Source organism: Puntigrus tetrazona, unplaced genomic scaffold (genome assembly GCF_018831695.1).
Source record: "Puntigrus tetrazona isolate hp1 unplaced genomic scaffold, ASM1883169v1 S000000006, whole genome shotgun sequence".
NCBI classification, from domain to species: Eukaryota; Metazoa; Chordata; class Actinopteri; order Cypriniformes; family Cyprinidae; genus Puntigrus; species Puntigrus tetrazona.
Genome location: NW_025047686.1, coordinates 147816 through 219904, shown reverse-complemented (window position 1 = coordinate 219904; position 72089 = coordinate 147816). Strand labels below are relative to the sequence as shown.

Sequence of the window (72089 nt, the reverse complement as noted above, 5' to 3'; positions counted from 1 at the left end):
ATGAAGGGGATCATAGCCATGCTCATGGATCGTTGAAGATCTGTGCAAAGATGGGGGTGCCACCTGGTCAGCACAGATTTCAGTCAGGTCTGGGCTCAAAGCGCTCTTCTTTGTTTTTTCTGAATACCTAACACACACGGGCTGACAGGCAGGTGTGTGGGGGAGTAATCGTAATAGTGTAGAACGGTGTCTCTTCAGACCTGCAGTAAAACCCAAAACTTTACAAGCAGCGCTGCAGGGGACATGGTCTTGTAGTTGGTATGTCTTCGACCTTCCACATGAAGCTGTGTCCCTGGAGGAGAACTGAGTCTGAAGCTGTTCGAATAATTCTCCTCTTGCCACTCTGAACTTCCTTCCAGCGCAGTATTTGGCCCATTTTATACAAGACTTTGGCAGCAACCATGTATTTGTCGCTAAGAAATGAAATAAGTCCAGAAAGGTATTACGTCCCCAACTGATATGATGTTCCAGTCTCTGCAAGCTCGCTGAGATCTTTGGTGAAGGGTTTCAAAACAGTCCAACCAGTGAGGTTTAGCTGATTTCAGCTTCCTACTGTAGGTCTGCAATGAGCAGATTTGTTCGCCATACAGTGGATCGTGGAAAGTCGCATCTTATTACTGTGTAACAGTGATCCAGCATATTACTGTCTCTGGCTGAGCGGCAACATGCTGTCTGGAATTGGCAGTTCAGCGGAAGATTGCCTTATTAAAGGCCCCGAGAATGATTGAAACAGAAGTCCAAGACTAAAAGCATTAATGACATAAAAACCCCGCCCAGCATAAGATAAACTGGAATGGTGTTGCCAATGAACCATAAACTACAGTACTGAATTAAAAAGTCGGCTAGTTTTCAATATATTTATTCGTCGGTCAGTTTTCGCTGATAAAAGCAGCATATGCTGGTTAGGTGTGTTTTAAAGCTGAGATTAGTTTATGTTTGTTATACCACCACATCTAAGTGTTTTCAAAACATAGACTACACAGTACAAAAAGTTATAACATAGATACAATTTTACTCCCAAAAACACTTCTAAAAAAAAATCTAAGAAGGCAAAGGATGAATGGTGGATATTGTTTAAGAAGCCACAATATATAGAGTTATTTATAGTCATACATTTGTCCAAATCAATTTGAAACAAAGAAACAAAGGTTTAGAGTAACAAACTTATTATGAATATAAAATTTAGTCAAATAGAAAACACAAGCACTATGTAATATTGTCCTGGGCTTGTAATGTATCTGTTCCACATGAACGCCTTAATTGAATCAACGACCAATTATCTCGTATGTACAGGAAACCATGCAAATATGGTTATATGAAATCGCAAAATAATTGTAAAACACACGTCTGCTGCACTGCAGGTCTGCAAACCATTCATATCTCCAAACTATCCCAATCGTTTTTTCTTGAGTGGCTTTTCGCTTCCATTGGAGATGCGCGCAACAAGCGAATTATTCGCGCGTCTGAACTTGATCCAAGTGTATTCGGTTACTGCTGTACGCCGCCATTTTACATTTATCGAACGTCACCGACTATGGTTACAGGTGATCACTAACAGGATTGGCGCTATCAATCTTTTCACCAGCCAAACCGATGGTTTTGTCGCTAACACCGCTTTAATATAACCAAAACAGCTTGCAACGCCGCTCATAGCCTCTAGGCCCAGACTCGGGATTTCAAAGGCAACATTGCTTTAAAAAATGCATCGACTAGCCCGAATCATGTTCAATCATTATGCAAATTGCGATACGACAGACTTCAGAAAGTTTTGGAGTGGAGCAACCCTGCAAATACAGACTCATGGTTAGTCTAGTCAGAGGACATCGTCTGATCTCGATCTCACAGTGCAGATATCACTGGCCTGGCTGGTGTGCAGACTTCGAACTAAAGTGCAATCGGCCGACCTGCATACAAAGTTCAGAATCGCAGATACAGACATACAATGTCTACAACGACAACACGGAGAGGGTTTATGGAGGCCCCAGAGGAGCCTGCAAGAAGAGTGCAGAACTATGCTTACGCATCCTCAAATTCAGGAAAGTGTTTTTTAGCTGATGATGATGTCCTGGGTCATATGTGCGGGCTAGTGTTTTCTATCTGTTCCTCTTAGCCAGAAAGGTGACAGCAAGAGGAAGAAAAACCAATTTCGGGCTTTCTAAGAAAAAGCACGTGAGGCCGAAGCTTCCCTCTGGCTCCAAGGAAGACAGTGGACCATCACTGCAGCTGGACCCACAGCTCTGGACAGCCTGCACTGACGCCAATTTTTGAACCACCGGGTGACAATGAGAGACTGGAGCCACAGAGCCTCAGTAAGTAAGTGGTGGATACACCCTGGCCAAGCTCTGGCTGGGCATCGCCTATCATTAAGAGGAACTGTGGTTCTGGCCAGAAGGTTACAGTGTCGTCATCCAATCCGAGAGTCGCAAGAAACAGCTCACCTCAGCCTCCAGGTGAAGTGCCTGTTGACACTAGCAGGCCTTCCAGTCACCTAAAACCCAGTCAGCACTCCAGATTTGACGACTCTACACCCAACTGCCTCTGAGGACAGACAGAGAGACTGGAAAGTGAAATCTTCCAGTGAGAATAAACTGCAAACAGGACATTCATGTAGCTTAAGTAAGCCAGTAAAAAAAAGTTCACTTGTCTTTAATAGTTGTTGGTTAGTCAAATTGCTGGTCTTAGTTACAAAGAATGGGGGAAAATAAGAGAAGAACCGCTTCTCTTCTGTAAGGAGTGTGAAGACTATAGCTGCCTTCAGCTGGCTAAGAACAAAGTCGGGTCCCTCAGGACTTCATCCATCTAATAAAATCAGGGCCATTCAACTGAACTAAAAGAGCAAATAATGTAACTTCTAGGCAAATATATAAAAAAATTAAAGATACTACTTCTCAGCATCATGCAACTTCAAATTATCTAGCAAGCTTACAACTTTAAACACATTGTACACATAATATTTAAAGACAAAACATATGTCTAAAGGTTTCACACGTATAATGTGTTGTTGCTGTTATGTTTTTCTGTAAACTCTTTCACTCACATGGTAAGAAAATAATATTGGAGAAGGAGGAAGCAAAAGGGCAAAAGAGAAAATCAGATTTGATGGCAAAAAGGTAGACAAACATTTTGTCTCTGCATTCAAACCTGAAGAAAGTGGCCCTAAAAAGAATAATCAGTTTATTCTATAGTTCACCCCTTCAGCAGAGCAGTTGAAGGTTTAAAAGTAAATATGCTCAACTCAGGTATGTTTTTTTTTGTGGTAATACAATCAAATATATTATGTCTACATGAATCAGTATCTTCAAACTGTAAGCTGGCAAACATAGGCTCAAGTTGTTTAAGGTTTGTTGAGTTACCAAACCAGTTAAATGCGTGGTTTAGGACCCAGATCCTGAACTCTATTTAATGCAAAGTTGCACTGATGCTAGTGATGAGGCATGAAAAAATAAGTCCCCATCATACAATCCAAAGTGGAGTGGTTTGGAAGATCTCTAAAGAGTCTACGCCATTATGGAGTATCCAGATCCTGCGTAGAGCTGCTGACTCTACCAACGGCAATCCTGGTGCATGAACAGACCACACAGCACGACGATCACAAACAGCGGCAGCAGTGCAGCACTGCACTTAAGCGCGTGTTTTTCACAACGACATTCATCCGCATAACCTCTGCGAGTAGTACACCTGAGCTCAAGCTAATAGATTTTGGCTAGCGTCAACTGTTTAGTAGCGAAGTGGCTGCGATAGCATGCAGTATAGAGGTGGAGCTGGCATCTTGTGTAAACCAACATTTAGTGACTTATCATTGATCGTGATACTTACAACTGTCGCGCTGAAAAAATAACCTGCTTGCGAACAATGGATTACGTACGCTCGAACTCATCATCAGCGGCAGATTCCACATGCCGGCTCTACAAACGCCTGGGGCTCTTGGAGCTTGCTGCGCTGAGATGATGAACGTGTGTCCCATTTCATATAAAGAAATCATGAAGCTGGTTAGGTTTGTAAACCACATTTATCCAGGCAGTGAGAGAGAACAGCACTGATCACACACCACACACACACACACACACACACACAATACACACAGCTTCTGGGTAAGCAGACAATGTGTAGAGATGTCTGTCTAGTAAAAGCACAGACTTTAGTATTTAATAACTGACAAAGCAGAGGTTAGATATGCGCTCAGAGATATAAGTTTGGGGAATAAGTGTAGCAAATTCTTTTAACTTTAAATAAACCTCAAGTTTCAGAAGCTGATCACACATGCCAAATCCCAAATGTCAAGACAACACACTTTAACCAGCTCTCCTAAAAACAGAATACTGATGTGATTGTCCAGTGTCTGTCGCAGACTCCAATTTTCAGTGTCACTTTGAGCAGCCCTGGTAATGACTGGTTTAAAACAAAAAATGAAGGGGAGGATTGAGTCAGAAATAAAACATCGATAGGATAAAAATAAATGTTTTCAAGCGACTTAGAGGAACCGTTTCCTTCGGAGATTGGTGAAGTTTTTGGTTTGCAGTGATAAAGCACTGCAGGTTACTCGTCAGACGTGGTTCATTTCCTTCGTGAAAAATTTAACCAGTATTAGCATTAGTTATTTTCTTCAGACAAAAGTGGTGAAGTCTTCTCCTGTTTTTCAGTGGATCAGTATGTGTCCGGTCTGCTGCGTTGGAAGGATGTTATCAGAGCCACAGATCAGTAGGAAGTGCTGACATGAAACGAACTCTGACTGTCTGTGCCTAGACGCTCCAAATCTGCCAGCCTCTTGAAAGACTTCATGTTTTTTTGATATAGCCCAGATCAAATGACAGTTTGAAAGATTGTTTGAGATTCAATGAACCTTATGCTGGTACATTAATCTTTTCATCAGTCCACTGCTTTACCTTGATGTTACTTATAATAGGGAATCATTTTTTCCATCGAACACCACAAAAATTAATTGCAATACATTTACATTTTTACTAGAAGACATCTCTTGAATTGAGGATCAGGGTAAATTGTACTTGTTTCTTCTAAACATTTAAGTATTTCTGTAGCTTCTATGCTGTACTTGCAATTTTATTTTCTTAACATTCTCAACCAATCAAATGAAAGGTTAGAGGTGCCGAGAGAAGAATGGAAGTGAGGTTTTGGGAACTCTACTGCGCAGGTGTGGCAGAGGTGAAGTAACCAGGTGGCAGGAAAGATCAAACTTCTCAGTATGAAAGGGGACTGAAGAATTTCACCACGCCACTCATGGGGAATTTCATCAAAAAGTAAATTGAATAAATCCACTCCAAAACAGGCTAACACAGATTCGTACTCACCAATTAAGAGTCAGAAGTGGGCCAGTGAAACACTTCTTTATTGACAAATCTTGATAAATAGGATTTAGCTTGGTCTAGAAGGTTGCTGGATCTAAAAAAGACAATTTCAAAAAGTCGTATTGAATAATAAAACTAGGGGAGACAGACCACACCACTCAGCTGCGTGACTCACTGCATTTCACTGTGTGTAGACACACGGCACACTCACTAACACACATTCACACATGGGGAGGTGATCACCACGCCAGAGAAGATACCACCACCTTAAAAGAGACTTGGCCCCGTGCTCAGGCCCTGTCACCACAAAATAGCAGGTCAGCAACTTGTCACTTGAGAATGAAATAGAATTATCTACACAACCAATCAGGAGCAGGAACTTACAACAAGAAAGAGATCAAAAACAAAATGTGTAACCCACTCAGAATAGAATCTTTCTGAGTGCAAGTTACGGTTGACGCTTTTCATTTAGAGTTTGTTTCATTCAGTCTCATTCAGAACTGAACATACTGAGTCTAACATTTAGCTTATACCTGAGTCACAAAATATGTGTGCTTGCAGTTCCTTAAGAGAATGCCAGGTTTGCATTAATACTGATTGGGGGGTGCACAGGTGAAGAAACTTGCTTTTGCCCTACATGTTAGGACATGAATTCTCGATTTTCATTGGGTAGTATGTGTTAAGTCCCGCCCTCTGGGTAAAATAAGGATGGAGTGGTTAATAAGGGAGAGAAGAGATGCCGCAAAAATAAGTGAACTGATCGGAGATTTACTGAAAATACTGGAGGAAATATGCAAATTAATTGATAAATCATCCGACTAATACTTATATATAGTGTGTGTATACTACAAGTTATTTACTCTATTGTGCTAGTTTATGTCTGTATGTCTCATGTCTGCTTTCCGCCGGCGTCACGCCATTCCAATTGCTTTGGAGGCTGAGACAGACGGAAGCTTGAAGTGGGCTTTGATAATAATCAAACGAGGACAGAAGGACGAGATTTGACGTTTGTCGTGTAATTGTCCTTATAAAACCAGATAGCGCTCCAGATCACCGCAGGTTCAGTTCCTCTGGCTGTGCTGGAGTGTGATTCCACATCGCCACCGGGACGCGCAGTACGAGGATCTGCAGGAGCGTCACTGTGGGAGTTTCCCGCGATCGAATGTAAAGTTCAGTAAAGGAATCCAGGTACACTGGTTTTCTCATTTGTTTGCTGTTCAGAGAGTGAAGAGGTTGTTTTTCTGTTTCCACGGCCACCACGCACTAAGCTGACACCAGGCCTGCTCGTGTGGGTTATATGTGTGTGTGTAAGTCTGTTTGTTATTTTATCAATTCATACAAAGTTATTCATGTTGGCTTTAGGTTTGTGGAGTATCTAGTTATTTTACACAAAAATTCATTACAGTATACATTTTATTACCAGTGTGTTGATTATCCAGTTAACTCAAAGTGTATTTGACAATGTGAGCTCACTTCCTTATCCAGTCATTTGTGACATTTTCTGGGGCTAAATTTGTATCCAATGTGAGATCATCTTGATGGTGTGAATACTATGATGAGTTATTATAGTATTACTGCTTAATTCTACTTGAGAAAGTTAATCTATTTCTAACTCTTTCAATTTACTGGGGGTAAATTCTGTTATTTTCTTCTACTTCAAGTGTTTTATTTAAGTCTCAAAGAGTTTATTCTTGACTCAGTCGAACTATGTAAGTATATATTTTATTCTGATTAACTGTCACAAAGAAAAGTATATAGTCTCAAGTGACATCAGAGGGGCCTTTGTAATACCACTCCTCTTAGGCATTAGTTTTATTGAACCTGGATGCTACTCCTTACTAAGCCATTATAATAGGAGGTAGGGAGCTACATAAATTGGGGGCCTAGTCGGGATCTCCCTCTGGTAGAGTCACTGAAGAGAATTCCTGAAAGAAAAAAGACCAGGTCCAGACCAATGAGTCTCTAAGTGACACATCTTTCCACCTCATTTTAAGTAAATCGAGAGAGTGAATAAGCAGTCATCATGGCTCTGAGAAAAGACCTCATCAATGAAAGCAGAAAGCATCAGCTGGTCAAGGAGTGTTGGTGTTGATGAGAGCTGCATGCTTGTTAATGTTGATTAATGTACCTGTACACACAGAAGTGGCTAAGATGGAAGAGACTTTGGAAACTCATAAAAGCCCTAGGAAGAGTTACGTGTCAGAGACACAAGAGAAGGACCTACCTCACGATTTGTCTTTACAAAGTAGTGTGAGTGCAGACAAAGCATTGACACTACACCTACCTCAAGTGTGTCACCTGGGAAAATAAAGAGCCATGGACCATCACAGCAGTCCAACCAAGAGAATCCGTGACACTGACATCTGGTTTCTGGAGATTTTACTGAGAAACTTAAGTAAGTTCCTGATGAAAGAAGGTAAATCACTCAGTGACTGATACAAACTTTGTTTACTCCCGCAGCACAAACTGACCAGTGTCCTGAGTCCATCATACGTGCTGGCGGGTGAGGTCCTGGAAAAGACTGTAAGCAACCCAGTGATGCTGCATGCATACCGGCGTACCTGCACGATTTCCAGCCATAGTCTCTCCCCAGGAGAGGAGGGAATATGGAAACCTGGATTCGAACAAGCAAGGCTTATGATAACGGAGTGTGGAGTGCTCTGAAAAAGAAAAAACGACATTTAATCTGTAGAAAGCCTGAATGGACCTGCTCTGGAGATCATGGGAGCTGTCCGGTTTTCAGATCCTGAGGCGAGTGCCCTGCAGTACTTGGAAGCATTAGAGAGTACATCTGCACCTCCGAGTCTGGTGAGGACTTGTATTTCAAGTTTCCTGTCTCATGCGTCAGAACACTGGAAGACCCTCTCTGAATTCCCTCGCGTAAGGATAGAAAGATGCTCAACAAAGTTGCAGTAGAACGTGGTGGATTAACTCTCAGGACTAGTGGATAAAAGTGCAGAATTGAACAGTTAGTCTGAGAGGGCCGAATTCCACGACATGATGTTGCTCCAGCTACGGCTAAGAGAAAGAAAAAATCACCTACCTTCTTTTCTTAGTCTACTGAAGGAGATACGGGAGGCAGAGGAGAGTGAGGCATCTACGCCACAGGATGTCTGTTAAAGCCAAGGCTATACATTTTCATGAAGAAGAGAGAACCAGCACCTCTGTCATCAAGAACTCCAGGCTCAGAGATTCAAGAGCAGAACACAAATATGTGGAGGTGAGTCCAAACAGTGTGTCTACTTCATCCCTTGTAATTAAAGCCAAAGAAAAACAGATAAAGATGAAACAACTGAGCAATGCTAAAGTCCAGAGAGTTAAGAAAACAGATCAAAATTTGCAGCAGCAGTTGACCATTATGAGTGTTAGCTCTACTCACCTCTCACATCAAGTTTCTGAGAGGCAGCCAAACCTTCCACTTCGTACATGTCCCTGAAAAGGCAAAGTAACAAGAACAAGAGATGATTATTTCTGCTACAGATGTGGGGAGGATTGGACATATTGCGACAAAATGTCAAGCCTCCACAAATTTTGATCAAGTAATTCAAAAGCTTCATTCGTTTCATCTGACAAGCAGAGTGAGAAATGTATGAGACTAGCGACACTAGCAGAAAAGCCCAGAACCAAAAGCCTGTTTCTCCAAAAGAGTCAGACAGATGTGTCAGTGAGGTCAGCAGTCTTCCCAAAGGCCTGGCTGGACCAGCATCTACTGTGGAAGTGAAGCTTAATGGACATGCTATGTCATCAGCCCTGTTAGATCGGATCACAGGTGACGATCGTGTTTTGACAGCTGGTTTCCAGAATCTCAGCTGATGTGCCCATTCACCCCTGACTGGATTGTCAATATGGGGCCCCAGCTCATCCAATTACCCATACAAAGGGGCATATAGATTGTCGATGTTCACTTTCCTGTTTCTGTAAAATTCGAGTGGAAGAGCCATCTGTCCATTCTGGCCCTCGTGATGCCCTGATCCTCGGCTGGGTCCTCCCAAGTGCCAGTTATAATTGGTACTAATGTGGCAGTTTCTAACTAAACGCTCTCACAGCTTTCAGTCATGATACTGAAGGATCTAGTGCTGCACATGTTTTGAGAATCCAGAGCAAACACCTGCAATCCATCTGACTCGGGAAGCAAGAGACGAAAACTCCTCTTGACAAGCCCGAAGGAAAGGTTTGTTGGACAGGACCTGGTAACTGTGTAGTTCCATCATGGGAGAAGTATGTACTCTCATAAAAATGGTGACTGAAAAGCCTCTGGGAAAGAGATCTTTGTGTTAGATTCCCCTGAGGAAGACAGTCTTCCAGCTGGAACATTCATAACTCCTTTAGTTCTTCATCTTCAGCAGATAGATGGTGCAAAAATATCAGGTCCTGATTCATAATGAAACATCTAAAGGATATTTCTATCCTGCAGGAACTGTTAGTCGCCCATGTGTATCCCACTGACACGCTCTCACAGTGCCTTCGACGATACACAACAGCTCCAAACAAATAGACTCCAATGTTGTTTGATTTGGCGAGAGTCATCTATTCCTGAGCCTGGGAACATAGACTGGAAGCTCAGAAGTTGTCTGAAAGAGGGGATGTGTTTCTCCACCAGTGAGTGGGGCCGTTGAGTTGTGCCTGGTGTCGAGCATCACATCAGACTCATGAGACAACAAACCATTCAGAGAGCGCTCTAGGCGCATTGCACCTGCGGACATTGAGGATGTCCGCCGCCACATTAAAGAACTGTTAGCAGCAGGAATCATCAGAGAGTCCAGGAGTCCTTATGCATCGCCATAGTAGTTGCACAAGAAAGAAGAGTGGGGCAATCAGGATGTGCATTGACTACCGCACTCTAAACACTCGTGACAGTCCCTGATCAGTACACTCACGCGCGTATTGATGATGCCCTGGGACTGTTTGGCGGTAGTAAGTGGTTCTCCGTAGTGCTGGACCTCCGCGGCGGATATTATCAAATAGCCATGGCGGGCGAAGATAAAGAGAAGACAGCATTTATATGCCCTCTTGGTTTTCTTTCAGTTTGAACGGATGCCATGAGGATTACTGGAGCTCCAGCCACATTCCAGCGGCTAATGGAGAAACCGTTGGTGACATGCACCTCCTCCAGGTAATAGTCTATCTCGATGAGCATCATCGTATTCGGACGCACACACTTGAAGAGCACGAAGAGAGGCTATTAAAAGTCCTGGACCGTCTGCAGGAGTGTGGCCTGAAAGTCTCGATTGACAAGTGTCAGTTTTGCCAGTCACAAGTTCGTTATGTGGGCCACATTGTGTCAGATGCTGGAGTATCACCAGACCCAGCCAAGATTGAAGCCATAACATGCTGGAAAATGCCCACTGACCCAAAGTCACTGAGATCTTTCCTGAGGTTTTGTGGGTTTTATCGGCGCTTCATAAAGGGTTATTCAGCCATTGTGAGGCCATTGACTGAACTCACCAAAGGGTATCCACCAACATCTGGTCACAAGAAGAAGGAAAAGGGATGGAACGGAAGTACTTCAAAGGAATCCAACCTTTGAAAGCGCTGGGATGACACGTGTACCACAGCTTTAACAAAATCATCCACTGCCTCTCACATGCCCCTGTGCTCGCCGCAGACCCCACCAAGCCTTACGTGCACGTGGATGCCAGCATGAACGCGGTATAGGAGCTGTCCTGAATCAGGAACATCCTGAAGGGCTCAGGCCAGCAGCCTATGCAAAGCAGGAAGCTGAGCGACTCAGAGGGACGTTACCCAGTTCATCAGCTGGAGTTTTGGCGCTGAAGTGGGCGGTGGTGGACAAGTTCCACGATTATCTATCTGGAGCCCAGTTCACGGGTAATGACAGACAACAATCCACTGACTTGGCGTTGTCTAGTGCTAAACTGAACGCCACGGGTCATCGCTGGTTAGCTGCTTTGGCTACCTATAATTTTAGTTTAAAGTATAAACCTGGGCGCCATAACATTGATGCAGATATCCTTTCTCATTACCCCTGGGAACCAACCGAGTCTGAATGGAAGGAAATACCCAATTCGCAGTAAGAGCCATCTGCCAGTTAACAGTTGTTTCAGAGAGTGACGAGTCATCATTCAGACTGGTGGATCATTTATGTGTCCTCCTCAGAGTATTCCAGAGGCATTTGCTTGTCCCACAGCATTGAGTCTGGGTCATGAAACAACTGACCAATGAAGAGTTAAGGAAAGCGCAAGAGGAGGATCCTGTAATCCGTGAAGTGAAGTAATGAAGTAGAGTCAGGAAAATACTTACCGTTGCTAGAGTTCCAATGCCACCAAGCGTTACTCTGCTGGCTGCCAAGGTCCTAAGTTGATGATCCAGAACCAGCTTCTACACCGCGTCACTAAAAGTTCCTGTGGGAGAGAAAAGAAACAACTTGTCTTACCTGAAAAGTACTGGTCCCAAGTTCTCGCGGTCCTTGCATGATGATTCAGGCCATTTAGGAGTAGAGAAAACAACCAAACTCCTGAGAGATCGATTCTATTGGCCCCTGAATGTCCACCTACATAGAGCAGTATGTTAAGAATTGTGGACGTTGTGTAACCAGAAAAGACGATATCCAAGAAAGTTGCACCACTGCACCACCTGACCAGCTGTGGGCCATTCGATCTAGTATGCATTGACTTCTTGTCTACTCAGCCCGACTCAAAGGGTCTCAGTAACGTTCTCATTATAACTGATCATTTCACACGCTATGCCCAAGCATTTGTAGCTAAAGACCAAAAAGCTCTAACTGTTGCCAAGATATTGTGTGACAAATTCTTCATTCATTATGGCTTACCTTCCCGGATTCACTCCGATCAGGAAGAGATTTTGAGAGCGGTCTCATAAAAGAGCTCCTGAGTATGCTGGGAATCAGAAAATCTAGGACGCTCCCTATCATCCACAAGGACCCCAGCCTGAGAGATTCAACAGAACACTACTTTCCATGCTTGGTACCCTGAATCCTGTAGAGAAAAGCAGATGGAGTCAACACATTAACAGTTTTAGTACACGCTTACAAACTGTACTAAGAACGAAGCAACTGGTTACTCACCGTACTATCTTATGTTCGGGAGAGAAGCTCGCTTGCCGGTGGATGTGTGTTTTGGGACTTCACCTGATGGAAAAGGAGCTGGTAGCCATCGACAGTATGTCGAAAGAATGAAAACAGAGTTACAGAAAGCGTATCAATTAGCAAACGGAATCTTCCCAGAAAAGTCAACAGAAAAACAAACGGTTGTACGACAAGCAAGTAAAACACCAGACCTTAGCTGTCGGAGATCGTGTGTTGATAATAAATCTGGCCTTGACAGGAAAGAACAAACTTGGTGACAAGTGAATTCCATTCCCTACCTGGTGGTGGCAAAGTTAAAAGACTTACCTGTGTATCGCCTGAAACCTGAATCCGGTATGGGGGAGTATGAGAATGTTACACCGAGACCATATCTTACCTGTTGGGGATGAAGTGAGGTTGTCCATTCCTGAAGACCCAAGAAAAGTTTCTGCGCCGCCAGAGACCAGGACAGGACTTGTGGAAAGAAAACAAAAGAAAGAGTTAGAGAGGAGGAGGTGACACAAAAAGAATATGCACCCAGAACCGAGTCTGAAAGTGACGAGGATGATCTGTGGTATTACTACTCAAACAGGGTAGAGAGACAACCCAGACCAGAGAGTGATGCACAAGATGGATCTGCGGTGGAGGACACGGTTTACCTTGGAGGTGAATGGATGGACCTCATACAGAAGCTGCTGAGTTGATGTTCACTGAAGAGGTCCGTGGAGAACAACCAGATCAGAGTCCAGAAGAAAGAGAAGATCCTGGTTTAGAAGGGGAGATCCCGGTACAGCTAATGCTGACAGAGAGGTAGCAGAGACTGTTTATTCCCCCCAAAAGAAACCTAAGACCTGTAATCAAATTGAACTATGAAAGCTTGGGCTGGCCAACTAACCGACCTCTAACCCTGGTTCATAGAGGAATGATTATACATGTTGAGGGTGGAAAATCAGAAAAGAAACACTGTAGCACAGTGTGGTGTCACCCTATGGCACAGTGCATTCAATGTGCTCAGTTAAGTGTTCAGATGGAGCCCAGAGCTACAGTTAAAGTGTACAGTTAAGAAGTGATCTCATGGGGACATGAGATGTTTAGAAGGGGGAGATGTAACCCACTAGAATATAATTCTGGAGTGTTGTCGGTTGACGTTTCTTCATTTAGAGTTTGTTTCATTCAGTCTCATTCAGAACTGAAATATTAATGAGTCTAACATTTGTTTATACTGAGTCACAAAATATGTGTGCTTGTGTCTTTAAGAATGCCAGGTTTGGTATTAACATTGATTGGGGGTACAGGTGAAGAAACTTGCTTTTGCCCTACATGTTAGGATGAATTTTATTTTCATTGGGTAGTATGTGTTAAGTCCCGCCCTCTCGGGTAAAATAAGGGATGTGAGTGGTTAATAAGGGAGAGAAGAGATGTGCCGCAAAATATAGAACTGATCGGAGAGATTTGAGCTGAAAATACTGGAGGAAATACAGTAAATTAATTGATAAATCATCCAATTAATACTTTTAAGTGTATATAGTGCGTGTGTATACACAAGTTATTTACTTTATTGTGTTGTTTATGTTCGTATGTTCCATGTTCGCTTTTTTCCGTTACGGCGGTCACGTCATTCCACTCGTTTTGAGTGCTGAGACAGACGGTGTTTAAAGTGTGTTTTTTGATAATAACTTTCAAACGAGGACAGAAGGACTGAGATTTTGGACGTTTCGTCGTGTAATTGTCCCGAAGGAAACCAGATAGCGCTCCAGATCACCGCGAGGTCTGGGGTTCCTCTGGCTGCGTTGAGTGTGACCCACATCGCCACCGGGACGGCGCAGTACGAGGATCTGCAGGAGGCCTACCAGGGAGTTTCCGCGATCGTATCACAGTTCAAAAAAGGATCCAGGTACACTGGTTTTCATTTGTTTGCTGCTCAGAGAGTGAAGAGGCCAGTTTTTTCTGTTTCCACGGCCACTCACGTACCCAGCGGCACGATTCAGGCCTGCTTCGGTGTGGGTTATAAGTGTGTGTGTGTGGGCCCACGGTGTTTATTATCAATTCATACAAAGTTATTCAGCGCTTTAGGTTTGTGAGTATTCATAGTGTTATTTTTTACACAAAAATCACATTACAGTATACATTTTATTACCAGTGTGTTGATTATCTCAGTTAACTCAAAGTGTATTTGATACGGAGCTCACTTCCCTTATCCAGTCATTTGTGACATTTCCCTTTCTGGGGCTAAATTTGTATCCAATTTGAGATCATCTTGATGGTGTGAATACTACTTGATAGTATTATAGTATTACTGCTTAATTCTACTTGAAAGTTAATCTATTTCTAACTCTTTCAATTTACTGGAATTAAATTCTGTTTATTTTCTTCTACTTCAAGTGTTTTATTTATTCTAAAGAGTTTATTCTTGATCAGTCAAACTGCGAGTATATATTTTATTCTGATTAACTGTCTAAAAGAAAAGTATATAGTTCAGTGACATCAGAGGGGCCTTTTTAATACACCATCTCTTAGGCATTAGTTTATTGAACCTGGTGCTGCTCCTTACTAAGCCATTATAAAAGGAGGTAGGGCGCTACACAAACAAAACACAACTTGACCACATATAGTCACGCAATTAGCTCCACTGAGTACTAAAGAAAGTCAGTTCGAATAAATGGATCAAGACTGAAAACAAATAAAAGAAATCAATTCAACTTCAAAAGATGAGGACATATGGAAAACCAAAAAGAATATTAAACCAAAACAGTCTGGAAACAGGACAGCACTGCAACCGTTAAAGCAAAAAGGCGACTGCAGTGCAGTTTATGGACCTTCACTTAACGGACCGAAGGAATTTGGGATTCAACCACTGATACGAGTAGTCTATGTCAATGCAGGGAACAAAACTATTCGGTAAGCGTGTCCGGTTACCACAGCTTCTCCAGCGTTTAAGTACTTCTACGAACCCCTCAGGTGGCCCGGCAGCAAGGAGCATTGGTTCAAGACCAGTACTTGAATCACGTCTCAGCTCGCGTGCTCCAATTTAGTTCTCAAAAGCGAATACGTTCCCGTTTTTATAGCACGTGGGCGCTGACGCAACAATAATGCACTATAAAAAGAAACTTGGCTCCTACTGCCACACAGGCATGAGGTCCTCGATGGCCTGGCTTTTCTCTAGCCGTTTCTCCATCTTCATCTCTATCAGCAGTTTGACTGCATCCACCACCATAACACCCCTTACAATGAACCTTGGTTATGAAACACGTTTGATGCATATAATATGGAGCAACCTTTGGCAAGCCAGCTCTCATTATCATTGGCCATGGCTCGCTACCCAGTGAAGAGAACATAACTGAGCTATGAGTGTTTTACTAAACCTCACTCCATAGAACATCAACCTGCTTTGGATGGATTCCTGTGCACCTATCCGTGATCTTATTTACTCATATTTATCAAAATGCTGGGAAAAAGGAGAACATCCATTTAAACTACATTTAAACCAGAAAGACGATTAACCCGAGATACTCCGTTTCAGCTGGAATATAATCCTTATTCCAATTCCATTTTTTAAACTTCTTGACAACTTGAAAATGGAAATAAGAATGTATCCTGGAGAATAATCACAGAGTTCAAGTCCTGACGAGTCCGTGCTTACTTACTGTTACAGTAGTTAAGCGGTTAAGTATGTTACGTTTTTAAGTATGTAATTATATATGTAAACAAAGGAAAAAAGCTTTCCTTTGCAGATTAGCTCATATTTTGAAATATGACTATTTATTCAAGTCATTTTACTGTACAGTTACAGAGAAAATGAAAGGCAAAAAAACATTCTTGCACTTGGATCATTTTATTATATTAAAACACACATAAAATGATTTCCCTTATCTCATTCTTTCACTTAGCACCTAGCAATATTTCTTCGTATTCAAACACTTGTAAAAATGTTGCTTTATAGGTTAACTCGTTCTTTTAAATGATCCATATTCAGAGTGGCCCTGACTATTACTGTAATTATTATATTCTAAGTCATTTTACTTTATAGTTTTGGAGAGTTTTGAAGTCACCCAAAACAACTAAATGCGTCCTAGCACTTTTAGTGTGTCCCATTTTTTTCAGCACTCATAATACTACAAATTTAAAGGCATACTCAGCATACTCATACTCACTCATACAGCATACATTTGGATTTCACCGTTGACACTGTATTTTGATTTTGACACAATTTAACATTTTTATAAAACACACACACACACACACACACACACACACACAGAAAGAATAAATAGAAACGTTCAAGCAGTGTGGTTTCAATTAAACGTTTAAATAACGAACGTAAAATAAAAATAATAAAGCTTTCTTCTTATTGCGCTCTCTTGGCGTTTTTTTTCAGTTTGTTTTAAGAAATGCTAGCTCATGTAGTGTCCATCAGTGGCATGTGACACATTGCCAGACCTGATCAGTCCCAATTACAGTTTTGGGTATATCTACACATGTAGGATGATACCACTGTTTGTAATGTGCTGATTGTGATGGTGTTTTTTGTTGATGAAGCATACAGCTGTGACCTCAGCCTGCCTTCATTAAACATGCTTCCCTAATGGATGACCCTTGCATAGAGCATACGCAAAGGCTACAGAAAACACAACACAATTGCTCGGAATGGATTGCTGCTGCACAGCTGGTTGAAGAACATAAAATGTTCTTTTTACTGTCATACACAGTAAGTTGATTTTCACCAATAAAAAATTACTGTGATCCAGTGGTTTTCCCGAGTCTGCACACATTTATTTTGTAGAGATCCCACAATCCCTCCATCTGCCTAGGTGTTGCAAAACATAATGCAGACCCATATTGACTGCATCATCCCCTGACCTGTTTGCTCTGTAGGCAAACTGCAGGGGGTCCCGTAAAAGTCCTTTGGATAACCCAAGACCAGTTTGTCAAATGATTTCTTGACCACAGACATTAGGGCCACAGGTCTGCAATCCAATTAAATCCAGTAATTTGGGGTTTCTTTGGGATGGGGATGATGGGATGGCGGCGCGTCTATGGCATGAAGGGACTACACACAGCTCCAGTGATCTGTTGAAGATCTGTGTGAAGATGGGGGGCCAATTGGTCAGCACAGATTTCAGTCACGCCGCCTGGGCCCGGCGCCTTTCTTCTTTTGTTTTTTTCTGAATACCTGAATACACACGGTTGACAGGCAGGTGTGGGGAGCGGGGACTGCAGTAGGTGAGAATGGTGTCTTTTCAGACCTGCAGTAAAACTCCAAAACTTTGCCACAGTGCTGGGGATGGTGTCTTGTAGTTGGTGATGTCTTTCAGACCTTTCCACACAGAAGCTGAGTCCCTTGAGGAGAACTGAGTCCGGGCTGTTCGAATAATTCCTCTTTGCCACTCTGATCTCCTTTTCCAGCGTGTATTTGGCCCATTTATACAAGACTTTTGCAGCGAACCATGGTTTGTCGTTGTTAGAAATGAAATAAGTCCTGGCAGAAAGGCACATGTCCTCACAGAAACTGATATATGATGTTCCAGTCTCTGCAAGCTCGTTGAGATCTTTGGCAGCGGCTTCAAAAACAGTCCAACATGTGAGGTTTAGCCGATTTCAGCTTCCGCCTGTAGGTCGGTACGAGATGAACCAAGCAGTGATAAGAAAGTCGCATCCTTTATTACTGTGTAACAGTGATCCAGTATATTACTGTCTCTGGTTGGACAAGTAACATGCTGTCTGAATTTTGGCAGTTCACATGAAAGATTGGTTTTATTAAAGGCCCCCGAGAATGATTAAAACAGAGTCCAATGACTTAGTATACTAATGACATAAAACTCTGCCCAATACAGACAACTGGAATGGTGTTAATAATAACTATAAGTTAAATCATAGTACTGAGTTAAAAAGCCTATTAGTTTTCCAAGATATTTAATTGTCGTGGCTGTTTTCTCTGCTGATAAAAGCAGCATATGCTGGTTAGGTGTGTTTTAAAGCTGAGATGCTGGTTTATGCTTGTTACACGACCACATCTGAATGGTTTTCAAAACATAGATTTACACAGTACAAAAAATACCCCAAAAAAATCTTAAGACACAAAGGATGAATGCAGGGATATTGTTTTCATAGCTTTCACATTTATAGAGTTATTTATAGTTTCCATATATTTGTCCAAATCAATTTTAAACAAAGAAAACAAAGGTTTAGAGCAAGTAAACTTTTGTTTATGAATATAAAATTTAGCCAACAGAAAACACAAGTTAATTATGTAATATTGTCCTGTATTTGTAAATGTATCTGTTCCATGAAACGCGGCCTTAATTGAATCAACGAATCAACGTCTCGCGTGCGTGGCGCAGGAAACCCCAAATATGGTTATGGCGAGTGGAATCGCAAAATAATTTTAAACACACGCCTGCTGCACCAGGTCTGCAAAACCATTCCCATATTCCAAACTATCCCAATTAAGTTTTTTCTTGAGGTTTTCGCTTCCATTAGGAGATAAAAGCGCGTAACGTTACGACTTATTCGCGCGTCTGAACTGATCCAAGTGTATTTTGCTATCAAGGTAAGGCCGCCATTTTACATTTACTTGAACGTCACCGTGACTATGGTTACAGGTGATATTCGCCTTAACAGGAGATTATGTCGTTTAATCTTTTCTACTGAATAAACTCGACAGTTTTAGTCAGTTTACCATCCGTTTTTTTAATATAGTCTCAAAAATGAGTTTGTACGTTCGCTCATATTCTAGGCCCTCGAGACTCGTATTTTAAAGGTAAACATTGCTTAAAAAATGCGCGTCGGAGCATTCGAATCATTCGGTTCGAATCCATTATGCAAATTGCGATACGACAGACTTATGCGAAAAGTTTTTGGAGTGGAGTGAACTCGCAAATACAGAGACTGCTGTGAGTTAGTCTAGCTTCAGAGACATTTGCTCGTATCTCGCATCTTGAAGAAAAGTGTGCAGATATCGATTCTGAGCTACAGTGTGCAGACTTCTGAACTAAAGTGTACAGACCGTCGAATCTACACAAAGTTCAGAACTGCAGATACAGACATACAATGTCTACACCGACAACACGTCCATCTCTAAGGAGAGGGTCATGGAGGCTCCTCCTGTAGAGGAGAGCTCAAAAGGTGAGTGTTACAATTATGTTTTAAGGCGCATCCTCAAATTCAGTGGAAAAAGTGTTTTTAGTTGATGATGATGTCCTTGGGTCATATGTGTGGCTAATAGTGTTTTCTATCTGTTCCTCTTAGGGTCAGAAAAAGGTGACAGCAAGAGGAAGAAAAACCAATTTCGTCTTTCTTTAAGAAAGTACGTGAGGCCGTGAAGCTTCCTTCTGCTCCAAGAAGACAGTGGACCATCTACTGCAGCTGGACCCACAGTTTGACAGCTCTGCACCGGACGTCAATTTGTCCATCTCTAAGGACAATGTGGAGAGACTGGAGCTGCTGAGCCTCAGCAGGCAGGATACACCCTGGCCAAGCTCTGCTGGCACGTTCATCATTAAGAGAGGAACTGTGGCTCGTCAGGAAGGGGGGAGCGATGCCGCTTCATCCAATTCGGATAGCTGCCAAGAACAGTTTCACTTTACACTTCCAGGTGAAGTGCCTGTTGAGCCAGCAGGGCCTTCAGCTTGCCCAAAACCCAAGTCAGCATCCAGATTAGACGACTCTACACCTAACGTCGTCTCTGAGGACAGAATAGAGAGACTGAAAGTGGAATCTTCAGGTGAGAATAAAACTGCAAACAGGGACATTCATGTAGCTATAACAGTAAAAAAAAAAAAAAAAAAAAAGTTCAGCCGTGTCTTTAATAGTTGTTGTTGTTGTCAAATTGGTTGGTCTTAGTTACAAAGAACGGGGGAAGAAGAGAAGAATCCGCTCTTTCTTCAAGGGAGTGTGGAAGACTATGAAGCGGCTCTTCAGCTGCCAGAACAAAGTCGGGTCCTCAGACTGCGTCCCATCTACTGGTAAATCTGTGGTCATTTTTCAATTTGAACTAAAAGATGTATGCATGTAACTTTGTAAGTAAATATATAAAAAAAATTGTGTTATACTACTTGAAGCATTTTATGCAACTTTAAATTATCTAGCAAGCTTTTACAACTTTTAACACATTGTACAATATATTATTTAGCACAAAATATAATATGTTCTGTGTGTTTTTACGTGTATGTGTGTTGTTGTTGTTGTTGTTGTTGTTGTTTTTTCTAGAATCCTTTCACTCTCGCTATAAAGTAATAAGGATTATTGGAGAAGGAGGCTATGGCAAGGTATATGAGGGAATCCGTATTTCTGATGGCAAAAGGTAGACAAACATTTTGCTCTCACATTCAAACCTGAAGAAAGTGTCTTAAAAAAGTTAAAGGACCTGTAGTTTATTCTATAGTTCTCAATTCTTCATGGTTAGGTTAAGGTTTGGTGTTAAATATGCTCAACTGTGTGTTTTTTTTTGTAGGTTGCCATCAAATATATTGAAAAGTCTACACGGAATCAGTATCTTCAAACTGTAAGCTGGCAAAACATAGGTTTTAAGTTGTTTAAGGTTTAAGTTGAGTTACCAAACTAACAGTTAGTTGCGTGTTTTCTGTAGGACCTGCATCCTGAACCTCTATTTAATGAAGTTGCACTGATGCTAGTGATGAGGCAAGGAAAAATAAGTCCCCTCATCATACAACTGTATGAGTGGTTTGAAGACCCTAAAGAGTTCACGCTCATTATGGAGTATCCAGATCCTGCGAGAGCTTGTTGGACTTCATCAACGACAATCCCAGCATGAATGAGACCACAGCACGACGCATCATGTGTCAGGCGGTGCGAGCAGTGCAGCACTGCATCAAGCGCGGTGTTTTTCACAATGACATTCATCCAGACAATTTCTTGTTGAGAAAACACACTTTGGAGCTCAAGCTAATAGACTTTGGCTGCGGTCAACTGTTTAGTAGCGATGGCTACGATAGCATGCAGTATAGAGGTGAGCTGGCATTTTGTGTGCAAACCAACATTTAGTGACTTATCATTGATCGTGTGATACTTTAAGAATTGCTTCATGCTGAAAATGTCTTGCTTACAGGAATAATGGATTACGTGCGCCTGAACTCATCATCAGTGGCAGATTCCACGCCCGTCTCTACAAACGTCTGGGCTCTTGGAGTCTTGTTGTATGAGATGATGAACGTGTGTCCTCCATTTCGTGATATAAAGGAAATCATGGAAGCCGAAGTTAGGTTTGCAAACCCACATTTATCCAAAGGTGAGAGAACAGCACTGATCACACACCCACACACACACACACACACACACACACACACAGCTTCTGCACAGACAATGGTAGAGATGTCTTGTCTAGTAAAGCACAGACTTTAGTATTTACCAACTGATGTTAGAGGTTAGGATATGCGTTCAGAGATATAAGTTTAGAATAAGTATAAATTCTTTTAACCTTAAATAAACCTCGTTTCAGAAGCTGATTCCATACATGCCAACCCAAATGTCACATGGTCACGACTAACCAGCTCTCTCCTAAAAAACAGAATGCCGTGATGTGATTGTCCAGTGCCTAGCCCGTGACCCTACTGAAAGGCCGACCTTGGAGCAGCTCTTGCAGCATGACTGGTTTAAAACAAAAAAATGAAGGGAGGATTGAGTCAGAGGGCTGAAACATCGGAGGTGAGACAGTGTAACAGTCATTTTCAAGCGACCAGAGGAACCGTCTCCTTCGGAGATTGGGTGAAGTTTTGGTTTGCAGTGATGTAGAAGCACTGCAGGTTACCTGTTGTGATTTGTTCAGAGATTTCCCTCAGGAGAGTACTTAAATCAGTATTAGCATTAGTTTGGTTTTCTTCAGACAGTGCGGTGAAGTCTTCTTCTCTGTTTTTCAGTGATCAGTATGTGTCCGGTCTGCTGCGCTGGAAGGGGATGTTATCAGAGCGACAGACGAGAGAAGTGCTGGATATGAGCCGGGAACTCGGACTCGGTCTAAAGCCTAGACGCTCCACCTGTCAGCCTCTGAAAGGACTTTTATGTTTTTTTGATATAAAAACACCATGACAGTTTGAAGACGTTTCGTGAGATTCATTTCTGAACTTTATGCTGGTACATTAATCTTTTCATCAGTCCACTGCTTTTACCTTTTGATGTTACTTGACAATAGGAATCATTTTCCTATCGGAACACCGGCGAAAAATTAATTACAATACATTTACATTTTTACTTTTAATATGATTCTGAATTGGAGGATCAGGGTAAATTGTACTTGTTTCTTCTGGGAAACATTTAAGTATTTCTGTAGCTTCTTAAGTGCTGTACCAAAATTTTATTTTCTAACATTCTCAAATCAATCAAATGAAAGGTTAGAGGTGCCGAGAGAAGAATGTGGGAAGTGAGGTTTTGGGGAACTCTACTTTTGCGCAGGTGTGGCGTAGGGTGATGGAATCAGGTGGCAGGAAAGATCAAACTTCCCAGTATGAAAGGGGACTAGCACTCCGACTACGCCACTATGGGAATTTCACCCAAAGAATTGAATAAACCACCTAAAACAGGCTAACACAGATTCGTACCACCAATTAAGAGTCAGAGAAGTGGGTCATGAAACACTTTTTATTGACAAATCTTGGATAAAATAGGATTTAAAATGGTCTAGAAGGTTGCTGGATCTAAAAAGACACTTCTAAAAGTCGGGCTGGAGCTTACCAAAACTAGGGAGGACAGACCACACCACTCGCTGGTGACTCACTGCATTTCACTGTGTAGACACACGGGCACACTCACACACACACATTCACACATGGGGAGGTGATCACTGCACGCTGTGAGGAAGATACCACCACCTAAAAGAGATTCTCTGCCCCGGTGCTCAGGCCCTGTCACCACAAAGAAGGCAGGTCAGTAACTTGTCACTTGAGAATGAAATAGAATTATCTACACAACCAATCAGGAGAACTAAGCACAAAAGAAAGATCAAAAACAAACAAAACACAACTTGACCACATAAGTCACGCAATTAGCTCCACTGAGTACTAAAGAAAGTCAGTTCGAATAAACGGATCAAGACTGAAAACAAATAAAAGAAATCAATTCAACTTCAAAAGATGAGGACATATGGAAAACCAAAAAGAATATTAAACCAAAACAGTCTGGAAACAGGACAGCACTGCAACCGTTAAAGCAAAAAGGCGACTGCAGTGCAGTTTATGGACCTTCACTTAACGGACGGCGGAATTTGGGATTCAACCACTGATACGAGTAGTCTATGTCAATGCAGGGAACAAAACTATTCGGTAAGCGTGTCCGTTACCACAGCTTCTCCAGCGCTTAAGTACTTCTCACGAACCCCTCAGGTGGCCCGCAGCAAGGAGCATTGGTTCAAGACCAGTACTTGAATCACGCCTCAGCTCGCGTGCTCCAATTTAGTTCTCAAAAAGCGCATACGTTCCGTTTTTATAGCACGTGGCGCTGACGCAACAATAATGCACTATAAAAGAAACTTGGCTCCTCCTGCCACACAGGCATGAGGTCCTCGATGGCCTGGCTTTTCTCTAGCCGTTTCTCCATCTTCATCTCTATCAGCAGTTTGACTGCATCCACCACCATAACACCCCTTACAATGAACCTTGGTTATGAAACACGTTTGATGCATATAATATGGAGCAACCTTTGGCAAGCCAGCTCTCATTATCATTGGCCATGGGCTCGCTACCCAGTGAAGAACATAACTGAGCTATGAGTGTTTTACTAAACCTCACTCCATAGAACATCAACCTGCTTTGGATGGATTCCTGTGCACCTATCCGTGATCTTATTTACTCATATTTATCAAAATGCTGGGAAAAGGAGAACATCCATTTAAACTACATTTAAACCAGAAAGACGATTAACCCGAGATACTCCGTTTCAGCTGGAATATAATCCTTATTCCAATTCCATTTTTAAACTTCTTGACAACTTGAAAATGGAAATAAGAATGTATCCTGGAGAATAATCACAGAGTTCAAGTCCTGACGAGTCCGTGCTTACTTACTGTTACAGTAGTTAAGCGGTTAAGTATGTTACGCTTTTAAGTATGTAATTATATATGTAAACAAAGGAAAAAGCTTTCCTTTGCAGATTAGCTCATATTTTGAAATATGACTATTTATTCAAGTCATTTTACTGTACAGTTATAGAGAAAATGAAAGGCAAAAAAACATTCTTGCACTTGGATCATTTTATTATATTAAAACACACATAAAATGATTTCCCTTATCTCATTCTTTCACTTAGCACCTAGCAATATTTCTTCGTATTCAAACACTTGTAAAAATGTTGCTTTATAGGTTAACTCGTTCTTTTAAATGATCCATATTCAGAGTGGCCCTGACTATTACTGTAATTATTATATTCTAAGTCATTTTACTTTATAGTTTTGGAGAGTTTTGAAGTCACCCAAAACAACTAAATCCTAGCGTCCTAGCACTTTTAGTGTGTCCCATTTTTTCAGCACTCATAATACTACAAATTTAAAGGCATACTCAGCATACTCATACTCACTCATACAGCATACATTTGGATTTCACCGTTGACACTGTATTTTGATTTTGACACAATTTAACATTTTTATAAAACACACACACACACACACACACACACACACACACACACAGAAAGAATAAATAGAAACGTTCAAGCAGTGTGGTTTCAATTAAACGTTTAAATAATGATTTTCACCAATAAAAATTACTGTGATCCAGTGGTTTTCCAGTCTGCACACATTTATTTTGTAGAGATCCCACAATCCCTCCATCTGCCTAGGTGTTGCAAAACATAATGCAGACCCATATTGAGTGCATCATCCCCTGACCTGTTTGCTCTGTAGGCAAACTGCAGGGGGTCCCGTAAAGTCCTTTGGATAACCCAAGACCAGTTTGTCAAATGATTTCTTGACCACAGACATTAGGGCCACAGGTCTGCAATCCAATTAAATCCAGTAATTTGGGGTTTCTTTGGGATGGGGATGATGGGATGGCGGCGCGCCTATGGCATGAAGGGACTACACACAGCTCCAGTGATCTGTTGAAGATCTGTGTGAAGATGGGGGCCAATTGGTCAGCACAGATTTCAGTCACGCCGCCTGGGCCCGGCGCCTTTCTTCTTTTTGTTTTTCTGAATACCTGAATACACACGGTTGACAGGCAGGTGTGGGGGAGCGGGGACTGCAGTAGGTGAGAATGGTGTCTTTTCAGACCTGCAGTAAAACTCCAAAAACTTTGCCACAGTGCTGGGGATGGTGTCTTGTAGTTGGTGATGTCTTTCAGACCTTTCCACACAGAAGCTGTGTCCCTTGAGGAGAACTGAGTCTGAAGCTGTTCGAATAATTCCTCTTTGCCACTCTGATCTCCTTTTCCAGCGTGTATTTGGCCCATTTATACAAGACTTTTGCAGCGAACCATGGTTTGTCGTTGTTAGAAATGAAATAAGTCCTGGCAGAAAGGCACATGTCCTCACAGAAACTGATATATGATGTTCCAGTCTCTGCAAGCTCGTTGAGATCTTTGGCAGCGGCTTCAAAACAGTCCAACCAGTGAGGTTTAGCCGATTTCAGCTTCCGCCTGTAGGTCGGTACGAGATGAACCAAGCAGTGATCAGAAAGTCGCATCCTTTATTACTGTGTAACAGTGATCCAGTATATTACTGTCTCTGGTTGGACAAGTAACATGCTGTCTGAATTTTGGCAGTTCACGTGAAAGATTGGTTTTATTAAAGGCCCCCGAGAATGATTAAAACAGAGTCCAATGACTTAGTATACTAATGACATAAAACTCTGCCCAATACAGACAACTGGAATGGTGTTAATAATAACTATAAGTTAAATCATAGTACTGAATTAAAAAGCCTATTAGTTTTCCAAGATATTTAATTGTCGTGGCTGTTTTCTCTGCTGATAAAAGCAGCATATGCTGGTTAGGTGTGTTTTAAAGCTGAGATGCTGGTTTATGCTTGTTACACGACCACATCTGAATGGTTTTCAAAACATAGATTTACACAGTACAAAAAGTTATAACATAGATACAATTTTACCCCAAAAACACCCCCCCCCCAAAAAAAAAAAAATCTTAAGACACAAAGGATGAATGCAGGGATATTGTTTTCATAGCTTTCACATTTATAGAGTTATTTATAGTTTCCATATATTTGTCCAAATCAATTTTAAACAAAGAAAACAAAGGTTTAGAGCAAGTAAACTTTTGTTTATGAATATAAAATTTAGCCAACAGAAAACACAAGTTAATTATGTAATATTGTCCTGTATTTGTAAATGTATCTGTTCCATGAAACGCGCCTTAATTGAATCAACGAATCAACGCCTCGCATGCGTGGCGGCAGGAAACCCCAAATATGGTTATGGCGAGTGGAATCGCAAAATAATTTTAAACACACGCCTGCTGCACCAGGTCTGCAAAACCATTCCCATATTCCAAACTATCCCAATTAAGTTTTTTTTCTTGAGGTTTTCGCCCATTAGGAGATAAAAGCGCGTAACGTTACGACTTATTCGCGCGTCCTGAACTGATCCAAGTGTATTTTGCTATCAAGGTAAGGCCGCCATTTTACATTTACTTGAACGTCACCGTGACTATGGTTACAGGTGATATTCGCCTTAACAGGGGATTATGTCATTTAATCTTTTCTACTGAATAAACTCGACAGTTTTAGTCAGTTTACCATCCGTTTTTTTAATATAGTCTCAAAAATTAGTTTGTACGTTCGCTCATATTCTAGGCCCTCGAGACTCGTATTTTAAAGGTAAACATTGCTTAAAAAATGCGCGTCGGGGCATTCGAATCATTCGAATCGTTCGAATCCATTATGCAAATTGCGATACGACAGACTTATGCGAAAAGTTTTGGAGTGGAGTGAACTCGCAAATACAGAGACTGCTGTGAGTTAGTCTAGCTTCAGAGACATTTGCTCGTATCTCGCATCTTGAAGAAAAGTGTGCAGATATCGATTCTGAGCTACAGTGTGCAGACTTCTGAACTAAAGTGTACAGACCGTCGAATCTACACAAAGTTCAGAACTGCAGATACAGACATACAATGTCTACACCGGACAACACGCCCATCTCTAAGGAGAGGGTCATGGAGGCTCCTCCTGTAGAGGAGAGCTCAAAAGGTGAGTGTTACAATTATGTTTTAAGGCGCATCCTCAAATTCAGTGGAAAAAGTGTTTTTAGTTGATGATGATGTCCTTGGGTCATATGTGTGGCTAATAGTGTTTTCTATCTGTTCCTCTTAGGGTCAGAAAAAGGTGACAGCAAGAGGAAGAAAAACCCAATTTCGTCTTTCTTTAAGAAAGTACGTGAGGCCGTGAAGCTTCCCTTCTGCTCCAAGAAGACAGTGGACCATCTACTGCAGCTGGACCCACAGTTTGACAGCTCTGCACCGACGTCCAATTTGTCCATCTCTAAGGACAATGTGGAGAGACTGGAGCTGCTGAGCCTCAGCAGGCAGGATACACCCTGGCCAAGCTCTGCTGGCACGCTCATCATTAAGAGAGGAACTGTGGCTCGTCAGGAAGGGGGAGCGATGCCGCTTCATCCATTCGGATAGCTGCCAAGAACAGTTTCACTTTACACTTCCAGGTGAAGTGCCTGTTGAGCCAGCAGGGCCTTCAGCTTGCCCAAAACCCAAGTCAGCATCCAGATTAGACGACTCTACACCTAACGTTGTCTCTGAGGACAGAATAGAGAGACTGAAAGTGGAATCTTCAGGTGAGAATAAAACTGCAAACAGGGACATTCATGTAGCTATAACAGTAAAAAAAAAAAAAAAAAAAGTTCAGCCGTGTCTTTAATAGTTGTTGTTGTTGTCAAATTGGTTGGTCTTAGTTACAAAAGAACGGGGAAGAAGAGAAGAATCCGCTCTTTCTTCAAGGGAGTGTGGAAGACTATGAAGCGGCTCTTCAGCTGCCAGAACAAAGTCGGGTCCTCAGACTGCGTCCCATCTACTGGTAAATCTGTGGTCATTTTTCAATTTGAACTAAAAGATGTATGCATGTAACTTTGTAAGTAAATATATAAAAAAAATTGTGTTATACTACTTGAAGCATTTTATGCAACTTTAAATTATCTAGCAAGCTTTTACAACTTTTAACACATTGTACAATATATTATTTAGCACAAAATATAATATGTTCTGTGTGTTTTTACGTGTATGTGTGTTGTTGTTGTTGTTGTTGTTTTTTCTAGAATCCTTTCACTCTCGCTATATGGTAAAAAGGATTATTGGAGAAGGAGGCTATGGCAAGGTGTATGAGGGAATCCGTATTTCTGATGGCAAAAAGGTAGACAAACATTTTGCTCTCACATTCAAACCTGAAGAAAGTGTCTTAAAAAGTTAAAGGACCTGTAGTTTATTCTATAGTTCTCAATTCTTCATGGTTAGGTTAAGGTTTGGTGTTAAATATGCTCAACTGTGTGTTTTTTTTGTAGGTTGCCATCAAATATATTGAAAAGTCTACACGGAATCAGTATCTTCAAACTGTAAGCTGGCAAAACATAGGTTTTAAGTTGTTTAAGGTTTAAGTTGAGTTACCAAACTAACAGTTAGTTGCGTGTTTTCTGTAGGACCTGCATCCTGAACCTCTATTTAATGAAGTTGCACTGATGCTAGTGATGAGGCAAGGAAAAATAAGTCCCCTCATCATACAACTGTATGAGTGGTTTGAAGACCCTAAAGAGTTCACGCTCATTATGGAGTATCCAGATCCCTGCGAGAGCTTGTTGGACTTCATCAACGACAATCCCAGCATGAATGAGACCACAGCACGACGCATCATGTGTCAGGCGGTGCGAGCAGTGCAGCACTGCATCAAGCGCGGTGTTTTTCACAATGACATTCATCCAGACAATTTCTTGTTGAGAAAACACACTTTGGAGCTCAAGCTAATAGACTTTGGCTGCGGTCAACTGTTTAGTAGCGATGGCTACGATAGCATGCAGTATAGAGGTGAGCTGGCATTTTGTGTGCAAACCAACATTTAGTGACTTATCATTGATCGTGTGATACTTTAAGAATTGCTTCATGCTGAAAATGTCTTGCTTACAGGAATAATGGATTACGTGCGCCTGAACTCATCATCAGTGGCAGATTCCATGCCGCTCTACAAACGTCTGGGCTCTTGGAGTCTTGTTGTATGAGATGATGAACGTGTGTCCTCCATTTCGTGATATAAAGGAAATCATGGAAGCCGAAGTTAGGTTTGCAAACCCACATTTATCCAAAGGTGAGAGAACAGCACTGATCACACACCCACACACACACACACACACACACACACACAGCTTCTGCACAGACAATGGTAGAGATGTCTTGTCTAGTAAAGCACAGACTTTAGTATTTACCAACTGATGTTAGAGGTTAGGATATGCGTCAGAGATATAAGTTTAGAATAAGTATAAATTCTTTTAACCTTAAATAAACCTCGTTTCAGAAGCTGATTCCATACATGCCAACCCAAATGTCACATGGTCACGACTAACCAGCTCTCTCCTAAAAAACAGAATGCCGTGATGTGATTGTCCAGTGCCTAGCCCGTGACCCTACTGAAAGGCCGACCTTGGAGCAGCTCTTGCAGCATGACTGGTTTAAAACAAAAAAATGAAGGGAGGATTGAGTCAGAGGGCTGAAACATCGGAGGTGAGACAGTGTAACAGTCATTTTCAAGCGACCAGAGGAACCGTCTCCTTCGGAGATTGGGTGAAGTTTTGGTTTGCAGTGATGTAGAAGCACTGCAGGTTACCTGTTGTGATTTGTTCAGAGATTTCCCTCAGGAGAGGTACTTAAATCAGTATTAGCATTAGTTTGGTTTTCTTCAGACAGTGCGGTGAAGTCTTCTTCTGTTTTTTCAGTGATCAGTATGTGTCCGGTCTGCTGCGCTGGAAGGGGATGTTATCAGAGCGACAGACGAGAGAAGTGCTGGATATGAGCCGAAACTCGGACTCGGTCTAAAGCCTAGACGCTCCACCTGTCAGCCTCTGAAAGGACTTTTATGTTTTTTTGATATAAAACACCATGACAGTTTGAAGACGTTTCGTGAGATTCATTTCTGAACTTTATGCTGGTACATTAATCTTTTCATCAGTCCACTGCTTTTACCTTTTGATGTTACTTGACAATAGGAATCATTTTCCTATCGGAACACCGCGAAAAATTAATTACAATACATTTACATTTTTACTTTTAATATGATTCTGAATTGGAGGATCAGGGTAAATTGTACTTGTTTCTTCTGGGAAACATTTAAGTATTTCTGTAGCTTCTAAGTGCTGTACCAAAATTTTATTTTCTAACATTCTCAAATCAATCAAATGAAAGGTTAGAGGTGCCGAGAGAAGAATGTGGGAAGTGAGGTTTTGGGAACTCTACTTTTGCGCAGGTGTGGCGTAGGGTGATGGAATCAGGTGGCAGGAAAGATCAAACTTCCCCAGTATGAAAGGGGACTAGCACTCCGACTACGCCACTATGGGAATTTCACCCAAAGAATTGAATAAACCACCTAAAACAGGCTAACACAGATTCGTACCACCAATTAAGAGTCAGAGAAGTGGGTCATGAAACACTTTTTATTGACAAATCTTGGATAAAATAGGATTTAAAATGGTCTAGAAGGTTGCTGGATCTAAAAAAGACACTTCTAAAAGTCGGGCTGGAGCTTACCAAAACTAGGGAGGACAGACCACACCACTCGCTGGTGACTCACTGCATTTCACTGTGTAGACACACGGGCACACTCACACACACACATTCACACATGGGGAGGTGATCACTGCACGCTGTGAGGAAGATACCACCACCTAAAAGAGATTCTCTGCCCCGGTGCTCAGGCCCTGTCACCACAAAGAAGGCAGGTCAGTAACTTGTCACTTGAGAATGAAATAGAATTATCTACACAACCAATCAGGAGAACTAAGCACAAAAGAAAGATCAAAAAACAAACAAAACACAACTTGACCACATAAGTCACGCAATTAGCTCCACTGAGTACTAAAGAAAGTCAGTTCAATAAACGGATCAAGACTGAAAACAAATAAAAGAAATCAATTCAACTTCAAAAGATGAGGACATATGGAAAACCAAAAAGAATATTAAACCAAAACAGTCTGGAAACAGGACAGCACTGCAACCGTTAAAGCAAAAAGGCGACTGCAGTGCAGTTTATGGACCTTCACTTAACGGACCGAAGGAATTTGGGATTCAACCACTGATACGAGTAGTCTATGTCAATGCAGGAACAAAACTATTCGGTAAGCGTGTCCGGTTACCACAGCTTCTCCAGCGCTTTAAGTACTTCTACGAACCCCCCAGGTGGCCCGGCAGCAAGGAGCATTGGTTCAAGACCAGTACTTGAATCACGCCTCAGCTCGCGTGCTCCAATTTAGTTCTCAAAAAGCGCATACGCTCCCGCTTTTATAGCACGTGGCGCTGACGCAACAATAATGCACTATAAAAGAAACTTGGCTCCTCCTGCCACACAGGCATGAGGTCCTCGATGGCCTGGCTTTTCTCTAGCCGCTTCTCCATCTTCATCTCTATCAGCAGTTTGACTGCATCCACCACCATAACACCCCTTACAATGAACCTTGGTTATGAAACACGTTTGATGCATATAATATGGAGCAACCTTTGGCAAGCCAGCTCTCATTATCATTGGCCATGGGCTCGCTACCCAGTGAAGAACATAACTGAGCTATGAGTGTTTTACTAAACCTCACTCCATAGAACATCAACCTGCTTTGGATGGATTCCTGTGCACCTATCCGTGATCTTATTTACTCATATTTATCAAAATGCTGGGAAAAAGGAGAACATCCATTTAAACTACATTTAAACCAGAAAGACGATTAACCCGAGATACTCCGTTTCAGCTGAATATAATCCTTATTCCAATTCCATTTTTAAACTTCTTGACAACTTGAAAATGGAAATAAGAATGTATCCTGGAGAATAATCACAGAGTTCAAGTCCTGATTTAGTCCGTGCTTACTTACTGTTACAGTAGTTAAGCGGTTAAGTATGTTACGTTTTTAAGTATGTAATTATATATGTAAACAAAGGAAAAAGCTTTCCTTTGCAGATTAGCTCATATTTTGAAATATGACTATTTATTCAAGTCATTTTACTGTACAGTTATAGAGAAAATGAAAGGCAAAAAAATTCTTGCACTTGGATCATTTTATTATATTAAAACACACATAAAATGATTTCCCTTATCTCATTCTTTCACTTAGCACCTAGCAATATTTCTTCGTATTCAAACACTTGTAAAAATGTTGCTTTATAGGTTAACTCGTTCTTTTAAATGATCCATATTCAGAGTGGCCCTGACTATTACTGTAATTATTATATTCTAAGTCATTTTACTTTATAGTTTTGGAGAGTTTTGAAGTCACCCAAAACAACTAAATCCTAGCGTCCTAGCACTTTTAGTGTGTCCCATTTTTTCAGCACTCATAATACTACAAATTTAAAGGCATACTCAGCATACTCATACTCACTCATACAGCATACATTTGGATTTCACCGTTGACACTGTATTTTGATTTTGACACAATTTAACATTTTTATAAACACACACACACACACACACACACACACACACACACACAAAGAATAAATAGAAACGTTCAAGCAGTGTGGTTTCAATTAAACGCTTTAAATAACGAACGTTAAATAATAAAGCTTTTTCTTATTGCGCAATCTTGCCGTTTTTTTTTTTCAGTTTGTTTTAAGAAATGCTACTCATGTAGTGTCCATCAGTGGCATGTTTGCCAGACCTGATCAGTCCCAATTACAGTTTTGGGTATATCTACACATTAGGATATACCACTGTTTGTAATGTGCTGATTGTGATGGTGTTTTTGTTGATGAAGCATACAATCAGCCTGCCTTCATTAAACATGCCAATGGATGACCCTTGCATAGAGCATACGCAAAGGCTACAGAAAACACAACACAATGCAATGGATTGCTGCTTTATTTTTGAAGAACATAAAAATGTTCTTTTTTTACTGTCATACACAGTAAGTTGATTTTCACCAATAAAAAATTACTGTGATCCAGTGGTTTTCCCGAGTCTGCACACATTTATTTTGTAGAGATCCCACAATCCCTCCATCTGCCTAGGTGTTGCAAAACATAATGCAGACCCATATTGAGTGCATCATCCCCTGACCTGTTTGCTCTGTAGGCAAACTGCAGGGGTCCCGTAAAAGTCCTTTGATAACCCAAGACCAGTTTGTCAAATGATTTCTTGACCACAGACATTAGGGCCACAGGTCTGCAATCCAATTAAATCCAGTAATTTGGGGTTTCTTTGGGATGGGGATGATGGGATGGCGGCGCGTCTATGGCATGAAGGGACTACACACAGCTCCAGTGATCTGTTGAAGATCTGTGTGAAGATGGGGGCCAATTGGTCAGCACAGATTTCAGTCACGCCGCCTGGGCCCGGCGCCTTTCTTCTTTTGTTTTTCTGAATACCTGAATACACACGGTTGACAGGCAGGTGTGGGGGAGCGGGGACTGCAGTAGGTGAGAATGGTGTCTTTTCAGACCTGCAGTAAAACTCCAAAACTTTGCCACAGTGCTGGGGGATGGTGTCTTGTAGTTGGTGATGTCTTTCAGACCTTTCCACACAGAAGCTGTGTCCCTTGAGGAGAACTGAGTCTGAAGCTGTTCGAATAATTCCTCTTTGCCACTCTGATCTCCTTTTCCAGCGTGTATTTGGCCCATTTATACAAGACTTTTGCAGCGAACCATGGTTTGTCGTTGTTAGAAATGAAATAAGTCCTGGCAGAAAGGCACATGTCCTCACAGAAACTGATATATGATGTTCCAGTCTCTGCAAGCTCGTTGAGATCTTTGGCAGCGGCTTCAAAAACAGTCCAACCAGTGAGGTTTAGCCGATTTCAGCTTCCGCCTGTAGGTCGGTACGAGATGAACCAAGCAGTGATCAGAAAGTCGCATCCTTTATTACTGTGTAACAGTGATCCAGTATATTACTGTCTCTGGTTGGACAAGTAACATGCTGTCTGAATTTTGGCAGTTCACGTGAAAGATTGGTTTTATTAAAGGCCCCCGAGAATGATTAAAACAGAGTCCAATGACTTAGTATACTAATGACATAAAACTCTGCCCAATACAGACAACTGGAATGGTGTTAATAATAACTATAAGTTAAATCATAGTACTGAATTAAAAAGCCTATTAGTTTTCCAAGATATTTAATTGTCGTGGCTGTTTTCTCTGCTGATAAAAGCAGCATATGCTGGTTAGGTGTGTTTTAAAGCTGAGATGCTGGTTTATGCTTGTTACACGACCACATCTGAATGGTTTTCAAAACATAGATTTACACAGTACAAAAAGTTATAACATAGATACAATTTTACCCCAAAACACCCCAAAAAAAAAAAAAAAAATCTTAAGACACAAAGGATGAATGCAGGGATATTGTTTTCATAGCTTTCACATTTATAGAGTTATTTATAGTTTCCATATATTTGTCCAAATCAATTTTAAACAAAGAAAACAAAGGTTTAGAGCAAGTAAACTTTTGTTTATGAATATAAAATTTAGCCAACAGAAAACACAAGTTAATTATGTAATATTGTCCTGTATTTGTAAATGTATCTGTTCCATGAAACGCGGCCTTAATTGAATCAACGAATCAACGTCTCGTGCGTGGCGGCAGGAAACCCCAAATATGGTTATGGCGAGTGGAATCGCAAAATAATTTTAAACACACGCCTGCTGCACCAGGTCTGCAAAACCATTCCCATATTCCAAACTATCCCAATTAAGTTTTTTTTCTTGAGGTTTTCGCTTCCATTAGGAGATAAAAGCGCGTAACGTTACGACTTATTCGCGCGTCTGAACTGATCCAAGTGTATTTTGCTATCAAGGTAAGGCCGCCATTTTACATTTACTTGAACGTCACCGTGACTATGGTTACAGGTGATATTCGCCTTAACAGGGGATTATGTCATTTAATCTTTTCTACTGAATAAACTCGACAGTTTTAGTCAGTTTACCATCCGTTTTTTAATATAGTCTCAAAAATTAGTTTGTACGTTCGCTCATATTCTAGGCCCTCGAGACTCGTATTTTAAAGGTAAACATTGCTTAAAAAATGCGCGTCGGGGCATTCGAATCATTCGAATCGTTCGAATCCATTATGCAAATTGCGATACGACAGACTTATGCGAAAAGTTTTTGGAGTGGAGTGAACTCGCAAATACAGAGACTGCTGTGAGTTAGTCTAGCTTCAGAGACATTTGCTCGTATCTCGATCTTGAAGAAAAGTGTGCAGATATCGATTCTGAGCTACAGTGTGCAGACTTCTGAACTAAAGTGTACAGACCGTCGAATCTACACAAAGTTCAGAACTGCAGATACAGACATACAATGTCTACACCGGACAACACGTCCATCTCTAAGGAGAGGGTCATGGAGGCTCCTCCTGTAGAGGAGAGCTCAAAAGGTGAGTGTTACAATTATGTTTTAAGGCGCATCCTCAAATTCAGTGGAAAAAGTGTTTTTAGTTGATGATGATGTCCTTGGGTCATATGTGTGGCTAATAGTGTTTTTCTATCTGTTCCTCTTAGGGTCAGAAAAAGGTGACAGCAAGAGGAAGAAAACCCAATTTCGTCTTTCTTTAAGAAAGTACGTGAGGCCGTGAAGCTTCCTTCTGCTCCAAGAAGACAGTGGACCATCTACTGCAGCTGGACCCACAGTTTGACAGCTCTGCACCGGACGTCAATTTGTCCATCTCTAAGGACAATGTGGAGAGACTGGAGCTGCTGAGCCTCAGCAGGCAGGATACACCCTGGCCAAGCTCTGCTGGCACGTTCATCATTAAGAGAGGAACTGTGGCTCGTCAGGAAGGGGGGAGCGATGCCGCTTCATCCAATTCGGATAGCTGCCAAGAACAGTTTCACTTTACACTTCCAGGTGAAGTGCCTGTTGAGCCAGCAGGGCCTTCAGCTTGCCCAAAACCCAAGTCAGCATCCAGATTAGACGACTCTACACCTAACGTTGTCTCTGAGGACAGAATAGAGAGACTGAAAGTGGAATCTTCAGGTGAGAATAAAACTGCAAACAGGGACATTCATGTAGCTATAACAGTAAAAAAAAAAAAAAAAAAGTTCAGCCGTGTCTTTAATAGTTGTTGTTGTTGTCAAATTGGTTGGTCTTAGTTACAAAAGAACGGGGAAGAAGAGAAGAATCCGCTCTTTCTTCAAGGGAGTGTGGAAGACTATGAAGCGGCTCTTCAGCTGCCAGAACAAAGTCGGGTCCTCAGACTGCGTCCCATCTACTGGTAAATCTGTGGTCATTTTTCAATTTGAACTAAAAGATGTATGCATGTAACTTTGTAAGTAAATATATAAAAAAAATTGTGTTATACTACTTGAAGCATTTTATGCAACTTTAAATTATCTAGCAAGCTTTTACAACTTTTAACACATTGTACAATATATTATTTAGCACAAAATATAATATGTTCTGTGTGTTTTTACGTGTATGTGTGTTGTTGTTGTTGTTGTTTTTTTTCTAGAATCCTTTCACTCTCGCTATATGGTAAAAAGGATTATTGGAGAAGGAGGCTATGGCAAGGTGTATGAGGGAATCCGTATTTCTGATGGCAAAAAGGTAGACAAACATTTTGCTCTCACATTCAAACCTGAAGAAAGTGTCTTAAAAAGTTAAAGGACCTGTAGTTTATTCTATAGTTCTCAATTCTTCATGGTTAGGTTAAGGTTTGGTGTTAAATATGCTCAACTGTGTGTTTTTTTGTAGGTTGCCATCAAATATATTGAAAAGTCTACACGGAATCAGTATCTTCAAACTGTAAGCTGGCAAAACATAGGTTTTAAGTTGTTTAAGGTTTAAGTTGAGTTACCAAACTAACAGTTAGTTGCGTGTTTTCTGTAGGACCTGCATCCTGAACCTCTATTTAATGAAGTTGCACTGATGCTAGTGATGAGGCAAGGAAAAATAAGTCCCCTCATCATACAACTGTATGAGTGGTTTGAAGACCCTAAAGAGTTCACGCTCATTATGGAGTATCCAGATCCTCAAGAGAGCTTGTTGGACTTCATCAACGACAATCCCAGCATGAATGAGACCACAGCACGACGCATCATGTGTCAGGCGGTGCGAGCAGTGCAGCACTGCATCAAGCGCGGTGTTTTTCACAATGACATTCATCCAGACAATTTCTTGTTGAGAAAACACACTTTGGAGCTCAAGCTAATAGACTTTGGCTGCGGTCAACTGTTTAGTAGCGATGGCTACGATAGCATGCAGTATAGAGGTGAGCTGGCATTTTGTGTGCAAACCAACATTTAGTGACTTATCATTGATCGTGTGATACTTTAAGAATTGCTTCATGCTGAAAATGTCTTGCTTACAGGAATAATGGATTACGTGCCGCCTGAACTCATCATCAGTGGCAGATTCCATGCCGTCTCTACAAACGTCTGGGCTCTTGGAGTCTTGTTGTATGAGATGATGAACGTGTGTCCTCCATTTCGTGATATAAAGGAAATCATGGAAGCCGAAGTTAGGTTTGCAAACCCACATTTATCCAAAGGTGAGAGAACAGCACTGATCACACACCCACACACACACACACACACACACACACACACAGCTTCTGCACAGACAATGGTAGAGATGTCTTGTCTAGTAAAGCACAGACTTTAGTATTTACCAACTGATGTTAGAGGTTAGGATATGCGTTCAGAGATATAAGTTTAGAATAAGTATAAATTCTTTTAACCTTAAATAAACCTCGTTTCAGAAGCTGATTCCATACATGCCAACCCAAATGTCACATGGTCACGACTAACCAGCTCTCTCCTAAAAAACAGAATGCCGTGATGTGATTGTCCAGTGCCTAGCCCGTGACCCTACTGAAAGGCCGACCTTGGAGCAGCTCTTGCAGCATGACTGGTTTAAAACAAAAAAATGAAGGGAGGATTGAGTCAGAGGGCTGAAACATCGGAGGTGAGACAGTGTAACAGTCATTTTCAAGCGACCAGAGGAACCGCTCTCCTTCGGAGATTGGGTGAAGTTTTGGTTTGCAGTGATGTAGAAGCACTGCAGGTTACCTGTTGTGATTTGTTCAGAGATTTCCCTCAGGAGAGGTACTTAAATCAGTATTAGCATTAGTTTGGTTTTCTTCAGACAGTGCGGTGAAGTCTTCTTCTCTGTTTTTCAGTGATCAGTATGTGTCCGGTCTGCTGCGCTGGAAGGGGATGTTATCAGAGCGACAGACGAGAGAAGTGCTGGATATGAGCCGGGAACTCGGACTCGGTCCCAAAAGCCTAGACGCTCCACCTGTCAGCCTCTGAAAGGACTTTTATGTTTTTTTGATATAAAAACACCATGACAGTTTGAAGACGTTTCGTGAGATTCATTTCTGAACTTTATGCTGGTACATTAATCTTTTCATCAGTCCACTGCTTTTACCTTTTGATGTTACTTGACAATAGGAATCATTTTCCTATCGGAACACCGCGAAAAATTAATTACAATACATTTACATTTTTACTTTTAATATGATTCTGAATTGGAGGATCAGGGTAAATTGTACTTGTTTCTTCTGGGAAACATTTAAGTATTTCTGTAGCTTCTAAGTGCTGTACCAAAATTTTATTTTCTAACATTCTCAAATCAATCAAATGAAAGGTTAGAGGTGCCGAGAGAAGAATGTGGGAAGTGAGGTTTTGGGAACTCTACTTTTGCGCAGGTGTGGCGTAGGGTGATGGAATCAGGTGGCAGGAAAGATCAAACTTCCCCAGTATGAAAGGGACTAGCACTCCGACTACGCCACTATGGGAATTTCACCCAAAGAATTGAATAAACCACCTAAAACAGGCTAACACAGATTCTGTACCACCAATTAAGAGTCAGAGAAGTGGGTCATGAAACACTTTTTATTGACAAATCTTGGATAAAATAGGATTTAAAATGGTCTAGAAGGTTGCTGGATCTAAAAAGACACTTCTAAAAGTCGGGCTGGAGCTTACCAAAACTAGGGAGGACAGACCACACCACTCGCTGGTGACTCACTGCATTTCACTGTGTAGACACACGGGCACACTCACACACACATTCACACATGGGGAGGTGATCACTGCACGCTGTGAGGAAGATACCACCACCTAAAAGAGATTCTCTGCCCCGGTGCTCAGGCCCTGTCACCACAAAGAAGGCAGGTCAGTAACTTGTCACTTGAGAATGAAATAGAATTATCTACACAACCAATCAGGAGAACTAAGCACAAAAGAAAGATCAAAAACAAACAAAACACAACTTGACCACATAAGTCACGCAATTAGCTCCACTGAGTACTAAAGAAAGTCAGTTCGAATAAACGGATCAAGACTGAAAACAAATAAAAGAAATCAATTCAACTTCAAAAGATGAGGACATATGGAAAACCAAAAAAGAATATTAAACCAAAACAGTCTGGAAACAGGACAGCACTGCAACCGTTAAAGCAAAAAGGCGACTGCAGTGCAGTTTATGGACCTTCACTTAACGGACCGAAGGAATTTGGGATTCAACCACTGATACGAGTAGTCTATGTCAATGCAGGGAACAAAACTATTCGGTAAGCGTGTCCGGTTACCACAGCTTCTCCAGCGTTTAAGTACTTCTACGAACCCCTCAGGTGGCCCGGCAGCAAGGAGCATTGGTTCAAGACCAGTACTTGAATCACGTCTCAGCTCGCGTGCTCCAATTTAGTTCTCAAAAAGCGCATACGTTCCCGTTTTTATAGCACGTGGGCGCTGACGCAACAATAATGCACTATAAAAAGAAACTTGGCTCCTCCTGCCACACAGGCATGAGGTCCTCGATGGCCTGGCTTTTCTCTAGCCGTTTCTCCATCTTCATCTCTATCAGCAGTTTGACTGCATCCACCACCATAACACCCTTACAATGAACCTTGGTTATGAAACACGTTTGATGCATATAATATGGAGCAACCTTTGGCAAGCCAGCTCTCATTATCATTGGCCATGGGCTCGCTACCCAGTGAAGAACATAACTGAGCTATGAGTGTTTTACTAAACCTCACTCCATAGAACATCAACCTGCTTTGGATGGATTCCTGTGCACCTATCCGTGATCTTATTTACTCATATTTATCAAAATGCTGGGAAAAAGGAGAACATCCATTTAAACTACATTTAAACCAGAAAGACGATTAACCCGAGATACTCCGTTTCAGCTGGAATATAATCCTTATTCCAATTCCATTTTTAAACTTCTTGACAACTTGAAAATGGAAATAAGAATGTATCCTGGAGAATAATCACAGAGTTCAAGTCCTGATTTAGTCCGTGCTTACTTACTGTTACAGTAGTTAAGCGGTTAAGTATGTTACGTTTTTAAGTATGTAATTATATATGTAAACAAAGGAAAAGCTTTCCTTTGCAGATTAGCTCATATTTTGAAATATGACTATTTATTCAAGTCATTTTACTGTACAGTTATAGAGAAAATGAAAGGCAAAAAAACATTCTTGCACTTGGATCATTTTATTATATTAAAACACACATAAAATGATTTCCCTTATCTCATTCTTTCACTTAGCACCTAGCAATATTTCTTTGTATTCAAACACTTGTAAAAATGTTGCTTTATAGGTTAACTCGTTCTTTTAAATGATCCATATTCAGAGTGGCCCTGACTATTACTGTAATTATTATATTCTAAGTCATTTTACTTTATAGTTTTGGAGAGTTTTGAAGTCACCCAAAACAACTAAATGCGCCCTAGCACTTTTAGTGTGTCCCATTTTTTTTCAGCACTCATAATACTACAAATTTAAAGGCATACTCAGCATACTCATACTCACTCATACAGCATACATTTGGATTTCACCGTTGACACTGTATTTTGATTTTGACACAATTTAACATTTTTATAAAACACACACACACACACACACACACACACACACACACACACAGAAAGAATAAATAGAAACGCTTCAAGCAGTGTGGTTTCAATTAAACGTTTAAATAATGATTTTCACCAATAAAAATTACTGTGATCCAGTGGTTTCCCGAGTCTGCACACATTTATTTTGTAGAGATCCCACAATCCCTCCATCTGCCTAGGTGTTGCAAAACATAATGCAGACCCATATTGAGTGCATCATCCCCTGACCTGTTTGCTCTGTAGGCAAACTGCAGGGGGTCCCGTAAAAAGTCCTTTGGATAACCCAAGACCAGTTTGTCAAATGATTTCTTGACCACAGACATTAGGGCCACAGGTCTGCAATCCAATTAAATCCAGTAATTTGGGGTTTCTTTGGGATGGGGATGATGGGATGGCGGCGCGTCTATGGCATGAAGGGACTACACACAGCTCCAGTGATCTGTTGAAGATCTGTGTGAAGATGGGGGCCAATTGGTCAGCACAGATTTCAGTCACGCCGTCTGGGCCCGGCGCCTTTCTTCTTTTGTTTTTCTGAATACCTGAATACACACGGTTGACAGGCAGGTGTGGGGGAGCGGGGACTGCAGTAGGTGAGAATGGTGTCTTTTCAGACCTGCAGTAAAACTCCAAAAACTTTGCCACAGTGCTGGGGATGGTGTCTTGTAGTTGGTGATGTCTTTCAGACCTTTCCACACAGAAGCTGTGTCCCTTGAGGAGAACTGAGTCTGAAGCTGTTCGAATAATTCCTCTTTGCCACTCTGATCTCCTTTTCCAGCGTGTATTTGGCCCATTTATACAAGACTTTTGCAGCGAACCATGGTTTGTCGTTGTTAGAAATGAAATAAGTCCTGGCAGAAAGGCACATGTCCTCACAGAAACTGATATATGATGTTCCAGTCTCTGCAAGCTCGTTGAGATCTTTGGCAGCGGCTTCAAAAACAGTCCAACCAGTGAGGTTTAGCCGATTTCAGCTTCCGCCTGTAGGTCGGTACGAGATGAACCAAGCAGTGATCAGAAAGTCGCATCCTTTATTACTGTGTAACAGTGATCCAGTATATTACTGTCTCTGGTTGGACAAGTAACATGCTGTCTGAATTTTGGCAGTTCACGTGAAAGATTGGTTTTATTAAAGGCCCCCGAGAATGATTAAAACAGAGTCCAATGACTTAGTATACTAATGACATAAAACTCTGCCCAATACAGACAACTGGAATGGTGTTAATAATAACTATAAGTTAAATCATAGTACTGAATTAAAAAGCCTATTAGTTTTCCAAGATATTTAATTGTCGTGGCTGTTTTCTCTGCTGATAAAAGCAGCATATGCTGGTTAGGTGTGTTTTAAAGCTGAGATGCTGGTTTATGCTTGTTACACGACCACATCTGAATGGTTTTCAAAACATAGATTTACACAGTACAAAAAGTTATAACATAGATACAATTTTACCCCAAAACACCCCCCAAAAAAAAAAAAAAAAATCTTAAGACACAAAGGATGAATGCAGGGATATTGTTTTCATAGCTTTCACATTTATAGAGTTATTTATAGTTTCCATATATTTGTCCAAATCAATTTTAAACAAAGAAAACAAAGGTTTAGAGCAAGTAAACTTTTGTTTATGAATATAAAATTTAGCCAACAGAAAACACAAGTTAATTATGTAATATTGTCCTGTATTTGTAAATGTATCTGTTCCATGAAACGCGGCCTTAATTGAATCAACGAATCAACGTCTCGTGCGTGGCGGCAGGAAACCCCAAATATGGTTATGGCGAGTGGAATCGCAAAATAATTTTAAACACACGCCTGCTGCACCAGGTCTGCAAAACCATTCCCATATTCCAAACTATCCCATTAAGTTTTTTTTCTTGAGGTTTTCGCTTCCATTAGGAGATAAAAGCGTAACGTTACGACTTATTCGCGCGTCTGAACTGATCCAAGTGTATTTTGCTATCAAGGTAAGGCCGCCATTTTACATTTACTTGAACGTCACCGTGACTATGGTTACAGGTGATATTCGCCTTAACAGGGATTATGTCATTTAATCTTTTCTACTGAATAAACTCGACAGTTTTAGTCAGTTTACCATCCGTTTTTAATATAGTCTCAAAATTAGTTTGTACGTTCGCTCATATTCTAGGCCCTCGAGACTCGTATTTTAAAGGTAAACATTGCTTAAAAATGCGCGTCGGGCATTCGAATCATTCGAATCGTTCAATCCATTATGCAAATTGCGATACGACAGACTTATGCGAAAAGTTTTTGGAGTGGAGTGAACTCGCAAATACAGAGACTGCTGTGAGTTAGTCTAGCTTCAGAGACATTTGCTCGTATCTCGCATCTTGAAGAAAAGTGTGCAGATATCGATTCTGAGCTACAGTGTGCAGACTTCTGAACTAAAGTGTACAGACCGTCGAATCTACACAAAGTTCAGAACTGCAGATACAGACATACAATGTCTACACCTGACAACACGTCCATCTCTAAGGAGAGGGTCATGGAGGCTCCTCCTGTAGAGGAGAGCTCAAAGGTGAGTGTTACAATTATGTTTTAAGGCGCATCCTCAAATTCAGTGGAAAAAGTGTTTTTAGTTGATGATGATGTCCTTGGGTCATATGTGTGGCTAATAGTGTTTTCTATCTGTTCCTCTTAGGGTCAGAAAAAGGTGACAGCAAGAGGAAGAAAAACCCAATTTCGGCTTTCTTTAAGAAAGTACGTGAGGCCGTGAAGCTTCCCTTCTGCTCCAAGAAGACAGTGGACCATCTACTGCAGCTGGACCCACAGTTTGACAGCTCTGCACCGACGTCAATTTGTCCATCTCTAAGGACAATGTGGAGAGACTGGAGCTGCTGAGCCTCAGCAGGCAGGATACACCCTGGCCAAGCTCTGCTGGCACGTTCATCATTAAGAGAGGAACTGTGGCTCGTCAGGAAGGGGGGAGCGATGCCGCTTCATCCACCCGGATAGCTGCCAAGAACAGTTTCACTTTACACTTCCAGGTGAAGTGCCTGTTGAGCCAGCAGGGCCTTCAGCTTGCCCAAAACCCAAGTCAGCATCCAGATTAGACGACTCTACACCTAACGTCGTCTCTGAGGACAGAATAGAGAGACTGAAAGTGGAATCTTCAGGTGAGAATAAAACTGCAAACAGGGACATTCATGTAGCTATAACAGTAAAAAAAAAAAAAAAAAAAAAAAGTTCAGCCGTGTCTTTAATAGTTGTTGTTGTTGTCAAATTGGTTGGTCTTAGTTACAAAAGAACGGGGGAAGAAGAGAAGAATCCGCTCTTTCTTCAAGGGAGTGTGGAAGACTATGAAGCGGCTCTTCAGCTGCCAGAACAAAGTCGGGTCCTCAGACTGCGTCCCATCTACTGGTAAATCTGTGGTCATTTTTCAATTTGAACTAAAAGATGTATGCATGTAACTTTGTAAGTAAATATATAAAAAAAATTGTGTTATACTACTTGAAGCATTTTATGCAACTTTAAATTATCTAGCAAGCTTTTACAACTTTTAACACATTGTACAATATATTATTTAGCACAAAATATAATATGTTCTGTGTGTTTTTACGTGTATGTGTGTTGTTGTTGTTGTTGTTTTTTCTAGAATCCTTTCACTCTCGCTATATGGTAAAAAGGATTATTGGAGAAGGAGGCTATGGCAAGGTGTATGAGGGAATCCAGTATTTCTGATGGCAAAAGGTAGACAAACATTTTGCTCTCACATTCAAACCTGAAGAAAGTGTCTTAAAAAGTTAAAGGACCTGTAGTTTATTCTATAGTTCTCAATTCTTCATGGTTAGGTTAAGGTTTGGTGTTAAATATGCTCAACTGTGTGTTTTTTTGTAGGTTGCCATCAAATATATTGAAAAGTCTACACGGAATCAGTATCTTCAAACTGTAAGCTGGCAAAACATAGGTTTTAAGTTGTTTAAGGTTTAAGTTGAGTTACCAAACTAACAGTTAGTTGCGTGTTTTCTGTAGGACCTGCATCCTGAACCTCTATTTAATGAAGTTGCACTGATGCTAGTGATGAGGCAAGGAAAAATAAGTCCCCTCATCATACAACTGTATGAGTGGTTTGAAGACCCTAAAGAGTTCACGCTCATTATGGAGTATCCAGATCCCTCAAGCGAGAGCTTGTTGGACTTCATCAACGACAATCCCAGCATGAATGAGACCACAGCACGACGCATCATGTGTCAGGGCGGTGCGAGCAGTGCAGCACTGCATCAAGCGCGTGTTTTTCACAATGACATTCATCCAGACAATTTCTTGTTGAGAAAACACACTTTGGAGCTCAAGCTAATAGACTTTGGCTGCGGTCAACTGTTTAGTAGCGATGGCTACGATAGCATGCAGTATAGAGGTGAGCTGGCATTTTGTGTGAAAACCAACATTTAGTGACTTATCATTGATCGTGTGATACTTTAAGAATTGCTTCATGCTGAAAATGTCTTGCTTACAGGAATAATGGATTACGTGCCGCCTGAACTCATCATCAGTGGCAGATTCCATGCCGTCTCTACAAACGTCTGGGCTCTTGGAGTCTTGTTGTATGAGATGATGAACGTGTGTCCTCCATTTCGTGATATAAAGGAAATCATGGAAGCCAGAGTTAGGTTTGCAAACCCACATTTATCCAAAGGTGAGAGAACAGCACTGATCACACACCCACACACACACACACACACACACACACAGCTTCTGCACAGACAATGGTAGAGATGTCTTGTCTAGTAAAGCACAGACTTTAGTATTTACCAACTGATGTTAGAGGTTAGGATATGCGTTCAGAGATATAAGTTTAGAATAAGTATAAATTCTTTTAACCTTAAATAAACCTCGTTTCAGAAGCTGATTCCATACATGCCAACCCAAATGTCACATGGTCACGACTAACCAGCTCTCCTAAAAAAACAGAATGCCGTGATGTGATTGTCCAGTGCCTAGCCCGTGACCCTACTGAAAGGCCGACCTTGGAGCAGCTCTTGCAGCATGACTGGTTTAAAACAAAAAAATGAAGGGAGGATTGAGTCAGAGGCTGAAACATCGGAGGTGAGACAGTGTAACAGTCATTTTCAAGCGACCAGAGGAACCGTCTCCTTCGGAGATTGGGTGAGAGTTTTGGTTTGCAGTGATGTAGAAGCACTGCAGGTTACCTGTTGTGATTTGTTCAGAGATTTCCCTCAGGAGAGGTACTTAAATCAGTATTAGCATTAGTTTGGTTTTCTTCAGACAGTGCGGTGAAGTCTTCTTCTCTGTTTTCAGTGATCAGTATGTGTCCGGTCTGCTGCGCTGGAAGGGGATGTTATCAGGCGACAGGCGAGAGAAGTGCTGGATATGAGCCGGGAACTCGGACTCGGTCTAAAGCCTAGACGCTCCACCTGTCAGCCTCTGAAAGGACTTTTATGTTTTTGATATAAAAACACCATGACAGTTTGAAGACGCTTTACGTGAGATTCATTTCTGAACTTTATGCTGGTACATTAATCTTTTCATCAGTCCACTGCTTTACCTTTTGATGTTACTTGACAATAGGAATCATTTTCCTATCGGAACACCGCGAAAAATTAATTACAATACATTTACATTTTTACTTTTAATATGATTCTGAATTGGAGGATCAGGGTAAATTGTACTTCTGGGAAACATTTCTTTTCTGTAGCTTCTTAAGTGCTGTACCAAAATTTTATTTTCTAACATTCTCAAATCAATCAAATGAAAGGTTAGAGGTGCCGAGAGAAGAATGTGGGAAGTGAGGTTTTGGGGAACTCTACTTTTGCGCAGGTGTGGCGTAGGGTGATGGAATCAGGTGGCAGGAAAGATCAAACTTCCCAGTATGAAAGGGGACTAGCACTCCGACCACTACGCCACTATAAATTTCACCCAAAGAATTGAATAAACCACCTAAAACAGGCTAACACAGATTCGTACCACCAATTAAGAGTCAGAGAAGTGGGTCATGAAACACTTTTTATTGACAAATCTTGGATAAAATAGGATTTAAAATGGTCTAGAAGGTTGCTGGATCTAAAAAAGACACTTCTAAAAGTCGGGCTGGAGCTTACCAAAACTAGGGAGGACAGACCACACCACTCGCTGGTGACTCACTGCATTTCACTGTGTAGACACACGGGCACACTCACACACACATTCACATGGGGAGGTGATCACTGCACGCTGTGAGGAAGATACCACCACCTAAAAGAGATTCTCTGCCCCGGTGCTCAGGCCCTGTCACCACAAAGAAGGCAGGTCAGTAACTTGTCACTTGAGAATGAAATAGAATTATCTACACAACCAATCAGGAGAACTAAGCACAAAAGAAAGATCAAAAAACAAACAAAACACAACTTGACCCCATAAGTCACGCAATTAGCTCCACTGAGTACTAAAGAAAGTCAGTTCGAATAAACGGATCAAGACTGAAAACAAATAAAAGAAATCAATTCAACTTCAAAAGATGAGGACATATGGAAAACCAAAAAAAGAATATTAAACCAAAACAGTCTGGAAACAGGACAGCACTGCAACCGTTAAAGCAAAAAGCGACTGCAGTGCAGTTTATGGACCTTCACTTAACGGACCGAAGGAATTTGGGATTCAACCACTGATACGAGTAGTCTATGTCAATGCAGGGAACAAAACTATTCGGTAAGCGTGTCCGGTTACCACAGCTTCTCCAGCGTTTAAGTACTTCTAATACGAACCCCCTCAGGTGGCCCGGCAGCAAGGAGCATTGGTTCAAGACCAGTACTTGAATCACGCCTCAGCTCGCGTGCTCAATTTAGTTCTCAAAAAGCGCATACGTTCCCATTTTTATAGCACGTGGGCGCTGACGCAACAATAATGCACTATAAAAAGAAACTTGGCTCCTCCTGCCACACAGGCATGAGGTCCTCGATGGCCTGGCTTTTCTCTAGCCGTTTCTCCATCTTCATCTCTATCAGCAGTTTGACTGCATCCACCACCATAACACCCTTACAATGAACCTTGGTTATGAAACACGTTTGATGCATATAATATGGAGCAACCTTTGGCAAGCCAGCTCTCATTATCATTGGCCATGGGCTCGCTACCCAGTGAAGAACATAACTGAGCTATGAGTGTTTTACTAAACCTCACTCCATAGAACATCAACCTGCTTTGGATGGATTCCTGTGCACCTATCCGTGATCTTATTTACTCATATTTATCAAAATGCTGGGAAAAAGGAGAACATCCATTTAAACTACATTTAAACCAGAAAGACGATTAACCGAGATACTCCGTTTCAGCTGGAATATAATCCTTATTCCAATTCCATTTTTTAAACTTCTTGACAACTTGAAAATGGAAATAAGAATGTATCCTGGAGAATAATCACAGAGTTCAAGTCCTGACGAGTCCGTGCTTACTTACTGTTACAGTAGTTAAGCGGTTAAGTATGTTACGTTTTTAAGTATGTAATTATATATGTAAACAAAGGAAAAAGCTTTCCTTTGCAGATTAGCTCATATTTTGAAATATGACTATTTATTCAAGTCATTTTACTGTACAGTTATAGAGAAAATGAAAGGCAAAAAAACATTCTTGCACTTGGATCATTTTATTATATTAAACACACATAAAATGATTTCCTTATCTCATTCTTTTTTCATAGCACCTAGCAATATTTCTTCAGATTCAAACACTTGTAAAAATGTTGCTTTATAGGTTAACTCGTTCTTTTAAATGATCCATATTCAGAGTGGCCCCTGACTATTACTGTAATTATTATATTCTAAGTCATTTTACTTTATAGTTTTGGAGAGTTTTGAAGTCACCCAAAACAACTAAATCCTAGCGTCCTAGCACTTTTAGTGTGTCCCATTTTTTCAGCACTCATAATACTACAAATTTAAAGGCATACTCAGCATACTCATACTCACTCATACAGCATACATTTGGATTTCACCGTTGACACTGTATTTTTGATTTTGACACAATTTAACATTTTTATAAACACACACACACACACACACACACACAGAAAGAATAAATAGAAACGTTCAAGCAGTGTGGTTTCAATTAAACGTTTAAATAATGATTTTCACCAATAAAAATTACTGTGATCCAGTGGTTTTCCTTGAGTCTGCACACATTTATTTTGTAGAGATCCCACAATCCCTCCATCTGCCTAGGTGTTGCAAAACATAATGCAGACCCATATTGAGTGCATCATCCCTGACCTGTTTGCTCTGTAGGCAAACTGCAGGGGTCCCGTAAAGTCCTTTGGATAACCCAAGACCAGTTTGTCAAATGATTTCTTGACCACAGACATTAGGGCCACAGGTCTGCAATCCAATTAAATCCAGTAATTTGGGGTTTCTTTGGGATGGGGATGATGGGATGGCGGCGCGTCTATGGCATGAAGGGACTACACACAGCTCCAGTGATCTGTTGAAGATCTGTGTGAAGATGGGGGCCAATTGGTCAGCACAGATTTCAGTCCACGCCGCCTGGGCCCGGCGCCTTTCTTCTTTTGTTTTTCTGAATACCTGAATACACACGGTTGACAGGCAGGTGTGGGGAGCGCGGGACTGCAGTAGGTGAGAATGGTGTCTTTTCAGACCTGCAGTAAAACTCCAAAACTTTGCCACAGTGCTGGGGATGGTGTCTTGTAGTTGGTGATGTCTTTCAGACCTTTCCACACAGAAGCTGTGTCCCTTGAGGAGAACTGAGTCTGAAGCTGTTCGAATAATTCCTCTTTGCCACTCTGATCTCCTTTTCCAGCGTGTATTTGGCCCATTTATACAAGACTTTTGCAGCGAACCATGGTTTGTCGTTGTTAGAAATGAAATAAGTCCTGGCAGAAAGGCACATGTCCTCACAGAAACTGATATATGATGTTCCAGTCTCTGCAAGCTCGTTGAGATCTTTGGCAGCGGCTTCAAAACAGTCCAACCAGTGAGGTTTAGCTGATTTCAGCTTCCGCCTGTGTAGGTCGGTCAATGAGATGAACCAAGCAGTGATCAGAAAGTCGCATCCTTTATTACTGTGTAACAGTGATCCAGTATATTACTGTCTCTGGTTGGACAAGTAACATGCTGTCTGAATTTTGGCAGTTCACGTGAAAGATTGGTTTTATTAAAGGCCCCCGAGAATGATTAAAACAGAGTCCAATGACTTAGTATACTAATGACATAAAACTCTGCCCAATACAGACAACTGGAATGGTGTTAATAATAACTATAAGTTAAATCATAGTACTGAATTAAAAAGCCTATTAGTTTTCCAAGATATTTAATTTGTCGTGGCTGTTTTCTCTGCTGATAAAAGCAGCATATGCTGGTTAGGTGTGTTTAAAGCTGAGATGCTGGTTTATGCTTGTTACACGACCACATCTGAATGGTTTTCAAAACATAGATTTACACAGTACAAAAAGTTATAACATAGATACAATTTTACCCTCAAAACACCCCCCAAAAAAAAAAATCTTAAGACACAAAGGATGAATGCAGGGATATTGTTTTCATAGCTTTCACATTTATAGAGTTATTTATAGTTTCCATATATTTGTCCAAATCAATTTTAAACAAAGAAAACAAAGGTTTAGAGCAAGTAAACTTTTGTTTATGAATATAAAATTTAGCCAACAGAAAACACAAGTTAATTATGTAATATTGTCCTGTATTTGTAAATGTATCTGTTCCATGAAACGCGGCCTTAATTGAATCAACGAATCAACGTCTCGTGCGTAGCGGCAGGAAACCCCAAATATGGTTATGGCGAGTGGAATCGCAAAAATAATTTTTAAACACCGCCTGCTGCACCAGGTCTGCAAACCCATTCCCATATTCCAAACTATCCCATTAAGTTTTTTTTTCTTGAGTTTTTTCGCTTCCATTAGGAGATAAAAGCGCGTAACGTTACGACTTATTCGCGCGTGAACTGATCCAAGTGTATTTTGCTATCAAGGTAAGGCCGCCATTTTACATTTACTTGAACGTCACCGTGACTATGGTTACAGGTGATATTCGCGCTTAACAGGGGATTATGTCATTTAATCTTTTCTACTGAATAAACTCGACAGTTTTAGTCAGTTTACCATCCGTTTTTAATATAGTCTCAAAAATTAGGTTTGTACGTTCGCTCATATTCTAGGCCCTCCAGACTCGTATTTTAAAGGTAAACATTGCTTAAAAAAATGCGCGTCGGGGCATTCGAATCATTCGAATCGTTCGAATCCATTCACAAATTGCGATGACAGACTTATGCGAAAAGTTTTTGGAGTGGAGTGAACTACATGAAATACAGAGACTGCTGTGAGTTAGTCTAGCTTCAGAGACATTTGCTGCGTATCTAGCATCTTGAAGAAAAGTGTGGAATATGATTCTGAGCTACAGTGTGCAGACTTCTAGACTAAAGTGTACAGACCGTCGAATCTACACAAAAGTTCAGAACTGCAGATGAACATACAATGTCTACACCTGACAAATCCCATCTCTGAGGAGAGAGGTCATGAGCTCTCCTGTAGAGGAGAGCTCAAGGTAGTGTTACGAATTATGTTTTAAAGGCGCATCCTCAAATTCAGAAATTGGAAAAAGTGTTTTAGTTGATGATGATGTCCTTGGGTCATATGTGTAACTAATAGTGTTTCTATCTGTTCCTCTTAGGGTCAGAAAAGGTGACAGCAAAGAGGAAGAAAAAACCCAATTTGGAAATCTTTCTTTAAAGTCGTGAGGCCGTGAAGCTTCCTTCTGCTCAAGAAGACAGTGGACCATCTACTGCAGCTGGACCCACAGTTTGACAGCTCTGCACGGACGTCAATTTGTCCATCTCTAAGGACAATGTGGAGAGACTGGAGCTGCTGAGCCTCCTTGAGTGTAAGGATACTAGGCCAAGCTCTGCTGGCGTTCATCATTAAGAGAGAGGAACTGTGGCTCGTCAGGAAGGGGAAGCGATGCGCTTCATCCAATTAGGATAGCTGCCAAGAACAGTTTCGCCTTTACACTTCCAGGTGAAGTGCCTGTTGAAACCAGCAGACCAGCTTGCCTAGGCAAGTCAGCATCCAGATTAGACGACTCTACACCTACTTGTCGTCTCTGAGACAGAATAGAGAGACTGAAAGTGGAATCTTCAGGTGAGAATAAAACTGCAAACAGGGACATTCATGTAGCTATAACGGTAAAAAAAAAAAAAAAAAATTAATGGTATGCTTTAATGGTTATTTGTTGTGTCTGGTGTTGGTCTTGGTGCAAAAGAGCGGGGAAGAGGAGAAGAATCCGCTCTTTCTTGAGGAGTATAGAAGACTATAGGCAGCTCTTCAGCTGCCAGAGCAAAGTCGGGTCCTCAGACTCACGTCCCATCTACTTTAGTAAATCTGTGAGTCATTTTCAATTTTGAACTAAAGATGTATGCATGTAACTTTGTAAGTAAATATATAAAAAAATTGTGTTATACTACTTGAAGCATTTTATGCAACTAAATTATCCTGTAGCTTTACAACTTTTAACACATTGTACATGTATTATTTACTTTAAAATATAATATATTCTGTGTGTTTTAGGTATGTGTGTTGTTTATTTGTTGTTGTTGTTTTCTAAGTCTTTTATAAGCTATAAGTAAAAAGGATTATTGGAGGAGGCTATGGCAAGGTGTATGAGGGAATCCGTATTTCTGATGCAAAAGGTAGACAAACATTTGCTCTCACATTCAAACCTGAAGAAAGTGTCTTAAAAGTTAAAGGACTATGTAGTTTATTCTATAGTTCTCAATTCTTCATGGTTAGGTTAGAGTTTGGTGTTAAATATGCTCAACTGTGTGTTTTTTTGTGAGTTGCAGCTCAAATATGTTGAAAAGTCTACGGAATCAGTATCTTTAGGCAGCTATGGCTGGCAAAACATAGGTTTTAAGTTGTTTAAGGTTTAAGTTGAGTTACCAAACTAACAGTTAATTGCGTGTTTTCTGTAGGACCATCCTGAACCTCTATTTAATGAAGTTGCACTGATGCAATTGGTAGAGGCAGGAAAAATAAGTCCCCTCATCCATACAACTGTATATGAGTGGTTTGAAGACCTAAAGTTCACGCTCATTATGGAGTATCAGATCCCTCACGAGAGCTTGTTGGACCATCAGCGACAATCCCAGCATGAATGAGACCACAACACGCGACGCATCATGTGTCAAGCGGTCGCGAGCAGTGCAGCACTGCATCAAAGCGCGGTGTTTTTTCACAGTGACATTCATCCAGACAATTTCTTGTTGAGAAAAACACACACTTTTGAGCTCAAGCTAGCCAGACTTTGGCTGCGGTCAGCTGTTTGTGGGCAGGCTCCAGGGGTGTGTTTTCTCAACAGAAAGTGTGCAGGCAGTGTCGTGTGGCTTTACCGCGCTAATCACAGTGCTACACTACTCACTGCACTGACACATGATGCGTCGTATGATCTCATTCATGCTGGGATTGTGTTGATGAGTCAGCAACTCTCGCAGATCTGGGTGCTCCATGTGGCGTGAACTTTCTTTAAGAACTCTTCCAAGCCGCTCATACGGTGCATGATGAGGGCTATTTTCCTTGCCTCATCGCAACATCGGTAACTTCGATCAAATGAGTTCGAGATACCGGAGTCTGAAAAACTGCACTGACTAACTGTTGGTTAACTCAGCAAACTTGTAAACAACAAGGCTATGTTTGCCGCTTGTTGAAAATACTGATTCGATAATGAGCGCCTTTTCGTATATTTGATGGCAACCTACAAAACGCGATTGATATATTTAACACCAAACACTAACCTAACTGCATGAAGGAGTATTGAAAACATGGGAAGCAAACTGCAGTCCTTTTAACTTTTAGACACTTTCTTCGAGTTTGAATGTGAGAGCAAAGATGTTTGTCTTACCTTTGCACTTATCAAATCTGGGCTTCCCCTCATACACCTTGCCATAGCCTCTAACTCAATAATCCCCTTTTACTATGGCAGTGAAGATCTAGAAAAACAACAACAACAACAACTGTTTTACATATAGCTACACAGGGCATATTATATTGCAGTAGCACAAATAATGCTGTTGTACAATGTGTTAAGAGACTAATAGCTTTTAACTGGAATAATTAAAAATTTGCATAAAATGCTAAATAATATATTTATTTTATATGTTACTTACAAGAAGATACATGCATACATCTTTAATTCAGAGTGAAAAATGACACAGTACCGGGCTCTTGAGACGTTTCTTCTGTAGCTGAAGCTTACGCTTCGTAATCTTCCGCACTCCTTGAAGAAAATGTTCTTCTATTCCCATTCCCTAGCAACTGGAGCAACGAACGACAACAACTATTAAAAACAGCGACACGAACTTTTTACTGTTATACGTGAATGTCTGGTTTTATTCTCGCAATTCCACCGTCTCTATTCTGTCTCGGGCGACGTTGGAAATAGCTGATCGTCTGTCTGGACTCTTTGACTTTGAGCAAGCTGAAAGACCCCTGCTGGCGCAACGGGCGCTCGCTACCTGGAGGTGTGAGTGAGCGATTTGTCGAGAATTGGATGATGACATCATCCCACTTCCTGGCGACCACGGTCTTAATGATGAACGACGCCAGCGCGGAAGCAACGAGTGCTGTCTATGCTGGCTCGGCGGCACGATCTCCGCATTGTCATGAGTGGACAGAGGCCAGTCACGATGCTGAAACTGTCAGGCTGTGAGTCCCAGCTGCGTGGGTGTCACTGTGCTCTTGGTGAAGAGAGAAGCTTCATGACTTTCCCGTACTTTCAGCAAGAGGCAGTGGGACACTAACTCTCTTGCTATCTGCGACCTAAGAGAACAGATAGAAAAACACTATTAACCACATATGACCAGAGTTTTATCATCATCAACTAAAAGCACTTTTTCACACTGAATTTGAGGATCTTTCTTAAAACAATTGTAACACTCACCTGAGCTCTCCTCTACAGGGAGAGCATATTCTCATGAAGGCGGACGTGTCAGTGTGGTGTGTATGCTGCTGTCTGCAGTTCTGAGCTTTGTAACGAAATTCGGCGATCTGTACTTTGATTCGAAGTCTGCGCACTGTAACTCGAAATAGTTATCTGCACTTTGTTCGAATGCTCGCAACTGAACTAACTCACGGCATTTCTTCTGTGACTAGCGAGTTACGCTCCGCTCCAAAAAACTTTTGCGCATAAATGCGTAAGTATGCTGTTACATGATAATTGAACATTCGGTGATTAAATGCCCGGCGCTGACCCTGGCAATGTTTACGCTGAAATGCGGTCTGAAGACACAGAATATGAATGACGACTGAAGCAATTTTGAAACTTTATATTAAAGCGGATGATGGCTGACTTCAAAACTGTCGGTGTCAGTAAGAAAAGATGAAACCAGCATAATCCCTGATAAGCGAGAGCTTATCACTACTGTAACCTGATCGCGGTGAATTCAGTAAATGTAAATGGCGGCCTTACGCTGATAACGAAGCTACGCGAATCGGTTCAGCTTTGGCAGCGAATGCTAAGTAGCGTTACAGCGGCACCTCTCTGATGGCGAAAACCTCAGAAAAAAACTTGGTGGAAATAGTTGGAGAACTATGAAGATATTTTGCGAACCTGGTGCGGCACGAAACAATGTTTAAGGCCATTTTTGCATTCCCTTTACATGCTAACCATTTGGTTTCCTACCCGTACGCCGCGGGCGACAGCCAGTTGTTCAATTTCATGGAACAGACCATTTGAAATACCAGAACAATGTACATGAGCCAACGTGTTTCTGTTGGCTAGGCCCACCTGTTCATAAACGAAATTTACTTCTTTAAACCTTTTGTTTTCTTTGTTTAGAGTGATTTGAATTTTAAATATATGAAACTATAAACTAACTCTATAAATGTGAAGCTATGAAAGCTGGCTGTCCCTGCACCCCATCCTTTGATGTCTTAAGACACAGAGAGAAGGCATTTTAGTGAAATGTATCTATGTTATAACTGCTGTGCTCAAATCTATGTTTTGAAAACACATTCGAATGTATTAGGCAACAACGCAAACCAGCATCTCGCTTTAAACACCTAACTCGCATATCCACAACATCGGCAGAGAAAAACTGTGCGGCTGGTAAATAACTAAGAAAACAATAGACTTTTAATTCGTAACATGTTTAACTTATAGTTATTATTAACTTGCCATTCCAGTTGTCTGTGTTGAGCAGAGTTTATGTCATTATTACTGCTAAGTCATTAGTTATTTAATCATTCTCAGGGAGCCTGTGGAAACCAATCTTTCGCGTGTTAAATCCAGGCAACATATTATGTCAACCGAGACGGTAATATACTGGATCACTGTTACGGTAATAAAGAGATGCGACTTTCTGATCGCTGCTTGGTTCATCACCGTGCCGACTGAATGGGGCGGGGCTCGACTGAACCTCTGCTGGTGAACTGTTTTTGGCTGCCAGATCTCGGCAACTGCGGGCGGGACATCTGTATCGGTGTGGTGCATGCCTTTCTGCCGGGACGACTCATTTCTGGCTGGCGACGGAAACCGTTACGCTACTATCTTTGTATCGCCGTCTGCGCTGAAGGAGATCGGAGTGACGAAAGGTATTCGAACGGCGCTCGGGCTCAGTTCTCCTCGAAGACACGGCTGGAAGGTATACGAAGACACGTCGCAACTTTACAGACGCATCCCCCGGCACTGTGGCTCTTTGGAGTTACCTGCGAACGAAAGACGCCATTCTGCCTGCTGTCGCTCCACACTGCTGTCATGCGATGATATTCAGTATTCGAAAAAGAAAAGAAAGCGCGAACGCCAACGTGGCATGATGAATCAATAGCTGACCAATGGCCCCCATCTTCACACAGATCAACGAATCATAATGTGTCCTCATTATAAACGTATGCATCATCCCCCATCCCCAGAAACCCCAAATTACTGGACTAGTGGATTGCGAACCTGTGTTACAATATCTGTGGTCTCGAAAATCATTTGATAAACTGGTCTTGGAGTTTATCAGAGACACTTTACGGACCCCCTGCAAATTTGCCTACAGAACAGGCTAGGCTCGAGAGATGTTGCACTCAATATGGTCTGCGTATATTTGCAACACCTAAGCAGGCTCAGAGAAGACATCTCTACAAAGTAAATGTGTGCATTTGAAACCTGAATCTGTAATTACATTGGTAATCATTATTTACTTGAATTTAGTGAAACCACACTTTATGTGTTCTATTCTTTTCTGTGAAAGCAATGTCTTTGTGTGTGATATTTTACAAAAAATGTTATGTCAAATATCAAAATACAATGTCAGCAATCAAATGTATGCTGTAATATTAGTATAATGCTGAAGGCTGTATATAACTAGAAACATGACATTATGAAGTGTAATGGAGACACTAAAGAGAATAACTGAAGACCTTAGAACTGAACAGGTGACTTCATTTCAACAAAATAGGCAGAATATAATATTACAGTAATAGTCGGGGCAGATCATTTACAAAACGAGTTAACCTATGAAACAGCATTTTTCTGATGTTTGAGTGCGAAATGACCTTTAGATGCTAAGTAGTGAGATAAGGAAATCATTTTATGTGTGTTTTAACTATAATAAAATGATCCAGGAATCTGGAAGCTATGTTTTTTTGCCTTTCATTCTCTATAACTATTTGACAAATGACTTGATAATGTCGTATTTCCAGAGTATGACTAATCTGCAGAGGAAAGCTTTTCCTTTTGTTTACATGCTATAATTGCATGCCCAAGGCATGCGCTGGCAACTACTGTAACAATAATGCTTTGCGAAGGCTTTATCGAAGACGAACTTTCATGTTATTTGCCAGAATATTCTTATTTCCGGCACAGAGATTGTCAGAAGATTTAAAATGGGGTAAACAAGTTATTCAACTGAAAGCAGGCTTATCTCAAGGTTATCGTCTCTGTTTATCTAATTTAAATGAATGTTCTCCTTTCCCAGCATTTGACAAATGGTAAATAGATCACTTGAACTGTAGATATAAAATCCCATCAAGCTGAGTTGATGTTCTTATGAGTGAGTTTAATAAAACACTCATAATGGGTATGTTCATGCTGTAGCAACCCATATTAATGACAATAAGCTAGCTTTTATAAAATATATATAATGCTGTTCATAACCAGGTTCATGTAAGAGTGTTATGATGTGAATAAGTCAGCTGCTGATGAATGAAGATGGAGAAGCGACTGGAAAGAAGCCATCGGCGTTCATGCCTGTAATGAAGGGCCAAGTTCTTTTATGAGTGCATTATGACTAGTCGCGCCCGCGTGCTAAAAGCAGGGCGTATCGCTGAACTGAGCGGAACGCGGCGACTGGGCGTGATTCAATGCCGGTGTGAACTCAATGCTACTGCGGTGCTGAAATTGGCAAATGCTAGCGCTGGAGGCGCTTTGCTTTACCGAAATAGTTTGTTCCGATGACATAGACTGCTCGTATCATTGGTTTGAATCCCCTACTGATTCGTTAAATGGTCGATACTGCTAAGTACTGCTCTGTTCGAACTATTTTGATTTAATATTCTTTTGATTTTTCCATATGTCTCATCTTTGAAGTTAATTGATTTCTTTATTTGTTTAGTCTTGTCTGTGTTCATTTCTTGTGCTGTGAACTAATTAGATATAATGAATAAAGTTCATTTCATTGTTTACGTCTTTCTTTATTAGCAGCTATACGATTGAGACTGTGTAATTCTGTTACAAATACTCGAAATGACAGAGACCACGACACTGCCTTTAACAGCAGTGACAGACTGGCTGCAGTGTTTGAAAATATAACACGGAAATGGTGGCTGCCTCTTCCTGCAGCGTGAAATCACCTCCCAGCTGGCAGCTGGTGTGGCTCAACAAACCAATGTAACCATTCAATACACAGTGAAAATGCAGTGGTCACCAGCGTGGTGTGATCTGTCACAGTAGCTCCAACCCGACTGAAGTGTCTTTAGATCAGCAACTGCTCTGAAACCATTTAAATCTATTTTATCCAGATTTGTCAATAAAGTGTTTCATGACACTTCTCTGACTGCTGGTGGTAATGCAAATCTGTGTTAACCTGTTTTTAGAATAGTTTATTAATTCTTTAATTAAACTCCCCATAGTGGCAAACCAGTCAGTGCTAATCTATACTGAGAGATGCTCCTATACCTGATTCTAAATACTTTCATACATAGCAGTAGAGTTTAGAGCCTCAGCCCCACATTTCTTCTCTGGCTTTGTCTAACACTGAACAGTGTTTGAGAATGTTAGAAAATAAAATTTTGGTACAGCACTTAAACTAGAAGAAGCAAAGTACAATTTACCTGATCCTCAATTCAGAATCATATTAGAAGTAAAAATGTAAATGTGTGTAATTAATTTTTATGATTTCCGATAGGAAAATGATTCCTATTGTCCAAGTAACATCAAAGGTAAAGCAGTGGACTGATGAAAAGATTAATGTACCAGCATGAAGTTCTGAAATGAATCTCACGTCTTCCAAACTACTGGTGTTTTATATCAAAAACACAAAGTGCCAAGCTGACAGGTGGAAGCGTCTGGGCTTTCTACAGACAGTCAGTTCCCAGCTCTTATCCAGCCTTCTCTGATCTGTAGCTCGTGTATCCACTTCCAGCGCAGCGAACCGGACACATACTGATCACTGAAAAACAGAGAGGGCTTGCGCGTGAAGCCAGGCTAGTGCTGTGCGGTTTAAGTGCCTCTCTGAGAAATATCTGAACAGAGAAGCGCAACGAGCAACCTGCGAATAACTTCTGTCACTGCAAGCAAACTTCACCCGGCTCTCGAGAAGGAAGCGGTTCTCGGTAAGCGGCTTGACTGACGCTGTCTCACCTCGATGTTTCAACCCTCTGACTCAATCTCCCTTCATTTTTGTTTAAACCGTCATGCTGCGGAAGCTGCTCGGAGTGACGCTTTCAATAAGTCGCGAGCTAGGCTTGCCTGGTTGCAATCGCATCGCGACATTCTATTTTAGAGAGAGCTGTTAGTCATGACAAATGTGACATTTAAAGGACAGCATATATGGGGCCAGCTTCTGGCACGGGACTATTTAAGGATTAAAGAGAATTGCTCTTATTCTAAACACTGTCTCTGACATCTAACCTCTGGCATCAGTTGGCTCAAACTACTGAAGTCTGTGCTTTACTAACAGAACATCTCTACCATTGTCTGTGCGAAGCTTTAGCTGTGTGTGCTGTGTGTGTGTGTGGTGTGTGATCGGTAATATTCTTCTCACCTTTTGAATAAATGTGAGTTTTAAACAACCGGCTTGCTGTTTCCTTTTATATCAGAAATGAAGAAGGCTGCGTTAATCGCTCATACAACAAACTCCAAGAAACTTGAAGCATTTGAAAACGACAAATGTCTGCCACTGATGATGATTCGGCGGCTGCGTAATCGTATTCCCTGTAACTGAACGTTTTCGGCATGGCGATACTAAAGTGTCGCGATCAGTAACCATTACTAATCGATGGACTGCCACACAATGCCAGCTCACCTGCTACTGCATGCTATGTTAACCATCGCTACTAAACAGTTGACCACGGCCGTCTATTAACGAGCTCAAAAGTATTTTCTCAACGAAAATTGACTCTGAATGAATGTCGTGTGAAAAAACGCATCGATGGCACCCGCTGCTGCCGCTTGTTTATGATAGCGATCGTGCTCTCGCCATGCTGAGATTATGGGTGATAGTCAACAAGCTGCGCGAAGATCTCTGAATACTCCCATAATGGCGTGAACTTCTTTGGAGTCTTCAAACCGCTCATGCGGTGTATGACAGGGGACTTATTCCTACTTGCCTCATCGTGCAACTTCATTAATCAGAGGGATTTCGGGAATGCAGTCTGAAAACAACGCCGGCTTCTTTGTTGGTTTAATAGCAAGTAACAAACAAAACCTATGTTTTCGCCGGCTTTACAGTTACGAAGATACTTTGATTCATGTGTTTCGATGTATTTGATGGCGGCCACACAAAAAAACACGCAGTTAATTAACGCCAAGCCTTGAAGGAAGTGAACTATAGAATGCTACGGAATCGCGCAACTTTTGGGTGAGTTTGAATGTGAAGCAAATGTTTGTGCTACGCACATAATGGATTCCTCATACGCGCGCGTAACCTCGCTGTCCAATGATCGCTTTTTACTTTTATGGCGAGTGAATTCTGAAAAACAACAACAACTGCTGTTAACACACATACAACAATGTACACGGGAACTATTTTTGTGTAAATAATATGTTGTACAATGTGTTAAAAGTTAATAGCTTTTTTAACTGAATATTAAGGATTGCATAAATAACTTCAGTGAATATAACACCAATTTTTATATATTGCCTGGTGCGTGCATACGCTCTTTGATTCAAAATTGAAAAAGCGACACGATTACCGGTAGAACAGGGCGGCAATCTGAGACCCGATACGGCGGCTGGCTTCCGCTTCTGTTCCACGCTTTCGCGAAAGGCGGTTGCTTCTTCCCGTTCTTTAGCAACTAAGACAATTTATTTAACAACACAACAGCAATGAACATGACTGGGCTTTTGCTGTTAACAGCTACATGGTGTCTGTTTACAGTTTTAACCTGAAGTTCACTTTCGGCTCTGTTCTGTCATCGAAGGCGACGTTGGGTGGGAATAGGTGCAATCTGGATGCTGACTTGGAAGTTTTGGGCGACGACCTGCTGTCGGCAGGCGTCGCAGTCAGAGTGAAACTGTTCTTCGGCGGCTATCGGCGGCATCGGCTCCCCTGCTTGGCCGATGAGCGTGCCGTGGCTGGCCGGTGATCTCTGCTGGGCTCAGCGGCTCAGTCTCACATTGTCGCAGAAGATGGACAGATTGACACGTCGATGCAAGAAAGCTAATAGCGGCTGCGATAGATAATCCCGCTGTGTTTGAGCAGAGAAACTCGCGACCTCTGCGTACTTTCTTGAAAGCTTGGAGTGGATTTTCTCTTCTTTGTCACCTTTTCGACTAGCAGATGAAGGCACTGGTAACCTGACAGGTTTTGTCATCATCAACTAAAAAACACTTTTTTCCCACTGAATCTTATTATAATTGTAACACTCTGCTGGCTCACTCTACACAGGAGGAACATGACTCTCTCCTTGAAGATGGACGTGATTGTCAGTGTAGCGTGTGTCACTGTATCTTGATTCTGGAGCTTTGTGTGGTCTGTGCCCAGTTCAGAAGTCTGCACATATAGTCAAATCGTCTCTTACCACTTTTCTGCAAGATGCGAAAATACAAGCAAATGTCTCTGAAGCTAGACAACTACGGCGATCTGCGTTGCAGTTCACTTTTTAGCATAAGTCTGTGGAAATATGCCAATTTATATTGAACCGAGCGATTCCGAATGATTCGAATGCCCGGACGCGCATTTTTAAGCAATGTTTACCTTTAAAATACGAGTCTCGAGGGCCTAGAATATGAAATGAACGTACAAACTAATTTTTGAGACTATATTAAAAACGGATGGTAAACTGACTAAAACTGTCGAGTTTATTCAGTAGAAAAGATTAAATGACATAATCCCCTGTTAAGGCGAATATCACCTGTAACCATAGTCACGGTGACGTTCAAGTAAATGTAAAATGGCGGCCTTACCTTGATAGCAAAATACACTTGGATCAGTTCAGACGCGCGAATAAGTCGTAACGTTACGCGCTTTTATCTCCTAATGGAAGCGAAAACCTCAAGAAAAAAAAACTTAATTGGGATAGTTTGGAATATGGGAATGGTTTTGCAGACCTGGTGCAGCAGGCGTGTGTTTAAAATTATTTTGCGATTCCACTCGCCATAACCATATTTGGGGTTTCCTGCCGCCACGCACGAGACGTTGATTCGTTGATTCAATTAAGGCCGCGTTTCATGGAACAGATACATTTACAAATACAGGACAATATTACATAATTAACTTGTGTTTTCTGTTGGCTAAATTTTATATTCATAAACAAAAGTTTACTTGCTCTAAACCTTTGTTTTCTTTGTTTAAAATTGATTTGGACAAATATATGGAAACTATAAATAACTCTATAAATGTGAAAGCTATGAAAACAATATCCCTGCATTCATCCTTTGTGTCTTAAGATTTTTTTTTTTTTTTTTTTTTGGGGTGTTTTTGGGGTAAAATTGTATCTATGTTATAACTTTTGTACTGTGTAAATCTATGTTTTGAAAACCATTCAGATGTGGTCGTGTAACAAGCATAAACCAGCATCTCAGCTTTAAAACACACCTAACCAGCATATGCTGCTTTTATCAGCAGAGAAAACAGCCACGACAATTAAATATCTTGGAAAACTAATAGGCTTTTTAATTCAGTACTATGATTTAACTTATAGTTATTATTAACACCATTCCAGTTGTCTGTATTGGGCAGAGTTTTATGTCATTAGTATACTAAGTCATTGGACTCTGTTTTAATCATTCTCGGGGGCCTTTAATAAAACCAATCTTTCACGTGAACTGCCAAAATTCAGACAGCATGTTACTTGTCCAACCAGAGACAGTAATATACTGGATCACTGTTACACAGTAATAAAGGATGCGACTTTCTGATCACTGCTTGGTTCATCTCGCACCGACCTACAGGCGGAAGCTGAAATCGCTAAACCTCACTGGTTGGACTGTTTTTGAAGCCGCTGCCAAAGATCTCAACGAGCTTGCAGAGACTGGAACATCATATATCAGTTTCTGTGAGGACATGTGCCTTTCTGCCAGGACTTATTTCATTTCTAACAACGACAAACCATGGTTCGCTGCAAAAGTCTTGTATAAATGGGCCAAATACACGCTGGAAAAGGAGATCAGAGTGGCAAAGAGGAATTATTCGAACAGCTTCAGACTCAGTTCTCCTCAAGGGACACAGCTTCTGTGTGGAAAGGTCTGAAAGACATCACCAACTACAAGACACCATCCCCAGCACTGTGGCAAAGTTTTTGGAGTTTTACTGCAGGTCTGAAAAGACACCATTCTCACCTACTGCAGTCCCCCGCTCCCCACACCTGCCTGTCAACCGTGTGTGTATTCAGGTATTCAGAAAAAACAAAAGAAGAAAGGCGCCGGGCCCAGACGGGCGTGACTGAAATCTGTGCTGACCAATTGGCCCCCATCTTCACACAGATCTTCAACAGATCACTGGAGCTGTGTGTAGTCCCTTCATGCCATAGACGCGCCGCCATCCCATCATCCCCATCCCAAAGAAACCCCAAATTACTGGATTTAATTGGATTGCAGACCTGTGGCCCTAATGTCTGTGGTCAAGAAATCATTTGACAAACTGGTCTTGGGTTATCCAAAGGACTTTTACAGGACCCCTGCAGTTTGCCTACAGAGCAAACAGGTCAGGGATGATGCACTCAATATGGGTCTGCATTATGTTTTGCAACACCTAGGCAGATGGAGGGATTGTGGGATCTCTACAAAATAAATGTGTGCAGACTCGGGAAAACCACTGGATCACAGTAATTTTTATTGGTGAAAATCATTATTTAAACATGTTTAATTGAAACAAAAAACACTGCTTGAATGTGTAGATATCTATTTATTCTTTCTGTGTGTGTGTGTGACACTACATGAGTGCATTTCTTAAAACTGTGTGTGTGTGTGTGTGTGTTTTATAAAAATGTTAAATTGTGTCAAAATCAAAATACAGTGTCAACGGTGAAATTCCAAATGTATGCTGTATGAGTGAGTATGAGTATGCTGAGTATGCCTTTAAATGAGTGTAGTATTATGAGTGCCTTGAAAAAAGTGGGACACACTAGGACACACTAAAAGTGCTAGGGACTTAGGATTTAGTTGTTTTGGGTGACTTCAAAACTCTCCAAAACTATAAAGTAAAATGACTTAGAATATAATAATTACAGTAATAGTCAGGGCCACTCTGAATATGGATCATTTAAAAGAACGAGTTAACCTATAAAGCAACATTTTTACAAGTGTTTGAATACGAAGAAATATTGCTAGGTGCTAAGTGAAAGAATGAGATAAGGGAAATCATTTTATGTGTGTTTTAATATAATAAAATGATCCAAGTGCAAGAATGTTTTTTTGCCTTTCATTTTCTCTATAACTGTACAGTAAAATGACTTGAATAAATAGTCATATTTCAAAATATGAGCTAATCTGCAAAGGAAAGCTTTTTCCTTTGTTTACATATATAATTACATACTTAAAAACGTAACATACTTAACCGCTTAACTACTGTAACAGTAAGTAAGCACGGACACAAATCAGGACTTGAACTCTGTGATTATTCTCCAGGATACATTCTTATTTCCATTTTCAAGTTGTCAAGAAGTTTAAAAATGGAATTGGAATAAGGATTATATTCCAGCTGAAACGGAGTATCTCGGGGTTAATCGTCTTTCTGGTTTAAATGTAGTTTAAATGGATGTTCTCCTTTTTCCCAGCATTTTGATAAATATGAGTAAATAAGATCACGGATAGGTGCACAGGAATCCATCCAAAGCAGGTTGATGTTCTATGGAGTGAGGTTTAGTAAAACACTCATAGCTCAGTTATGTTCTTCACTGGGTAGCGAGCCCATGGCCAATGATAATGAGAGCTGGTTTGCCAAAGGTTGCTCCATATTATATGCATCAAACGTGTTTCATAACCAAGGTTCATTGTAAGGGGTGTTATGGTGGTGGATGCAGTCAAACTGCTGATAGAGATGAAGATGGAGAAACGGCTAGAGAAAAGCCAGGTTATCGAGGACCTCATGCCTGTGTGGCAGGAGGAGCCAAGTTTCTTTTATAGTGCATTATTGTTGCGTCAGCGCCCACGTGCTATAAAAATGGGAACGATGCGCTTTTTGAGAACTAAATTGGAGCACGCGAGCTGAGACGTGATTCAAGTACTGGTCTTGAACCAATGCTCCTTGCTGCCGGGCCACCTGAGGGGGTTCGAGAAGTACTTAAACGCTGGAGAAGCTGTGGTAACCGGACACGCTTACCGAATAGTTTTGTTCCTGCATTGACATAGACTACTCGTATCAGTGGTTGAATCCCAAATTCCTTCGGTCCGTTAAGTGAAGGTCCATAAACTGCACTGCAGTCGCTTTTGCTTTAACGGTTGCAGTGCTGTCCTGTTTCCAGACTGTTTTGGTTTAATATTCTTTTTTGGTTTTCCATATGTCCTCATCTTTTGAAGTTGAATTGATTTCTTTTATTTGTTTTCAGTCTTGATCCGTTTATTCGAACTGACTTTCTTTAGTACTCAGTGGAGCTAATTGCGTGACTTATGTGGTCAAGTTGTGTTTTGTTTGTTTTTTGATCTTTCTTTTGTGCTTAGTTCTCCTGATTGGTTGTGTAGATAATTCTATTTCATTCTCAAGTGACAAGTTACTGACCTGCCTTCTTTGTGGTGACAGGGCCTGAGCACCGGGGCAGAGAATCTCTTTAGGTGGTGGTATCTTCCTCACAGCGTGCAGTGATCACCTCCCCATGTGTGAATGTGTGTGTGTGAGTGTGCCCGTGTGTCTACACAGTGAAATGCAGTGAGTCACCAGCGAGTGGTGTGGTCTGTCCTCCCTAGTTTTGGTAAGCTCCAGCCCGACTTTTAGAAGTGTCTTTTTTAGATCCAGCAACCTTCTAGACCATTTTAAATCCTATTTTATCCAAGATTTGTCAATAAAAAGTGTTTCATGACCCACTTCTCTGACTCTTAATTGGTGGTACGAATCTGTGTTAGCCTGTTTTAGGTGGTTTATTCAATTCTTTGGGTGAAATTCCCATAGTGGCGTAGTCGGAGTGCTAGTCCCCTTTCATACTGGGGAAGTTTGATCTTTCCTGCCACCTGATTCCATCACCCTACGCCACACCTGCGCAAAAGTAGAGTTCCCCAAAACCTCACTTCCCACATTCTTCTCTCGGCACCTCTAACCTTTCATTTGATTGATTTGAGAATGTTAGAAAATAAAATTTTGGTACAGCACTTAAGAAGCTACAGAAATACTTAAATGTTTCCCAGAAGAAACAAGTACAATTTACCCTGATCCTCCAATTCAGAATCATATTAAAAGTAAAATGTAAATGTATTGTAATTAATTTTTCGCGGTGTTCCGATAGGAAAATGATTCTTATTGTCAAGTAACATCAAAAGGTAAAAGCAGTGGACTGATGAAAAGATTAATGTACCAGCATAAAGTTCAGAAATGAATCTCACGAAACGTCTTCAAACTGTCATGGTGTTTTTATATCAAAAACATAAAAGTCCTTTCAGAGGCTGACAGGTGGAGCGTCTAGGCTTTAGACCGAGTCCGAGTTCCCTGCTCATATCCAGCACTTCTCTCGTCTGTCGCTCTGATAACATCCCCTTCCAGCGCAGCAGACCGGACACATACTGATCACTGAAAAACAGAGAAGAAGACTTCACCGCACTGTCTGAAGAAAACCAAACTAATGCTAATACTGATTTAAGTACCTCTCCTGAGGGAAATCTCTGAACAAATCACAACAGGTAACCTGCAGTGCTTCTACATCACTGCAAACCAAAACTTCACCCAATCTCCGAAGGAGACGGTTCCTCTGGTCGCTTGAAAATGACTGTTACACTGTCTCACCTCCGATGTTTCAGCCCTCTGACTCAATCCTCCCTTCATTTTTTGTTTTAAACCAGTCATGCTGCAAGAGCTGCTCCAAGGTCGGCCTTTCAGTAGGGTCACGGGCTAGGCACTGGACAATCACATCACGGCATTCTGTTTTTTAGGAGAGAGCTGGTTAGTCGTGACCATGTGACATTTGGGTTGGCATGTATGGAATCAGCTTCTGAAACGAGGTTTATTTAAGGTTAAAAGAATTTATACTTATTCTAAACTTATATCTCTGAACGCATATCCTAACCTCTAACATCAGTTGGTAAATACTAAAGTCTGTGCTTTACTAGACAAGACATCTCTACCATTGTCTGTGCAGAAGCTGTGTGTGTGTGTGTGTGTGTGTGTGTGTGGGTGTGTGATCAGTGCTGTTCTCTCACCTTTGGATAAATGTGGGTTTGCAAACCTAACTTCGGCTTCCATGATTTCCTTTATATCACGAAATGGAGGACACACGTTCATCATCTCATACAACAAGACTCCAAGAGCCCAGACGTTTGTAGAGACGGCATGGAATCTGCCACTGATGATGAGTTCAGGCGCACGTAATCCATTATTCCTGTAAGCAAGACATTTTCAGCATGAAGCAATTCTTAAAGTATCACACGATCAATGATAAGTCACTAAATGTTGGTTTGCACACAAAATGCCAGCTCACCTCTATACTGCATGCTATCGTAGCCATCGCTACTAAACAGTTGACCGCAGCCAAAGTCTATTAGCTTGAGCTCCAAAGTGTGTTTTCTCAACAAGAAATTGTCTGGATGAATGTCATTGTGAAAAACACCGCGCTTGATGCAGTGCTGCACTGCTCGCACCGCCTGACACATGATGCGTCGTGCTGTGGTCTCATTCATGCTGGGATTGTCGTTGATGAAGTCCAACAAGCTCTCGCAGGGATCTGGATACTCCATAATGAGCGTGAACTCTTTAGGGTCTTCAAACCACTCATACAGTTGTATGATGAGGGGACTTATTTTTCCTTGCCTCATCACTAGCATCAGTGCAACTTCATTAAATAGAGGTTCAGGATGCAGGTCCTACAGAAAACACACGCAACTAACTGTTAGTTTGGTAACTCAACTTAAACCTTAAACAACTTAAAACCTATGTTTTGCCAGCTTACAGTTTGAAGATACTGATTCCGTGTAGACTTTTCAATATATTTGATGGCAACCTACAAAAAAACACACAGTTGAGCATATTTAACACCAAACCTTAACCTAACCATGAAGAATTGAGAACTATAGAATAAACTACAGGTCCTTTAACTTTTTTAAGACACTTTCTTCAGGTTTGAATGTGAGAGCAAAATGTTTGTCTACCTTTTTGCCATCAGAAATACGGATTCCCTCATACACCTTGCCATAGCCTCCTTCTCCAATAATCCTTTTTACCATATAGCGAGAGTGAAAGGATTCTAGAAAAAACAACAACAACAACAACACACATACACGTAAAAACACACAGAACATATTATATTTTGTGCTAAATAATATATTGTACAATGTGTTAAAAGTTGTAAAAAGCTTGCTAGATAATTTAAAGTTGCATAAAATGCTTCAAGTAGTATAACACAATTTTTTTTATATATTTACTTACAAAGTTACATGCATACATCTTTTAGTTCAAATTGAAAAATGACCACAGATTTACCAGTAGATGGGACGCAGTCTGAGGACCCGACTTTGTTCTGGCAGCTGAAGAGCAGCTTCATAGTCTTCCACTCCCTTGAAGAAAGAGCGGATTCTTCTCTTCTTCCCCCGTTCTTTTGTAACTAAGACCAACCAATTTGACAACAACAACAACTATTAAAGACACGGCTGAACTTTTTTTTTTTACTGTTATAGCTACATGAATGTCCCTGTTTGCAGTTTTATTCTCACCTGAAGATTCCACTTTCAGTCTCTCTATTCTGTCCTCAGAGACAACGTTAGGTGTAGAGTCGTCTAATCTGGATGCTGACTTGGGTTTGGGCAAGCTGAAGGCCCTGCTGGCTCAACAGGCACTTCACCTGGAAGTGTAAAGTGAAACTGTTCTTGGCAGCTATCCGAATTGGATGAAGCGGCATCGCTCCCCCCTTCCTGACGAGCCACAGTTCCTCTCTTAATGATGAACGTGCCAGCAGAGCTTGGCCAGGGTGTATCCTGCCTGCTGAGGCTCAGCAGCTCCAGTCTCTCCACATTGTCCTTAGAGACGGACAAATTGACGTCGGTGCAGAGCTGTCAAACTGTGGGTCCAGCTGCAGTAGATGGTCCACTGTCTTCTTGGAGCAGAAGGGAAGCTTCACGGCCTCACGTACTTTCTTAAAGAAAGACGAAATTGGGTTTTTCTTCCTCTTGCTGTCACCTTTTTCTGACCCTAAGAGGAACAGATAGAAAACACTATTAGCCACACATATGACCCAAGGACATCATCATCAACTAAAAACACTTTTTCCACTGAATTTGAGGGATGCGCCTTAAAACATAATTGTAACACTCACCTTTTGAGCTCTCCTCTACAGGAGGAGCCTCCATGACCCTCTCCTTAGAGATGGACGTGTTGTCCGGTGTAGACATTGTATGTCTGTATCTGCAGTTCTGAACTTTGTGTAGATTCGACGGTCTGTACACTTTAGTTCAGAAGTCTGCACACTGTAGCTCAGAATCGATATCTGCACACTTTTCTTCAAGATGCGAGATACGAGCAAATGTCTCTGAAGCTAGACTAACTCACAGCAGTCTCTGTATTTGCGAGTTCACTCCACTCCAAAAACTTTTCGCATAAGTCTGTCGTATCGCAATTTGCATAATGGATTCGAACGATTCGAATGATTCGAATGCCCCGACGCGCATTTTTTAAGCAATGTTTACCTTTAAAATACGAGTCTCGAGGGCCTAGAATATGAGCGAACGTACAAACTAATTTTTGAGACTATATTAAAAAAACGGATGGTAAACTGACTAAAACTGTCGAGTTTATTCAGTAGAAAAGATTAAACGACATAATCTCCTGTTAAGGCGAATATCACCTGTAACCATAGTCACGGTGACGTTCAAGTAAATGTAAAATGGCGGCCTTACCTTGATAGCAAAATACACTTGGATCAGTTCAGCGCGAATAAGTCGTAACGTTACGCGCTTTTATCTCCTAATGGAAGCGAAAACCTCAAGAAAAAAAAACTTAATTGGGATAGTTTGGAATATGGGAATGGTTTTGCAGACCTGGTGCAGCAGGCGTGTGTTTAAAATTATTTTGCGATTCCACTCGCCATAACCATATTTGGGGTTTCCTGCCACGCACGCGAGACGTTGATTCGTTGATTCAATTAAGGCCGCGTTTCATGGAACAGATACATTTACAAATACAGGACAATATTACATAATTAACTTGTGTTTTCTGTTGGCTAAATTTTATATTCATAAACAAAAGTTTACTTGCTCTAAACCTTTGTTTTCTTTGTTTAAAATTGATTTGGACAAATATATGGAAACTATAAATAACTCTATAAATGTGAAAGCTATGAAAACAATATCCCTGCATTCATCCTTTGTGTCTTAAGATTTTTTTTTTTTTTTTTTTGGGGGGTGTTTTTGGGGTAAAATTGTATCTATGTTATAACTTTTTGTACTGTGTAAATCTATGTTTTGAAAACCATTCAGATGTGGTCGTGTAACAAGCATAAACCAGCATCTCAGCTTTAAAACACACCTAACCAGCATATGCTGCTTTTTATCAGCAGAGAAAACAGCCACGACAATTAAATATCTTGGAAAACTAATAGGCTTTTAATTCAGTACTATGATTTAACTTATAGTTATTATTAACACCATTCCAGTTGTCTGTATTGGGCAGAGTTTTATGTCATTAGTATACTAAGTCATTGGACTCTGTTTTAATCATTCTCGGGGGCCTTTAATAAAACCAATCTTTCACGTGAACTGCCAAAATTCAGACAGCATGTTACTTGTCCAACCAGAGACAGTAATATACTGGATCACTGTTACACAGTAATAAAGGATGCGACTTTCTGATCACTGCTTGGTTCATCTCGTACCGACCTACAGGCGGAAGCTGAAATCGGCTAAACCTCACATGTTGGACTGTTTTTGAAGCCGCTGCCAAAGATCTCAACGAGCTTGCAGAGACTGGAACATCATATATCAGTTTCTGTGAGGACATGTGCCTTTCTGCCAGGACTTATTTCA

General features: G+C 41.1%; 1 protein-coding gene and 3 long non-coding RNA genes across 4 annotated transcripts; all 4 read left to right on the top strand.

Moving 5' to 3' along the window:
• Positions 1–21492: 21492 nt before the first annotated feature.
• On the top strand, positions 21493–22394 carry LOC122332225. Its single transcript, XR_006248464.1, has 3 exons — positions 21493–21589; positions 21870–22005; positions 22218–22394. It is a non-coding gene; the product is annotated as an uncharacterized LOC122332225 (long non-coding RNA).
• A 5841-nt stretch (positions 22395–28235) lies between these two features.
• Positions 28236–29356, top strand: LOC122332178 (serine/threonine-protein kinase pim-2-like). The gene is made up of 4 exons (XM_043229482.1): positions 28236–28323; positions 28562–28656; positions 28805–28855; positions 28940–29356. Exons 1-4 carry the CDS (start codon positions 28263–28265, stop codon positions 29354–29356), a joined length of 624 nt encoding a protein of 207 aa, XP_043085417.1. The 5' UTR covers positions 28236–28262.
• A 145-nt stretch (positions 29357–29501) lies between these two features.
• Positions 29502–30273, top strand: LOC122332226. The gene is made up of 3 exons (XR_006248465.1): positions 29502–29598; positions 29876–30011; positions 30224–30273. It is a non-coding gene; the product is annotated as an uncharacterized LOC122332226 (long non-coding RNA).
• A 7525-nt stretch (positions 30274–37798) lies between these two features.
• On the top strand, positions 37799–38677 carry LOC122332224. The gene is made up of 3 exons (XR_006248463.1): positions 37799–37965; positions 38246–38381; positions 38596–38677. It is a non-coding gene; the product is annotated as an uncharacterized LOC122332224 (long non-coding RNA).
• Positions 38678–72089: the final 33412 nt, after the last annotated feature.

Bases quoted from the DNA above. Each gene is read 5' to 3' on its own strand.
- LOC122332178 (XM_043229482.1), top strand. From the start codon at position 28,263: ATGAAGCGGCTCTTCAGCTGCCAGAACAAAGTCGGGTCCTCAGACTGC. The intron at 28,324-28,561 runs GTAAATCTGTGG...TGTTTTTTCTAG, and splicing joins AGACTGCGTCCCATCTACTG to AATCCTTTCACTCTCGCTAT. The intron at 28,856-28,939 runs GTAAGCTGGCAA...TGTTTTCTGTAG, and splicing joins GGAATCAGTATCTTCAAACT to GACCTGCATCCTGAACCTCT.